Source organism: Vigna unguiculata, chromosome 8, assembly GCF_004118075.2.
Source record: "Vigna unguiculata cultivar IT97K-499-35 chromosome 8, ASM411807v1, whole genome shotgun sequence".
In the NCBI taxonomy this organism is placed as follows: Eukaryota; Viridiplantae; Streptophyta; class Magnoliopsida; order Fabales; family Fabaceae; genus Vigna; species Vigna unguiculata.
In genome coordinates, this window is record NC_040286.1 from 11723516 (window position 1) to 11795604 (window position 72089).

General features: G+C 31.4%; 2 protein-coding genes and 1 long non-coding RNA gene across 9 annotated transcripts; 2 read left to right on the forward strand and 1 right to left on the reverse strand.

Annotated features, from left to right (window-relative positions):
• The first annotated feature begins 7795 nt into the window (after positions 1-7795).
• LOC114193164 lies at positions 7796-13582 on the forward strand. Its single transcript, XM_028082875.1, has 5 exons — positions 7796-7920; positions 9169-11170; positions 11261-11501; positions 12496-12575; positions 13195-13582. Exons 2-5 carry the CDS (start codon positions 9209-9211, stop codon positions 13264-13266), a joined length of 2355 nt encoding a protein of 784 aa, XP_027938676.1. The 5' UTR covers positions 7796-7920; positions 9169-9208; the 3' UTR covers positions 13267-13582.
• Positions 13583-15856: 2274 nt separating this feature from the next.
• On the reverse strand, positions 15857-25042 carry LOC114193719. Of its 5 annotated transcripts, none has more exons than XM_028083624.1 (10): positions 20319-25041; positions 19414-19591; positions 19151-19256; positions 18947-19028; positions 18734-18808; positions 17632-17722; positions 17191-17461; positions 17062-17104; positions 16885-16988; positions 15857-16500 (listed from the first exon to the last, which is right to left on the reverse strand). In XM_028083624.1, the coding sequence occupies exons 1-10, from the start codon at positions 24865-24867 to the stop codon at positions 16033-16035; spliced, it is 5967 nt and encodes a 1988-aa protein (XP_027939425.1). In that variant the 5' UTR covers positions 24868-25041; the 3' UTR covers positions 15857-16032. The 5 variants fall into 5 exon arrangements, with proteins under 5 accessions (XP_027939425.1, XP_027939423.1, XP_027939424.1 ...); XM_028083622.1 differs by having other exon boundaries at positions 18734-18823; positions 19151-19301; positions 20319-25040; XM_028083623.1 differs by having other exon boundaries at positions 19151-19301; positions 20319-25039.
• A 33202-nt stretch (positions 25043-58244) lies between these two features.
• On the forward strand, positions 58245-60756 carry LOC114195503. 3 transcript variants are annotated; one of them, XR_003606505.1, is made up of 7 exons: positions 58245-58464; positions 58588-58631; positions 58739-58941; positions 59610-59686; positions 59780-59871; positions 60226-60363; positions 60472-60756. It is a non-coding gene; the product is annotated as an uncharacterized LOC114195503 (long non-coding RNA). The 3 variants fall into 3 exon arrangements; XR_003606504.1 differs by lacking the exon at positions 60226-60363 and having other exon boundaries at positions 58555-58631; positions 60472-60752; XR_003606503.1 differs by lacking the exon at positions 60226-60363 and having other exon boundaries at positions 60472-60751.
• The last annotated feature ends 11333 nt before the right edge of the window (positions 60757-72089 follow it).

Genomic DNA, 72089 nt, shown 5'->3' on the forward strand with positions numbered 1-72089 from the left:
TTATTTTCATTTGCAATAATATTTATGTTTGTTATTGTTAAATTAAAATTAATGAGGATGCTATATAAAGTTTATAGCAATTAAATGTGTATTTATTTATTTGAAATTAAGTATGATAAATTTTGTTAGTCACCAAAGTGACCAAAATTTTAAAGTTTTTGTGATTTCAAATTAAATTTATGGGTTAATTGAAATTCATTAATTATAAGGCATTTCAGGATCGCCCAAAGGTTGATTAATTGTTCTTATAATTAATGAGCATGATTGTAGATAATTTTGTATGCGTCACTAGTTTTATTTATATACCCAAAGATAGTAGGTGATTCTAGTTTATGCATATTTTAATTATCAATAATGTTATAATATGATTAACATCATTATGCTTATGTTTGTGTATTATTGGATCTCCCAAAGGAGAACATTAGTATGCATGAAATGATTGTTTATATCTGAATTTGTGTTTACGTTTAGTTTTATGACTCAAAGCATTAATGTTAGGCATGTCTTAATTGCAGTCTCTGTTCCGGTATCTTTACACTTGCATTCTTCGTCTGTTCCAGTCTTTAATAGGTTAAATTTCCCTGACTGGAGTGAGCAAGTCCAATTTCACTTAGGTTTGTTGGATCTTGATCTAGCTTTTCAAGTTGAAAGGTCGGCTGCTATCACGGATGCTAGTAGCAATGAAGAGAAAGCCCATTACAAAGCTTGGGCAAGATCAAACAGACTTAGCTTAATGTTTATGAGAGTGAGCATAGCAAGCAATATAAAGTCAACTCTTCCCAAAACCGATGATGAAAAAGAATTTATGAAATTTGTGGAAGAGCGCTCCCAAACTGTTGATAAATCTCTCGCTGGGACACTAATGAATATGTTAGCCACCATGAAGTTTGACGGTTCATGTACCATGCATGAGCATGTGATCGAGATGACAAATATCGCAACAAGACTTAAGTCTCTAGGAATGGCAGTGGATGAAGGTTTTCTCGTGCAGTTCATTCTGAACTCATTACCGTCTGAGTATGGTCTGTTCCAGATGAACTATAACACCATGAAAGACAAGTGGAATGTGCATGAATTGCACAGTATGCTAGTTCAGGAGGAGACCCGACTGAAGAACATAGGAAGCCACTCTATTCAATATGTGAAGAATCAAGGAGCTATTGGAAGGAAAGTTGCTAAGAAACATGGAAAGGGTAAAGGATCACTAAAGATTGACGAGTCCTCAACCAAAATCTAGAAGAAAAATGACAAATGTCATTTCTGTGGGAAGTCTGGACATTTCCTAAAGGACTGCATAAAGCATAGAGCTTAGTTCGAAAAGAAAGGTGAGCATAATGCTTACGTATGTTTTGAACCAAACTTAATTGAAGTTCCCCATAATACGTGGTGGATTGATTCTGGATGTACGACTCATGTTTCTAATGTGATGTAGTGATTTCTTACAACCCGAACCATAAACCCAAATGAGAAGTTTGTCTTCATGGGCAATAAAGAGAAAGTTCTAGTGGAAGCGATCGGGACTTATCGTCTAATCCTCGACACTGGATATCAATTATACCTTATGGATACTTTTTATGTACCTAGTATCACTAGGAATTTAATTTCTTTGTCTAAGCTTGATATTGTTGGATATTCTTTTAAGTTTGGGAATGATTGTTTCAGTTTGTTTAAGCGTACTTTTATGATTGGATCTAGTACACTTTATGATGGTTTATATAAATTGAATTTGGATAATTTATATGTTGAAACTCTTATGACTTTGCATCATAATGTTGGCACGAAACATAGTTTAGTGGATGAACGATCTGCTTACTTGTGGCATAAACGTTTGGGACATATTTCCAAAGAAAGAATGCAAAGATTAGTAAAGAATGAAATCCTTCCAAATTTAGATTTTACTTATCCGAATGTGTGTATGGATTGTATTAAAGGCAAACAAACTAAACACACAAAGAAAGGAGCCACGAGAAGCACTCAGCTTCTTGAAATCATACACATCGATATATGTGGTCCGTTTGATGTAAATTCTCTCAATAAAGAGAAGTACTTCATCACTTTTATTGATGATTTTTCACGTTATGGACATGTCTATCTACTGCATGAGAAATCTCAGTCAGTGAATGCCTTGGAAGTTTATATAAATGAAGTGGAAAGGCAATTAGACAGAAAGGTGAAAATCGTAAGGTCTAATAGAGTTAGTGAGTATTATGGAAGATATGATGAAAGTGGACAACACCCTGGTCCGTTCGCTAAGTTCCTTGAGAAACGTGGTATATGTGCTCAATACACAATGTCAGGCACACCACAACAAAATGGTGTATCAGAAAAGCGTAATCAAACCTTAATAGATATGGTTAGGAGTATGTTAAGTAATTCATGTTTACTTGTATCATTGTGGATGTATGCTTTAAAGACTGTCATGTATTTGTTGAACAGGGTTCCTAGTAAAGCTGTCCAAAAGACTCCTTTTGCGTTATGGACAAGTAGGAAACCCAGTTTGAGACACCTGCATGTTTGGGGTTGTTAGGCAGAAGTAAGAATATATAATCCGCAAGAAAAGAAACTGGATGGAAGAACAATCAATGGATTTTTCATTGGTTATCCAAAAAAATCAAAAGGGTATATGTTTTACTATCCTACCCAAAATACAAGAATCGTTGAAACTGGAAATGCTTGGTTCATTGAGAATGGTGAAACCAGTGGGAGTGAAGCTTCACGAAATGTGGAGATTAAGGAAGTTAGATTACAAGTTCCTATAGTTAGTACTTCTTTATCAAGAGTTGTTGTTCCACATGTTGTAGAAACTCACAACAATCAAGAAGAACAACAAATTAATGATCCCAAGGTTAACAATGAACCAATAGTAGAACAACCACAAGAAATAGTACTAAGAAGATCTCACAAAGATAAAAAGTCTGCTATTTCAAATGACTATAAGAGTCAGAAAATGACTTAAGTATTGATAATAATCCAATTTCTTTTTCAGAAGCCATTAATGGTGATAATTCTCATAAGTGGTTAGATGCCATGAAAGATGAGCTTAAATCAATGGAACGTAATTATGTATGGGATCTTGTGGAATTGCCAGAAGGATGCAAGAGAGTTGGGTGTAAATGGGTCTTTAAGACTAAGAGTGACTCTCAAGGCAATATTGAACGTTACAAGGCCCATCTTGTTGCCAAAGGTTTTAGTCAGAAAGATGACATTGACTATAAGGAAACATTTTCGCCTATTTCTAAGAAAGATTCTTTTAGAATTATCATGACATTAGTAGCTCATTATGATCTTGAGTTGCATCAAATGGATGTTAAAACTACTTTTATGAATGGGGATTTAGAAGAGGATGTCTATATGGATCATATAAGTCAAGTGGGAGAATGTTAGAATTAATTGACGAATTAATTCTATTAGTGACTCATTTGAAATATTATGATGGGCCCAATTGTGATTTAATAAAATCTAAAGACTTATTGGTTATTATTATGGGAAGTGATAATAAAATAAAATAAAGATAAAATAAAAACCAACTTGATGGATGTTGGTTTATAAAGGGATTGGGATTCTGTCTCTGGCCATAAGGTTCTTTTCACAGTAACCCATCAAGAACGTGTGAGAAGAGAAAGAAAGACAAAGAGATAGATTGAGAAACGGTGATTGAAGAGCACACAAGATTACAAATTTGAAGAACGCATATTCACAAGATCTCCCATGGATCAAGGTTAGTGCTCTATTATGTTTTATCGTGTGAGAATTATAAATCTTAAAGATCCTTAATTAGTTTTACATGAACATCTCACTTAGTGATTCCAACACTTAAACCAAATTCAAGATAATTCATCTTACGAGACAAAATTGCTCAACAAATCCCAATTCTCTTGACTTTCAGCCAAAATTAAATTCGACATTCACTCAGGGAGAGTCCTCTCGCTTAGTGAGAGTCTTCTCGCCCCACTAGAAGATCTTCCCTAACTCTCTACCAAACTCATTTTCGGTTGTCGCCCATCGAGAATATGGCTTGCATAGTAAGTCTGCAAAATTGCAGACAACATTAACCTTCAATTGACAATGACCGACAACACCTAAATATTTCTCACATGTTTCAATCCAATTACCAACATGCCAAAGGCAATTAAAATCATTAATTCCAGTCATAACAAGACACAACCACAAATTATCCCACATAGAATTTCAATTCTCACATGAACTTGATATTTAGCATTTCTTCATCTCATAAATTAAGTTTACCTCAAATTAACATACCAATTCAATCATACAATGTCAGTCTAAAATCAACTAGTACACAAAGAATTGGATTACATAAATCATAAAGTAGTTACATCAGCTTGCCTCACCTCAAATTGAAACCTTAAGTTCCTAACTACACTCACATGAAGATCAAATCAATGATGTGAGGATCATTGAAATCATCAATATGCAAGGATCGGATTGGGCTAAAAGGGTAGAAGGGGAACTTACTCTATTAACAATTTTGATCGGTGAGATGAGATTTGTAGAGTTCTTTATGATGATTCTAATGGTATACTCTAATCATAAAATAGATGGAGTTTAAGTGAAATCTCAAGGAAAGAAGACAAAGATTTTAAAAAGAAAGTTGTAGAAGGGAGATGAACATTTCTTATTGAGTATTCTTGAGAGAGACCTATTTGTAGTTTTCTTGAGAGAGATCTATTTTAAGAAAAAGGGTTCCAAAATCTCTTCAACCCCCCCTTTCCCATTTTACCAATAAGTTAATCTAGTATTTTCATTGTTTGCAATTGCATATTTTATTATTTATATTCAGGGATTGATTAATATGATTTTTGAGGATTAATTTAAAAAAATTTAATCTCTTCCTCTTATAAATAAAATAATAAAAGATCCATAGATAGAGTATTGAAAATTCATTGCTTTGTTAATACCAGCCAAAAGTTAAAATTTAAAGTAATTAATGATTAATTTTTTTTAAAGAGGATATATTCGAAACATCTCTTCATATTTTTTAAGCATTTGGAATTGTTATCATTGCAAGTGTGCGCTTCTAATAGTAATTTGTACTTGTTACTGAAGAAAAAAAGTACAAAATTACTGTAACAAATATGCATAGGGTATAAGAATATTTCTGTAAAAAAATAGTGCAAGAATATGAAAACAAAGATGGATAAAGTAATATTCTAATAAAATAGAAGAACTATTTATTTTCAAATCAGCTACAATTTGACATAATAAAAAAATATTATACAAGATGGTAATATTGATTTTCTTTAAGTCATTTTCTCATGATTTTAGTTCTCAAATTTTAAAAGTTTTCTACTTATGCACTAATTTTTAATTTTACATATATTTATTTCGTATATTTGAATAAAACTGAATCTTAAGTTCAATGTATCTCTGAATACGTGTATTTACAGTTTTTATTATATTATAATAATATTGTTTGTTTTAAAAAAGAACATATAATTTTTAATTGCCTTTGAGTATATAAGTTATGTAGTTATATATTGTACTAAATAAGAAATTTTATTTCTTTAAGAAAGGATAAAATTATTTAAATTGAAAACAGTAGCACAGTTAAAATATCTTTTTATATAATGCATAAATACTGAGATGTTTAAAGTGAGTAAAATTAAAAATAAAACTAACATTTATAACTTTTTACATTACAAATATTCTTCTGATATCTAAACATTGTTTACCCCAGTAAAAATTAAAAGAAGAAGAAGAACCTATTCAACTTAACTTTGATAAATTTCTATTAATTTCATCAACAAACTTTGATTTCAATGTAATTGTTTTGGAATTTGAATTGGATTAGTCAATCACCTGAGAACAAGATGAATTGATTATGAGGCATATTAATTCAAATTGGTCTCCCCACTTTTAATTAAAAAAGATGACTTGGACCAATTTGGTTGAACCATTTTCCTGTTTCTTTATTGAAAAAGTATTACTTATTATTTTGTGAACTTTAATTGTTTACTTGATATTTTAAATATTAGAAAATTTATCACGCTAGAACAAGTTAAATGGTATAATTTTATTCGTTACTTGAAACATAAGTAATTTATAATAATAATAATAATAATATAATTTAAATTTAAAATATGAAAATCAATTAAAATATGTTATATGAGTTTTAGATATTCTTTTAATATATACCATATTAAGTGATTTAAGTAAAGACTCATCAATCTGATTACCCTCGTTAATTCAATAATTTAAAACTGTTTACCACATTTTTTATTAGACTTTTAGTGTTAATTATTTTCTTATATTTTCAAAATGTACTAATTTTAATATATTAAATTATATTAAAAAGTTGTTTTACTATATTATTTTGAATGCACATAAAAAGGAAACAGAATCAGAAATTCAGAAAAAAAAAATTTCATTCGCCACCTACTATATTCTTGACTCTCTTTCATCAATTTTCTTCTTTTACAAAAGACCAAATTATTCTCTAATCTTTTCAAAATTAATTGGTATCATCACTAGTGTGAACTTATAATATATAGTAATCTTGAATTGTTACAGGTAAAAAAAACGTGTAAAATCGCTGTAACAAAATATACATAGGCTTCAAGAATATTTCTGTAAAAAAAATGTTCAACAATATGAAAACAAATATGAATAAAATTAATTTAATCAAATAAAAGAAGTATTTATTTTTAAATGAACTGCAATATTTGACATGATAAAAATATATTATACCAAATTGTAATATTGATTCTCCTTAAGTACCTTCATTTGGTTCTCAAATTTTAAAAAGTGTATACTTCTGATCGTATATTTATTTAGTTTATTTGAATAAATTTTAATCTTTATTTCAATGTATCTAATTAAGATAACTGTGACCACGTGCATTTGCTTTTTTTTTTCTTTATTATTAAAATAATATTTTCTTTGGAAAAAATATATAATTTTTAATTAACTTTGAATATATAAGTTACACATTTTATTAGACAAAAAATATTTTTTTTTATGAAAGGATCAAAATGTTTAAATTAAATACAATAGAAAAAGCAGTTAAAATATATTACATAATGCATAAATATTAAAATGATTAGTTTAAAATATTATATATAGTTTTTTTTTTATCATACATAAACCGTATAAAACTAAGAATTAAATCCAAATTCTTCATTTTAAAAAAAAATAAATTTATTAAAATTTATGGATCAGAAATTAAAAATTTAAATTTAAATTGATAAAAGATTATTCATTTTTTATCTTATAAGAAAGCCATTAAACCTGTCTTGAAAATAACAAGAATAAAAAAGAATAGTATTATTTCACAACAACGATAAAATAAATCTGTCTCAGCAAAATATTATATTATATGTAATACACATTTTTTAAATGGTATTATATCAAATCAAATATCTAATATATTTGGTTATAACTAATGAAAAGTGTATGTATTGTAGTGTATGTGTGTATATTTTCATGATAATAAAAAGTAAAAATGTTTTTTTATTATTAGATTTATAAATAGGTATAAAAGTAACAAAATAAATATAAAATGAATCATTTTTATAATTTTATTAAGTAGGTAATTCTTCTAAATAATTAGTAAATTTTAAAACATAGTTCTAAATTGAAAATAATAAAATTATTTACATTAAAAAAATTATCAGCAAAATATATACACAAACAGTTATAAATATAAATAGTTATAAAAATAAATATTTCTCTTTATAATAGAAATAACTATAACTATTAATCATCAAAACTACATTTGATAAAAATATTTAGTGGAATTATCAGGTACAATACAAGTGTTAATGTTCTCAGAATACTTTATTCTAAGGTTTGGAAACATAACTCTATTGGGAAAGAGAAAGAGAGGTATTGGATCTGTGTGTGGGAACTTGTATGTTACAGCATCTCACCCTCACTCTCCCTCTCTCACTCCCTTCTAAGGTCTAAGGTTTTCCTTTTGTTTTATTTTTATCATTTTATTTCACCATCAATTTGCGTTTCACATTTGTTCACACTCTTCTAGTAAGCTTGAAAATGATGTTTAGGAGTGTAGGTGTTTTTTTTTTTTTTTTTCTTTTTGACGAAGTGTAATCTTGTTTTGAAGGATTTGCTGAATGCCTTCATCTTATTTTCTTTTTATGCTCTTAATTTGCTTTGTAATGCATCAGCGTTCATTGTGGAGTGTTTGTTAATGCTGTTTGTAAGGTCGATTTTTTGTTTTTAATTTTTGTAGAAGATAGGGTTATGAGAAAATGCCATGAATGTGACATTGAAGGATTGCATGCAGTGGGCTTAATAATGATGAAACTATAGCTATAGGAACCAAAACATTGTTTTGAACAATGAGGAAATGAGTTTACTTAGGATAGTGAATCGTTTATTTAGGCTATAAGTAATAGATGTAAGAATTATCATGATTGGCTTTTGTGAATGTTTGATCTTTCGATTGAAAGTTTCTAATGTGTTTTGCAAATGAAAACTATTATTCATCTGGGTATTCATTATTCAATGAATATTAAATCAGTTCTTTGTAAGCTTTTACTATCATGCCATCATTTGCTGGTTGGTGTTGCTATGTTGTCAAATCTTGCCTTTGTTTTGTGTTGATAGACTGGTTTGAAGTGTTATACTATTTCACCTTTTGTCATTTATTGTAAAATCTTCTTTATGTTGAAGATAACATGACCAGAACTGGTATGAATTATATTGTTTCTTTCTTATATTTAGCTGTGAAGCTTTGGAATGTCATTAGATAACTACTTGAACTTAGTCTGGTTTTGATTTAAGAAACTCTCTTGCCCCTTTCCAAAATAGAATAGTAGGTGAAAGATATATTTGGCCGTTGTTCACTTTGTTATTGTTACATTCAATTCAGCTTAAATGCCTATTGGTGGATTTGATTAAGCTCCTATTACTGTGTAGTGTGTATTATAATCAGTATTGTTATTTGTATCTGTATTATCTATTGATATTTGTATTATAACAAATGGATCGATTGTTATCTATTGATATAGTTAATGAGTTACTGTATCTTTTGTTTGGATTGCATTTTGTTTCCAATAAGCATTGTTAAACATGTTCTCCATTAGAAAATTATGTACTTTTATATAAGTATTTCGCCATAATCTTTTCCTCAAGGTAGCTATTTCGACCATAACTAATGAACTGTTTTCTTTTTTCTGTTTTCAGTAAGTATTTCAGTCTCAAAGGAGGACACTGTTCTTGTTAAATGAAAATGAAGCCTGCTACGATTGATCTGGATGATTATGAGAGTAGTGAGAACCAGATAGTTCCTGATTCTGGAGATTTTAGGTTAGAAAGACGATGGAAGAGACGGGAACTTTCAAATATACGTGAAAAGCACAATCACCATGATAGTGGTACAAGATCAACCATAAATAATTGTGGAAATGTGTCGTTTTTGTCAATACAAGAGGGTCCTATGTCAGAGGATGAAATGGATGAAGATTACAAATTGTTTTTGGTTACATATAATTATGAAGATATTGATGTTGTCAGTGGCGATAACGCTGATGATCCTGATAATGACATTAATATTGGCTACGACAGCGTCCATTATGATCCTCAGTATATGATGTTTTTGGGGGAAGAAAGGTTTCATAACGATCCCAAGTTAGACACTGGGATGATGAATGGTTCAAAACAAAGGTATGAAACAAGAAAAAATGGAAATAAAGGAAGTGGTTCAGTGAGAAAACCGTCAAGTGGCCCAATAAAATCTCAGCTGAATTTGGGGGGTAAAAGAAGACTTAGTAAGAAAAGGCCAAGTGAAGATGTTTCTGATGTGCCCGGGAACAATTTCTACACTGAGATGAAGGGTTCAAAACAAAGCTATGAGACTGGAAATGCAGCATATAAAGGGAGTGATTCACTGCAAAAACAAACAAGTTGCTCATTGAAATCTTGTCAGAATTTGGAGGCTAAAAGAGGACATAGCAAGAAACGACCACATGAATATGTTTGGGGTCTGCCCCAAAACATTTGTCACAATGAGATGATGAATGGTCCAAAACAAACTTGTGAGTCTGGAAATAGAGGGAGTGATTTAGTGAGAAAACAGACAAGGGTCATAATGAAATCTCAGCAGAATTTGGAGGCTGGAAGAGGACTTAGTAAGAAAAGGCCATATGAAGATGTTTCAGTCGTGCCCGAGAACAATTGCCACAGTAATACGGAACTAGATGTTGTGGATGAAGATTACCAGATATTCCTGAATTCTTGTATTGATGACTATGTACCTAGTGAATTAATAAGAAAGACTTCAAGTGTCATGGGAAATTCACAAGTGTCTGATCATGAGATGAATGAAGGCGATGAAGATTACCTACAATATCTGAATTCTCTAAGTATTTTTGATGATGAGGTTGAGTGTATGGCTGAAAGGAATAACTCAAAGACAGACATGCCTGAGAGGAATACCACAAAGCCAGACATGCCTGAGAAGAACACCTCAAAGACAGACATGCCTAAGAGGAATACCACACAGACAGACATGCCCAAGAGGAATACCACAAAGACAGACATGCCTGAGAAGAACACCTTAAAGACAGACATGCCTCAGTGGAATACCACAGAGACAGACATGCCTAAGTGGAATACCACAGAGACAGACATGCGTAAAAGGAATACCTCATATACAGACATGTCTAAGAGGAATACCACAAAGACAGACATGCCTAAGAGGAATACTTCAAAGACAAACATGCCTGAGAAGAACAGCTTAAAGACAAACATGCCTCGAAGAAATACCTTAGAGACAGACATGCCTAAGTGGAATACCATAGAGACAGACATGCCTAAGAGGAATACCTCAGAGACAGACATGCCTAAGAGGAATATCACAAAGACAAACATGCCTAAGAAGAAAACCTCAAAGACAGACATGCCTAAGAGGAATACATCAGAGACTGATATGCCTAAGTGGAATGCCATAGAGACAGACATGCATGTGAGGAAAACCTTAGAGTCAGGCATGCTGGACTGGAATACCTTCAAAACAGACATACCTGAGAGAAATACCTTACATACACATATGCCTGAGAGGAATATCTCAAATTCAGTTAATGTGGATGATGACAGTAATTCTTCTGAACCTGATGTTATCCTTCTAGAACCTGATCAAATTCATGAGAACTCTCCATTTGTTTCTTCGAAAACATATGATTTGTCTGTGAGTGTCTTTAACTTTGCAAAATGTTACTGTATATTTCATAATCATGGTTCACAAACTATTTTTTTACTTTGAAATGTCTGTGTGCAGTGGTTTGAAACTGAAGTGAACCTCAAAGACAACTGGCAATTATCTGCTTACGATCATTCTCAGTTTAGGAAAAGACTTATGAATGACCTTCAAAGGCCTTATGACAAAGAAGAACATGATAGACTTCTGCTTGAAGTAAATCAGAAGAGGAAAACAGAGCGTCATATTGAAACACGTCAAGGGGTGGTCAAATCTTATTGCACTAAGGGTGTTAACAAATCGTATCTTGAGTTGTATCCTGGTAGGTCCAGTATTTTCTCAACTTTTTTGACATTTTCGAAGATCCTTTTTAACTTATAAATTGTTAATGTGAAGTTAAATCCTAACTGAGCCGGTCAAGAGTCAGGTTCAGTGGTTTCTATTTGTTGTTATCTTCCAACATTAAGCATCTCTTGTTACATGGTTGGATTATTTGAATGAGGTCACAAAGAACACCTACAAATAAGCAACATTTTGTGCATTTTTTACACACTAAGATGGTAGTTTGCATCTGCTTAAAATGTAAACCTACAACTGAGATGGTTTTTGCATCTGCTTAAAATGTAAACAGGGGTGTCTATGTAAAACCAAAAATCTAATAAAGGTGTTTGAGGGTGTGCTTGGATTTATAGGAGGCTCTTTAACTGCTTGTTCAAAATCTCTTTCCAAATGAAAACTGAGATGGTTTTTGCATCTGCTTAAAATGTAAACAGGGGTGTCTATGTAAAACCAAAAATTTAATAAAGGTGTTTGAGGGTGTGCTTGGATTTAAAGGAGGCTCTTTAACTGCTTGTTCAAAATCTCTTTTCAAATGAAAACTTATTCTTAAGCTTACTGGAATAGGCTAAATTGAGCTTATAAAAAGTTTTGCTCAAATTGAACTTATTCCAAATCAACATTGGCGATGAAAATAATATAGAACCACAGAAATGAATAATATAATGTTGTAATTTGCTCATGAGCGAATGAACTAAATCTCAACATATAATGGTAGGGGACCTTTGATTTAATCTACTGAGGGTAGACCAAAGTGCCAATAATTCATTCTTGTGACTGATTATTGTTGTTTAATCATCTGAGTTTTTGGGTTAGGTTATTCAATACCGGTCTGAATTTATGAAAATCTATCGTTTGTGCCAGTTGTTAGGTTGCTTCTGCTTCTTTTGGACAGTTAGGTGCTTCTATTTTCATTTTACAACATTCTTTGCCTAATCTAATGCCATTGTGTGTCAAATATTTGTTTCATTATTGTGCAGAAATAGCTAAAGCAATGACTAAGTTCAGAAAACCAGAAATGGTTTTATTTATCCTGCGCGGATTTATTTTCTGGTTGCAAGTAAGTTAATAGATTCACGTTTACACAATTTCCTGTTGAAGCGATTTTTAACTTGAGTTATTGAGATGAGAATGAAATGAACCCTGTTCTTAACCTTGATTCAAATTGGTTTAATGTTTGATTAGTAAAATATAGTTGAACCGTGGTTGAACTGGTACTAGTTATTAACAAGTTTAGTAAGATATATGATAACATTAATATTATTACACTAAAAACTAGAAATAACCCATTTTATAGATTTTTAACATTCAAAGTACACAAAATCAAAGAGAAAAGTGTCCTAATACTTGGGTCTATGTTTCAAATATACACAATAATATTTATTAACAATGACAAGTTTAAATTTAGAATGATAAAGAAGATGACAAATACTGTAGATTGTTTTATTTGAAGGGGAAAAAATAGAAATAACATTGTGGTAACTATTTTCATTGAAATTTTTTTCTCAAAAAGAAAATTCATAGGATCATTTCTTTTATTATTTCTTAATTTCTTACATATTTACAACTTTTAACACATTGGTGACTGTGAGTTCTTGTGCATATATATCTTTTTCCAACTTGTGTGAATTGAATATAATTGTTATCTTGTCGTTCATTGTTTATCATTTCTTTTGCAGAATTTGACCCACCAAGGGATATTTAAGCCCTGGGATGACAACTTATGCTTGGAAATTTTAAGCAAAATGTGAGAAGGGAATCTTTGTTTTTTCCAAGATTTGAAAGGAAGAGTTACCCAACAAAGTCTCTATATATGTTTATAGTTAACTTTATCTTGGAACTTTCACCTACTTGGTGAAAGAAAGATTGATAAGTTGTGGTTCTCATTTGTGTTCTATAAGGAAAAATGAACTTCTTAGAAGCTTTGTCTATTATTTGGTATACCATGGTGGTTCTCTTTTTGTCTATATTGTAATTGCATCATTCAGAACATGATATTATATGTTCCTCAGCTACTTCATCTTGAGCTCATATGCAAAGATATTATGCATGTCTCTGTTTCTGAAATATCTTGTCAACATGAAGTTAATGGAACCCCTTAGGATCAACCTTTGTAGCCAGAGAATGAAAATTCAGTCAGTTTCATATTTTAGAGTGTTGTGTAAATTATATTACCATTTGAAGTTTTATCCAGCACATACACAAACTTTCCTTTTTTTTTACACATATTAAATTGACATGTCTTTTTGTTGTTACAAGTGCATTCAAGTTCTAAAATTATTATATTTCAACTTCGTGATGAGGGAGATTATTGTAATAGTAAAAGAAACAAGTAGATGTAGGTATTTTTTTTTTTTTTTTGAGAAAATCTTAATGGAATTATTGTAATGTTATTGTAGTGTTTTATTAGCTTGCCACTATAGTAGATTGTGACTCTTATTGTGAATAACTGGAGCCAAATGTTAACAAAGCTTTCACTGTATTTATATTTTCTTTATTCTCTATAGGCATGGGATAAGTTCACATTGCTTATAGAGTTGGAACATTTTGAATTGTAGAATCTAGAAATATATTTATATGAAATATATTTTTGGATTATACAGCTCAAAAAATTGACTTCGCGGCTAATTTTCTTTATGACATTCATGAGAAATCTGTAGAGGTGGAAGAAGAAAGCAGTTTTTCTTTATGACATTCATGAGAAAACTGTAGAGGTGGTAGAAGAAAGCGTTCAAAATTCATGCTTAATGCTTCTTTTGTATTTTAGTTCATAATTTATATTTTCAAAAAGAAAATTGTTTGGATATTTATGAATTAGTTTAATAGTGATTTTAAAATAGTTTTTTAATAAAAAATAATTTAAATCATTATTTGTATATTTGATAATGTGTGTGTGTTTAAAAGAATTGGACTGAATGGTAAGAGTTTAGTATTGAAACATACGTAACGCATGAATATGAATTGGGATTTTAAAAATCTAATTTAAATCTTTAAATAATTGGAATAAAATTAAATTTAAATTCATATTTTTCTTAAGAAAATTAGTTTAACATTTTATAGAATGAAAATTCAAATAATTAGATTCAATTTTAAACCTAAAATCACATTTTCTTAAGTAAAACAAATTGAAAATTTATGAATCGGTTTGTACTATTTTTAAAATATGATTAAGTACAAAATAATTTAAAATTAATAATGTTTTCTAAGATTATTCTTAGATTGAAAATTTATTGAAATCTTTATATTTTATAAAGTGTATAATCAATTATAATATAGAAAAACAATGTTTCTCATACACAACTATAAAATAACATGTTTATTCCCAGAAATAAAAAATAATTTAATTAGGTTTGTTCAATAGCTTTTGTGTCTTTGTTTTCTTGGGAAAAAATTGTTAATTAAGAGTTTATAAAAGAAACCAGAAAACAAAAATATTTATACTTTTCTTTATTTTCATACTAAAGCAAAGAAATGGAATACATGATATTACGTAAAACATGAATACACTACATAGACAGCCTCTATATATGTATTTATTGTGCACTTCTAATGTTATATTTTTTTTTATCTTCATGTTACAATTGAATTAGGTGAAATAATGTTTATTTTAATCATAATGATTTGTGTACTGTCAACTCATAATTTTATATTTTTAATTAATAATTATTTAAATAAATCATGTTTCTATACAGAATAAATCATATATAAGAACGTTTGAAAAAATTATTTCTTTCATGATGTATTACTTATTTTTATTTTGAATATAGTTTGAAGTTGAATTTAAATTAAAGGTATTTTTGAAACAAAAAGAAAGATGACCATTTTCTTTCCAATAAACATGTCTGGATCATTTACTATGAAACTTATTCCACTACCTTCTCTCCCTTTATGTTCATTTCTTTTCCAAGCTTTGAAAACTAAATTTCACTTAATGCCATGAAATTTTGGAATATTACGGTTAGAAATTGTATGAACTTGAAGTAATAGAAAATTTGAATTCATTAGTTGTCACTAATCTGATACGAATTAGAATTTAAAATTGATTAGTCAAAACTGTATTAATTATTTAGAAAGTAGGTTTTATGAATTATGCTTGTATAATTGTAGAATTGCACAACATTCTCACTTGGTATCCTCTCTCTTTGATATCTACCACTTTGAAGCTGCATGCATCTTAGACAGAAAATAACCCAAACAAACACCTTTCCAATAGAAAAGACAAAAGTTGATTTCCTAATTACATATTCCTATATCTGAACCAACGATAAGCCTCAATGATTATGACATAATCGAGTTAAACGCAACCCCAAGTTAATTGTTAATGTAAAGTGACAGTTCTACTGAGGTAGTGGGAGAAGAAAATTTGTATCTATATTACTCCAGATGTTATTGTACAATGGTAAATCCGCAAAAAGAAACTAAGGGGAGGGGGGTAATAAATTTTTTAGTTACACTTAAGCTATGCATTCAAAACAAATGGGAAAAAAATTTAAGGGGAAAAGGGAGCTGTATACTACCTAAATTACCTCATTAACAAAGGACCTAAGTCTCCACCACTTGCGTGGAAGATATGAGTCAGGTGATTGTGATGTGAACTTTGTTTTCAATAAAAGAACTGGTTTAATGAGTTCATCAAGATCATCCAAGGAGTCATTCTCACACAACTCTGCTGGATCAAATGATAGATCATCGGTGTCTGCCACTTCTTCACTCATAACATCAAGGCTGATGTAGTCAGACAGTTCCTCTTCAATTTCACTACTTTGTTTATGCCGGTTTGGAGCAACCATCATCCCAGATTCAGAAACATCAGCTGCAGGAATAGAACCAAAATAACGTCCTCTGGTCTTGTTCTGATCTCCAGATCTCTTCCTTTTCTTTCCCTTGCTTTGTTTTTTGGGGTGATGAAGTTTGCATTTGGATCCTTCAGTACAGCTTCCTGTTGCTTCAAAAGTAGGACAGACATAGCTGTGCTTCTTCCGACACTGGAACAACATAATTTGGCAAGTAATGAGTTAGATCAGAAGGTGACATGAAGTGGAAGCAAGTAGAGAAGGAGTTACTAAACAAAGTAAAACTTCTCCAGAGAGGAAAGAATTTTAGCTGAAATAATAGACATCGGACAACATTTGGCAGATCATCAGAATAATTAGCAACCAACAACCAGGGAAAAAGGACACGGGATGAAACTAATAACCACCACAAGTACAATGAAAATTCCAATGCTACATATTTTTCTCGAAATAAATAAATATCGTGAACATTATTCATATGCACAAAAATTGATTTAATAGTGGTACAACAGGAAAATGTTAGGCCTTCAAATTATGCAGTAGCCCAATGGAAAACTTATCTTTATTGGTTAATACCTCATTTCCATCAGCACAATATCCCCTGAGAAATCCTTCACAAATAGATGCATTGGGGTTCACATTGACATGTCTATAAGGACAATTACTGTTTGAGCATAAACCTGGCATGAGACATGTTAGAATCACATTGTCAAATTATTCAGTAGATGAAAGACAACAGCCTCTGCAACAAACCTTGCAAAAAATAAGAACAATCTGGCATTCTCTCTGGAATAACCTGCATAACAAATCAGTTAAACTCAGACTTTAGACACAGATCAGTAGATACATATTCAATTTGTTGGACCCCAAATGTTAAAAAACCTGGTGCGTTAATTTGCAGTTGGGAGTAGAACATAAACCATTCAGGAACTTAGTACAGACAGCAATTTTTGAAGGATCATGAATATAAGGACACTTCCCTCCATCCTTTTTACATTTCCCAAATCTGGTAAAAAACTGACAATACTTCTGCTTTCGAGCCAACCGCTGTCTGGCTGTGTGCAAGCTCCATCTAACTTTTTCATTTGCCAATTTTCGAGTTCGTTTCTTTGGGTCTCTGATAAGCTGGTTACCATTTCCAATTCGTACATATCTGCAAATACTCACGGCAGTCATTTGAATAAAACAGAAAGACTTAATATTATACAAGCTTTTTCCTTATTCACCTAGTCTCATCTTAAACGGCTTGCTAAACAAGACAACCAACAATGATGAAATTTATTGCACAAGATATGAAAGGCTGAAAAATAAGAATGTGCATACTCATCGTTTCCAATCACTAATCTCCTTGGAATGTAAGCACTTTTGGAAGCCAAACCTGAACTGGTAGATCCTGAGGACTGGGATTCATCGACTACAAAGATAAGTAAGAGAAACTTTGTAAAATGAGGCAATAGAAACTTTTAACTTGTAGCAAGAAAGACATAAAAATATGCCAAAAATATGTCGATAGAAGAAGAATAAGCAAATGAAAAGGACAAGAAGACCACAATTTTGTATGCATTCCAACATGGCAGGCAACAAAAGATTTCAGAATCTGATGCCCCACCTCCTCCTTGCCCAAACAGATAATCTACACTGTAAAGCAGCCTAACTACCGTGGAGTATCAGACACAAAATCATCCATATGAAGCAATTGTGAAGGATCCAAGAATGATATTAATCACTTCCTTCCTGCATCTTAACCATCACAATTCATACACCTAATTTATGCATACAAAAATTATATTTGGTCGTCCTTTACATAATCTGTGGAAGCATATCTTTACCAAAAGCTCAATTTCTGAGGAGTAAACTGCAGCAATATTTTCAGAACTGAACCAGCAAATGAAACACTAAAACAAGTTGTTTAACTTTACAGACATAAGAAAAAATCATTTAGACGTGACAAAAAGATAAAAACAAGGAATATAGAAAATATATTTCTACTCTCATTCAATGGATTTATCACATTAACAAGTACACTAAAAGCATTATACTGTTCAATGTTCCAAATTCCCGTCACACCACAAACTTGTCCTCCGGTGATTGGAATTAGATAAAAAAATTGTATTTTATATGTATTGATAACATCTATCAGCTTTATGAATGTTAAGCCTTCAAATGATTAACGTTGTCTTTTGGATTTGAAGGCTTAACATTCATAAAGCTGATAGATGTTATCAATACATATAAAATAAATTTTTTTTATCTAATCTGATTAATGCTCTAATATACACTATCCACGCTAAATGTCTTAAATCAGAAGTACAATGTCCCAAATGCATGTATTCATTTAAATAATTGCAACATGCTAAAAAATGTAGAAAAAGTGTAAGGTAATGAAAAATCCAGGTAAAATGGTTAATATAAAAATGTTACCCACCTGAAATCCTCTGGAGTGTCCTCCTGGAGGGATCCATTCTGTAACGAACTGAGCCAATACGAAATATACGCTCTCCTGCACATTCAACCACTACTTTCAAAGTCAGAGTAACTGACAGATAATTAATACATGAAGCATAGATTTTTAAGAGCACAAAAACAGAGTTGTCGGCACTATGATATGACGAACTCTCATGGAAAGAATGCTTCCTACTCTTTGACTGAGAACTGATGCAAACCGCATTTTTCTGCTCTCTCTTCTTCCTCTCTACAGCAGCAACAGCAAGTGTGGCTTCCTATAATAATCATGAGAAATTGTATGAATCATAGCTTAGATCTATTTTGTCCTTTAATACAAATTATGGTTAAATTGAAAGGAAACTTCATTAAAAAACACAGTATAAAACACCAATCTAACCTCATTAGCTTGCTTTGAGTTCTTCTCAATGGATTTGGACCATTTCAAACTGCAACCACCAACACCTAAAACCCTGGATTTCCAAAGTGAAAACCCATGTTTTGACCTAGTGTAAACAGTATCCCTCTTTCTCAATTGAAGCAATTTTTTGCTGAAAGACAAACATTAATTGACAATTGCAATTGAATACTGTTGATGCACATGACCAAAACAAGGCAAAAAGGTAAACATACATGGCGGAAGCAATGCAAATACTCAAGTACCTGATTGCAGATACGGAACTGCTGTTGAAGCTTGAAGCAAATGTTGCTCTTTTCCATCGAAACAATTGAGGTAAAACCTTTTGATTATGACGTGAATTCCTGTCATGTTCAGAAGAATTTTTGCTACAGAGTGTCCACACTAGTGAGGCTCTTGAACGTTTGCATGAACTCCTGACAGCTGCAAATGAAATCACTAATTCAATGAAACATAACATAAAATTGGAACAGCACTGCTGGTTCTGGATCCATCTGCTAATGGAGTGAAAACACAATGACTCAGAATGATATGCAACATGAATAAAATCATTTCACTACCAGCTCAAAACCCACATCCATAATCTATTATTAAAAATTAAAGAAAAAAAAAAGAGGAGCCATATAAGAAAAGCTCAAGTCATTTAATAGCAATTTGCTTGGAAGAACTTGCAATTTCTAAACAAGCATATAGACTAACATACACCAATTCGAGAAGGCTCCTCACAGTGTAAAGGTATGAGGAAGGGTCAACATAAGCAAACATAGCCTTGCATATGCAAAGAGGCTGTTTCCAAATTTAAACCCATGGCCAGCTGGTCACCAAAGCACAACTTTACCGTTGTGCCAAGGCTCAGGCTCAAGAAACAAGCATTTAATATTAACAAAATATAATAACATAATACGCAGCAACTACAGGATAAGTAAATATAGCAAGTAGCAACTGATAAGCAGTCAAGAACAGCAAGCAATTTACTACGATTCTTATTAGATACACTATAATATTCAACTGAAAAAATCCATTTGAATCTCAAACAAAAAGACCCTCACATCCTGTCTAAATCATAATTAAACTTAGCATTAGACTCATAAGCACGGGTGACTTAGAAAGATAGATAAATTACGCAACAAAATAAGTAATTCATGCATACCCTTATGTAACCGCTTCTTACTAAACCTCGTATTGCAAAGAGCATTACTAGTTCCTTGTCCATCAGAATTTGCCATGCCATTAGGCACTACAGCAGTTTGGTTGGTGTGGCTTTCAAATGTAGTCCTAACCAATTGATTTTTTCTTCTCTTGTAGTAGCCATCAGAGAAGGCAGTTTGGCCATTGTCATCAGTGGAGACAGACACATCACACGAATTTGATGTTGCAACCAATTGATTTGTTTTGGGCTTTATATATACTATTCTCTTCGTATTCAAAGAAAGAGGATTGCCTTCGTTTACTTCAACTTGACTCTCCCCATTATCGGATGGAACAGGTTGGTTTTCTAGAATTTCACAATGCTTCAGTGCATCTTCAGAAGAGTTCTGTGCATTATTATTAATTTCTATAAATGTTTTAGGATCAGATACATTTTCACAGGAACCACCAGAAGGTTCTACCAATGAGGAAGATGTATTTTCCTCTGATTTGGTGTCAATTGGTAGTGGAGGTGTTCTCTGCCTCTGCCTCTGCTGAGAATATGTTGCTCCTGCTCTCAGGTACATTGGTTGATCTGTCACGTCAGCCCTGCTTTCAGATTTAGTGCTTTTTGATATTTCACCAAAGCCCGAAGAAGATGACTTATTAACAGAGGAGATTTGAGGTAGAGCAGGAACTGGGGTAGGTTTCCTTACAAGACTGTTTCCTTTACGAACATACGAGGTATTTTGAAAGTTCCCTTTCCTTTCCAGAATTGGCCTTTTGGGAGGAACTGTTCTTACTGAATTGATTCTAGGTACAGAAATAGGGGGATTATTACCTGTCCGATGCCAAGTTCGAGGCTTTGACACATGAGTTGAAGAGGCAGATGTCTTCGTCTCCGACTTCAAAAAGGTAAAAGAATGACCTGGAAAAGTTTTGGGAATGACACTACCTGACTGATTTTTGGTCCCACTCAACCCAAAACGATATGAATTTAGAGCCTGAGTTGTAACTTTGGAAGAAACTTGGGATGGTTCTGAAATTGTTTTCTTTGTTATCATATTACTGTGTCCAAATGCACTATCTGACCTACTATTCTGTATCGTCTGATGTACCGACGAAGTATTTTCTTCAACCCCACAAATATTTTCATCATTGATAGCTGTGAATTCTAAAGACCTTCTATCCGGTACTTCAGATGCCATCCCTTGAGAAAAGATATCTGATAATGCGCCAGGTGCATCCACAATGAATTCGTCATTCGAATTACTTGTAGTGACTTCATCACCACTAGTTGGACAGGACATAAGGTTCTGCTGAGCAAGCAAATCATTCTTAACATTGAGATCATTAGGTTCCATGTCAGGTCTTGGTGACCTTTGCACAAAGTCTCTATATTGATAATTTCCCTTAACGGCCTGTAAATCAGTCTTTTCTCCCAATGTATTTCCAACACCTAAAACACCAATTTGAGTATTACTCACAAGCACAACCGGAGTAATGTTTTCTTTGCACTCACCTTCCAATGGTGAGAAGTGATCGTTTTGAAATGCCAAGTCCTCACATGGTGAAAAAGAGACTATGTCTGAGTGTTGTAATTCCGAATACTCGGAACTCATGGTTTCCCTATTTGCATCAGTAGAGTCAAAAGATCCTCCACTAAAAATATTGTCAGACATTTTGGTAATACTCTCTGAATAAGGCATTGACTGAACAGAAGACGGTATGCACATACCCATGCTTGACAAAGCAAATTCTTTCTGATGTTCTTGGTTATCATTGAGATTGACTGGAGTTTCCACATCAGATGTGGTGGTAACCACAATAACAGCACTGATTTCTGATTGACATTGAGTGAAATTTGGGTTAGCTGTGACTTTTTTCCTTTTAGAAGATGGTGAAACCTCATTTGCATCATCATTGTTGTTATTTGCAGCATAAAACTGAGTCTCTAAAAACTCCCCTTCCTCATGTAAAGCAGTAACCCCATCCAAACCAGTTATTGAGTCAACATCGTTTTGAACAGACTGATCTAAAACTATAGAAGCAGATGGATCTTTCGACATTAGACCCGTGCCTCCATCCACATTATTAGCAAGGCTAACAGGATTTACATGATCTGGAGATAAGGACTCCATCTCTGAACTCAAAATATTTAATTGTGTTCTAGCTTTTCTCTTTTTTATCTTCTTTGTGTTCCCTTCACCAGATCCAGCTAAAATATTAGAATCTGGGAATGTTTTTTCTGTCTCACAATTCTCAGGGTGCATGGTGACATCACCATGGGCCAATTGGTTCCCAGCATCATGCATGATACCAGAGCCGTGAACAATACAATCTTCTAAATTAGATGATCCATTATCAGAGCCTTGCTTCAGTGCACTGGAATGTTGTAGGCAATCTAGACCATCTTGAATCCTAATTTTTCTTGAACTCGAAAAAGTATCGCTGGTTTTTAATATTTCATCCCCTGCATCTACAAGATTGTTATTCAGTGGGGATTGTACATTTGAATAATTCCCAACTGATAGAGACCCTTCATTCTGACTTAATTGCTTATTACCATAATCCATGTGATTGACTTCAGAAATAGTACTCCCACTTAAGAATTCAGTAACCGTGTCAGTACCTGGAACAGAATTATTTGCACCTAAACAATCGGAAGTATTTGCATTATCATGCATAAAAATAATATTTCCATTATCAAAGACATCATTATTAACATCTAAACAACCTGAATCACTCTTCTTATCTTCACTACTAGAAGCACGAGATGGAAATTTTGAAATGTTTCCATCTCTTTCAATTTCAAACCTGGATACTTCCCTATTATCAGAATCTTTGTCACTCTCACAATCTTGCGATGTGGAATCTGGCCCCAAACTCAGCTGCGGTAAACCTCCCTCTTTATCTTCTTTCAATACATTACCTTCCTTTGGCAAAGAATGTAAACAGTCTGGCACTTCCTCAACGATGTTGCTTTTCTCATCTGAATTAGCTTCAATTTTCTCAGGATTAGAGGCCGTTGACGAAACCAGTGCAGCACTCTCGACTTCCACGGTTCCAGGAAGCCTTTCTGCCGGCAGTGAATTCGGCACAGATGTCATAGAGTTTAAACAAGCTTTCCTCTTCACCATTCTCTTAACAATTCTCTTCTTCTTGACAACCGTTATGGTCGATTTACCAGAACAGACATTGCCAGCTTTAACTGAATTTGGCACCGCATTTTTCCCACGAGAATCATCAGCCTCCCTGGTGCGAGACCGAGAAGAACTATTCTTAACACTCTTCCGCACATTAACCTCCTTCCTCAAACCAGACCTATCATTCCCTTTGCAAGGCGACCTATTTAAATCCACAACCACAACGGAAGACATTCTATACGGCTGCTGCAAACCAGAGTAATAGCCATCAGAGCCCGAAACCCTTTTATTCTTCTCCCCAGAACCCAAATCCGAATCTAAAACCGGCGTCACATTCAAATCAGGAACAGACACTGAACTCGAAGGCGGCGCAACAATAGCCTTGGCCACCAGAGAATTGGACTCAAACGAGATATCAATCTCAACAGGGCTCCCTTCTCTCTCTTCCCCCTTCACCCCATGAGCCAAATATGGCTCCTTTCCCCTGAAAAAGCCATTGCTACCTTCAGGTCCATAACCGGGGTACCGTAACTGCTCAACCTCACGGTTCCTATGATTAGGTTTAACAGTCTGAATCCTAAGAAGCGCGCTCTTCTTCTGCACCTGTTTCTTAGGAGGAGTACGTGCGAATTCATGACCACGCTCTCTACTATTCCCTCTACTATACCTATCCACATTATCAGAACCATGATAATATTTGTCACTGTTACTACCCTTGCTAACTAAATTAGAAGAAGACTCGTGCAACTCTCTTCCCCTCTCCCTCTCCCTCTCTCTATCACTCATCACCCACCTCTTGCTCTCCACCCGGGACCCTCTACCGGCCACGTCAGTGTCACATTCCACGCTGTACACGCGCACGTAGGGTGCTGGCTCTACGTCGCCCTGGCTAGGCGCGTGGTAGTCACCGCCGCCCCACGCGAGCGCCTCCCTGGGGTTTTGCTCGTAGGCATCCACCACGAGGCGGTCACGGCGCCCAGGGTCATAGCGGAGGGTTTCGATCGGGGGAGGCGGCGGCGGGGGAGGGCGGTGGTGGTGGTGGTGGAATTCGCGATCGAAATCATCAGTTCTAGGGTTAGGGTTCCAGGGGATGGCGGTGGTGCGGCGAGGAAGGAGGTCGTAGGTGAGAGAACGTGAATCGTCTTCGAGGGTGCGGTGGGGGAGAGATGTGTGGTGGTTGAAAGAGAATTGCTGCTGCTGCTGCTGTTGGGGTTGGGGAGTGGAAGGGGTGTAGGGTTGCGACAGGGGAGCCGCGTGGAGGGTGCGGTGGTAGGAGAGAGGCGGCGGCGGCGCTGGCGGCGGCGGTGGGAGGTTGCTATGGTGGTGGTGGTGGTGATGCGATTGAGGGTTAAGGGAAGTGTAGCGGGTGGTGCGGTGGTCCTGAGGGTGGTGGTAGTGGTGGTGGAGGAAGTGGTGTTGATCCATTCGATCGGAGCGTGGATTCGAACGAATCGGAGATTTGATTGATTGATTGAATGGATGTGAATCGAGAATTTGGGATATGAGATGAAAGGTTGTGTGTGAAAGGAGACGTATTCAGAATTTATGCGGTTTCTTTATTATTCAATTCGATTCAATTATTGGTTATGCCTCGTAGGACTGGGTTACGTAAAGCTTCTGTCTTTCTGTTTCGGATCATCGTTACCAGCTCTTGTTTTTCTTTTCTTTTTTGTTTTTTTTTTCTTTAAATTTATCATTTTGATAGATTTTCCTGTGTGATTGTGTTTTTGGTGAAGATTTGGTTTTTAGGATTTAGGTCAGAACTGATGCGAAGTGTTGATTTTTTTCAAGGTAGACTAAAATCTTAAAGACTTTTCATTTAAGTGAAATAAAAACGGTAAAAACCAGTCAATTTCAATGAAATAATGATGATATTCTAAGAAAAAGAAAATGTACGGCTATATTTAAATTAGTTTGATTCTTTTAATAAATATTAGCGAACACACATACGCTGTCGCGCATGTATATCCACATTTTTTTAATTTTTATAAGATTAATAATATTTATTTTTAAAACATATATAATAAATTTTAAAATAGTTGTTAAATAAAATAATTGTTAAAAAAATATTTTTAGAGTAACGGTCAAAATAAAAAAATAAAAAAAAACGGTTAAAAATAAACTAATTATAAAATAATTAATTTTTAAAATATTAATTAAGGGTAAAATTGGAAAATGAAAAGTGGACACAAAAAGAAGAATCCCCTTTATATATTGTTATAGATATATAAAATAAAAAATTAATAGATATTTTAGGATTTTATTTTATTTTATACTCTCTTTTAATATATTAGGAATATATTAGGAATATCTTGAATATATTCAAAGGTGATATATTAGGATATAAAAATTGATTATTTTAAAACAATAATAGAATATATTTAACCTAATAAGTAAATTTCAATGAAATAGTGATATTATAAGAAGAAAAAGATATGCCGAATTGTGTTTAAACTAGTTTGATTTTTTTTAATAAATATGTAAAAAATGTATAGATATTTTAGGATCTTTTTTTTCTTTTGTATCACCTTTCAACATATTAAGAAATATTTTGAAAATATTAAGAAAACATATCTTAAGATCTAATAATTGATTATTAGGTTAAATATGTGTTCCGTCATGAAAATTGAAATTATTAAATCTTTAAATTTTGATCTAATTTAGTCTTTCAACTTTAGAAATGTGTGGATTTAGTCATTTTTACCAAAATTTGTTGAGTTTATTTGACATTTCAAACGTATTTCATAATAACATTTGAATTGTTTATATCATTTGATTTTTTTTGCTTCAGTGTTAGTTAAAAAACTATCATGAAACATGTTTCAAATGTCAAATAGATTTAACTAAATTTGGTTAAAAGGACTAAATCCATGCATTTATAAAGTTGAGGGACTAAATTGGGTCAAAGTTTCAAAAAATGACCAATTCCAATTTTCGCTGAAAGTTAAACCAAAAACATATTTAACCCTTGATTATTTTCAAAAAGATTTCAATCAAATATGTTTAACATACATATGTATGTTTATCCATGGTTTTAAGAAACTATAAATACAACATACAATTATAGGTAGTAGTCATTGAATTCTCTCATTCACTATTATATACTCATATATTCTACAATTCCTTAAAACTCTTATTGACTTGAGCGTTGGAGAGTCTTTTACAGGTATATTAGCAAATATGCTAGCTCTAATCCCATAGTGGATACCAAATGTTCTTACTGGATTTGGACAAAATGTTTGTAAGGTGAAAGGAGTGAGATTCTCAAGAGTTGAGTTGATAGCTCAAGAGTGAGAAATTGATCAATGTTGTTCGAAGATTAAAATACATGATGTGTAGTATTGCTTGTATGTGCTAAATTGATTTGTATTCATACATTATGTGTGTCAACGAAAGTAGTAAGTCTAGTAAATGCAAAGGCTAAATCTTAGCATCAAACAAGTTTAAGGATTAGACGAGTCAAGGTGTCAGACGAGTTTAACAATAGAAATCATTAGGTGAATGCATTAGATGACCTAAGTATCTATGTTAGAGAAATAAAGTGTTAGATGACTAAGGCATTAGACAACAAAGGGTTAGACAACCTAAGACAACTTAAGTCACTAGACGACCTAAGTGTCAGACAACCAATGTCTTAGATAAGCCAAAGCAGCTTAAGTCATTAGACGACCTAAGTGTCAAATGAACTTTGATGTTGAAATATTTATGACGTGCTTTGAAACAAGTTTTTGATCTCTAATTAATCATTCAAATTAATATATTGATACAATTGTTTGAAACAGAGATTCAATGAAATGAATTACAACGAATAGTATCCTTCTGAAAGAAGTAAGTTTTTAAATCAAACGTTCAAATGAAATTAGTATTGAGAAATATCTTATGAAGTTGTAACCTGTGAGCTTTATTCTCCTTTGAGAGAGTGTCATTTGCTTATTGTTGTAATTAAGAGTTCTTGATCTCAAGGGGAGATTGAGAAGGATACCTAGAGAGGTTGATACTCGGTGTAACTTGGAGAGGTTTGTACTCGTGTACTTAGAGAGATTGAAACTCGTGTAACCTAGAGAGGGTGATACTCGTTCAAGATTAAAGTTATTGATTAGTGGAACTTCTTAAGAAGGTTGCTTAAGGGACTAAACGTCGCCTTAAGTAGATGTGAACCGGTATAAATTTGTTGTGTGCATTCTCTTTATCCTTACACCTCTATTTTCAAGTAGTAAATTCGTTTGTAATTATATACTTATGCGCATGTTTTGAATTTTTTTTAGGCTTTATTCATCCCCTTTCATTAAGCCACATTACACCAACATCTACATATGCATGTTCCCAATACAATTAAGCTTGGATGCCTCAACATCCATAAGCTACCAATACAATTAAGCTCGAATGCAATTGACATCCGCAAGCTACTAATATAATTAAGCTTAGATGCATTCAACAACTACAGGCTACCTAACTAAGCTTGAATGCATCAATATCTGCAAACTATTAATACAATTAAGCTTGTATTCCAGATATCTACAAGTTACTCGTTAAAGCTTGGATCTCAGATATCCACAAGCTACTCATTAAAGCTTAGATCTCCAAACATCTAAGAGTTACTCATTAAATCTCAGATTCCATATATCTATAAGGTACTCGTTAAAGCTCATATCCTTAGATATCTACAAGCTACATACAAAATAAAATCAATTAAAGCTTGGATCCAAGTCATCTTATGTCTACTTAAAACACGTTAAATTAAAGTCATTTAATGTATTCCATTAATCATATCAAAGTAATCCAAATTGAATATGTGGAAGTCATTTTGAAATAAATGACCACATTGGGTGAAAGTAATCATCCAAAACCATTTTGAAAATACAATTAATTATCCATGTTGATATTAAGTTAATGGTAAAACATGTTCATTCATTATTGGATCTATTGCATCTTGTCAACACCCAATTTCGTTTAGGAAAATAAGTTTGTTCTTAAAAAATAATAAAAAATATATGTTTTTAATTAATGATAGAAAAAACAAAAAAAAAGGGAAAAAAAGTGTAATATTTTTTCTTTAAACTTTCTAGCATTAAAAGAAAAAAAAGAAAGGAGAACCCAATTTGTTTTTAATTGTCACATTCTTTATATGAGCCCAAATGTTTTATACATATTTACACTCCTCACATGGCATGTTAGAAAAGGATATTTTAAAATCTCTGTTTTTTAAAGAAGGGTACAATTTTAATAATTAAAAGCAAATATTCCCGGTAATAATATTTTTAGAGAAGGGTACGGTTTTAATAATTAGAAGCAAATATTCTCGATAATAATGTTTTTCAAAGAATTGTATGATTTTAATAATTAGAAGCAAATATTCCTGGTAATCATTAGAATCAATTATATGAATATTATGTTATGATTTGAGTTACGTAATATGTTGCATCAGGATCTTCATGTACCAGAAAATATATGATTCTAATCATTACAGGCAATATTTCTTAATAATTTATAATTAATACCCTAGATATTATGCGACGATTTAATTTCTATAATATTTTTCATCGGGACCAATTCCTTCCTCATATATTTCATTATAATTAAAGACGAGGATTACAGTGGTTTCCCAAGGTGTCTATATAAGCACAAAATCTCTCCAATGCAAGACACACAAAAAAATTCCACACTTCTCTTCCTTTTTCTCATTACCATAGCACACACAAAAATAGGATCACCTCTATATCCTCTCAATTGGATTTGCTCTATTTATGGCCTTGAAAGGTAAGTTCTTTTCTGCTTCTAATGTTTTTCATGTATTTATGAGAATAATAAAATTAATGGGTTGTGAATTTTGATGTCATTACTCTGTTACAATATCAAGTGTATGATTGTTGACTCAATATACTACTGAACGTGTTTGGGGTATGATGTTATGTAATTTAAGGACTGAATTCATGATTGATATGTGTCGTATGACAACATTATAAACTCCTTTGTAAGCTCTTAATTCTCCTCTTTTTAAAAAATAAAAACAAAAATTATAAATTGTACTCTTTTTATATATAATTTTTGGAAATCATGTCAAGTGTTGGATTTGTTTGATAACTTAAATATTTTTATTTTGTTGAATCTCAGATTCTCTTTATAATAAAAAAAATTCAAATCTAAAATTAAAAATATCAACCAACAAATATTCTTTTATAAAGAACTTCGTTATCCCTGATTTTCTAGATGGAAATACGTAAGAGTGAGGTAAAATCCTTGTCGAACCTAAAAAAATAAAAAAAATAATAATAATTTTGTTTGTTTCTTTATTATTTTGTATATGTATTTATTTTGTTTGATTTTTGGGGAACAACAAATATTTTAAAAAGCTACTTTTATTTTGCATACTTAATTAAAGGGAACTGTCTTAGGACAGACGTTATGAGGTGCTAATTCCTTCCCCACACATAACTGACTCCCAAACCCAAATTTGGTTTCAAAGTTTTTTTTTTTTAATTTTTGTATATAGTTTTCCATAATAAACTATGGTGGCGACTCCTCTGTACCTTTTAAATTATTTTCATCATTCCGCCGCGATTTCGGTTGCGACACATCTCATTTACATTTAGCTTGGAAGGCTTGTGTACTACCCTAAAAAATATTAGGAAAATATTTGTGAGATACTTAATATTGTTGGTGTTAGGGATGGCAATGGGACGAGGACAAGTTTCGGAATCTCATACCCATCCCTATAAAAAACTTCATTCACATCCCCATACCCAAGCCCAATGGATATTAAACTTTTGTCCCATCCCCATCCCACCGGCGTTACTCATACTCATATCCACTTTCTTACTGTTTCAATATCAATTAATTAATTTTCATAAAATAATATAAAATTACAGTAAAGGAAATATAAAATTATCAAATATTTAGTATTAAGTATAGGTTTGTTTCTTTGATATCAAATATTTAGAAAGAAATTATAATTGTATACATTTCAAATTAGAATACCAAACAAAATTTCATAAAAACCAAAACATTTATTAAATTTGCAATAGAATACCAACTAAAATTTCATGAGAACCAAAACATTTATTAAATTTGCAAACATTAATGAAACCTAGTTGATAAAATTTAAAAATATTTTAAAAAAAATATAAAAGGAAAACAAATATCCAAATTAAAATATGTTTTAAAAGTCTATTTACTTTAATTTTTTAAATTCTAATGAATATCTTTTTTATACACTAATAAAAATTATAATACATCACTTAATCAAAATCATGTAAAGAATAAAGATTGAAGTAATAATAATAAATTTTCAGCATAGGTCTTGTATCTTTTGAACTTCAATATATATTGGATGATGATAAAAAAAGGATTCATAGCAATTATATTAAATTTTTATATTATAGTAAATAAAATTTATTTATACAATTATAATGACAAAATTAAAGTTGGATAATGAGTTAGAAAAAAAAAATAGTTATATAAAATATAAAAAAATAGTATTCGACATGATAAAAATAAACAAAAAATACAAATAATAAAAAAGTTTCAAATATATGTCTTGGAAAAAATTTGAGATATTATTGAATGAAATTGCACAAAGGAAAGCATACATATAATTACATGTATGATAAGATGAAAAATACCTTAGAAATTTTTTTAAATATCAACATAGTCAATGATTGAGAAATAACGAAAATTGTTTTAGCAAAAAAAAAAGTTCTTCAAATGAAACCAAAATTAATAATAATAGAGCAAAGAAGATAAATTTTTAATATTACCTAGTAAATGAAAGATTCATGTTATTAAACACTTGAATTGAGAGTGTTTAACATTTTCATGTGAAAGGAAGATATATAATAAATAAAAATATTAAAACAATAGAAATATTCAAATATGAGACATAAAAATTATTTAATTAACATACATCAATTGAACATAATTGGATAAAGGTTATGATAAGACGAACAATATATTGGAGATGCAAAAGAATTTCATAAAAAACAAACAAATAGAAGAATTAAACAATAAAAATTGTGTAGTAATTAATATATATATATATATATATATATATATATAATATTAATAAATTGACTATGAATATTTTTATAATTTAAACGGGAATGGAGATATGGTGGGGACAGGTATTATGGCGGGTATGGGGACGGAGACGGGACGAATATGTACATCCAATGGTAGATCTTTACCAGTAAATTTGAAGGGACCAAAATAATATATTTAAAATTTATATATTTAATTATTGTTATTAATTTAACAAAAATGTATATAATTAAGTATTGAATTTCTATTTAGAAAAATTATAGTTTTTAAGTTGTATTTTATGTATAATCCATTTTAAATAAATTTTTCTAATTTCATCTATTTCACTTTTTTATTTATTGGATACTCTCATATTTGAGAATGTCTCCTAGTTAAGTTTCAAAGAATTAATATGAAACTCCAACCTATAATTCTTCGAATATTAAGAAATGATTCATCTAATTTGATCATTGGATCTTATTATCATGTTTGAAAATATGTAAAGAAGTAAATCTATCTTGTTTCCATCTTAACATATATCTTCCCTTTACTCACTTTAAAAAAATGATTATATTATTTTATTTTTCATCAATATACTTATTTAAAAAAATTTAAGACTAAAAATAATTTATCAAAATTTAGTCGAAAATTGAGAGACGTAACTACTAAAAGAATTATATGATGATCAAGCAAAAACTAAAAAATGGTTATGAAAAAACATATATTATATAACTTTTCCTTCTATATTCATAAAATATAAATATACAAAACAATTATGAGACTAAAAAATAATGACTTTTAAACTAATATTTCAGTATCAAGAGATAATAGAGAATAACATTTCTATCTTAAAACGGGGACGAGGACGGGGTGGGTATATACATCCCCATACCCAATTGAAAAAGTCAGAGATTCCCATACCCAATTGAAAAAGTCGGGGATTCCTATACTCATATCCGTACCCAGTCAGTGCGGAGATTCCTTGTCAAAATAGGACAAGTTCAGGTAATACTCACGGGGATGAGTTTATTTGTCATCTCTAGTTGGTGCAAGATGACTCTAGAACGAGGTTGAATAGAGTCTATAAACATTTTAAACGTTATGTGCAGATATAAAGGGATTAAGACAAAATATAAGAAATAGACTATACACACAAAATTTATACTACTTCAGTCTTAACACAAGGATACATTCAATCTTTTAAGCACCTAGCTTAAGAAATTCCACTAATGAAATATCCTAATTTGATTACACTGAATATTAACCTCTCCAAGTATCACAAGTATTAACCTCTCTAGATATTGCAATTATCAACCTCTTCAGGTATCATGAGGTAAGTGAGTACAATCTCTCCATATAACAAGTATAAACCTCTTTTGGTATAACCTTCTTAATCTTCTTCTGAGAATAAGAACTCTCAAGTATTAATGAAAAAGACACTTTCAAGTTAAAGAGCAAAATCAAAGTTCGGAGGGTATACTTTACTATATGAAGAATATTACAATAATTAAGCTCTTAGCCTAAGTATGTTTACATAAGACTTTTTTAGATTTGACTTTATACACTCAACGTCTGCTCTTCTTGTATTTGTTCTTTTTCCTCTTGATTTCTTTGTATATTCACTTCGTGCTTTTTATTTTTGTGCATGTAGATATCTTTCTTTTCATCTTTGTATTGTTCCTTAATTTATAAATATTTTGTTGGTTAGAGTAGTTGATGTTGAAATTATATTTTGATTTAATTTAGAACCTTTGATGTGATTATATGACTTTTTATCAATAATTGAGACTTTATTTTGATTAAGATAATCACTTTAACTAAAATTAATCAAAAATTGTACTTTGGTTAATTAGCTTTTTACTTGATAAAAAGGCAAAAGAATATACATGATTAGACATGGTAAAATTTAGTTGAGACTGTACTTTGATTAATAGTGAGGATGCCAACAAAATCAAGATTTTACATTGATTAATTTGAAAATCTAAGACAATAATTAATTAAACAATAATCTTTAGATAACCAATAATGTTGTTGTAGTTGAGTAGTATTCATTTGATCACGTCATTGAAAAATTTATCAATCTTTAAATGTTGTAAAATGAAAATATTGATTCAAATCAAAAGAGATACAAGAATGAATAAAAGAAGTTCATCCCCAATGCCAAGCGTCACACACCTTCAAAGTTCTTTTGCCTAACCATTTCCGCCTGGCGAAACCATCCCCAATGCCAGGCGTCGTGCGATTCTAGTGGCCACTACAACTATTTTGGGTCCCTATCGCCTGACAGCTCATCCTGCGGCACTAGGCTCCATACCAATAACACAAATGCTACTAGTTTTTGGCATTTTTGGGCAGGTTCTACAGAACCCCAAGCACCTAACACACAATTCATAATGACAAATATACCTATCCAGTCATAGTCATATGACTGAATCACAATTCACACATTTAGATAAACAATGGTTTCACAGTTGAGATCATGTCATTCACTATCAACTTATTATTTTACCCATTAAAACATGCTTCAAATTCTGCACCAAATAATATAGACAACAACATTGCAATTATAAACAACAACCACAATAGCAAAAGAAAAACAACAACGAAAATAAATAATCAACAACAACAACATAAAGAAAAAAAATAGCGGCAGCATAAAAAAAGCAGTAGTAGCAAAAAGAAAAAACAAAAGCAACATCATATAAAAAAATACAACAGCTATAAGACCCGAGAAAAAAATTAGACTAAAGGAAAACACATGGGAAAAATTAATGGCTTGATTAATATTGTTGATTTATTTAATTTAATTGCGTTATTAAATTATGAAATAATTATTATTTGAGTGATTTAAGTTATTGTTGTATTTATAATAATTATTTAAGTGGCATAAGTTATTGTTTTATTTATTTTTAATTTTAATATTATATTTAAGGTTTGGGATATGTGTATATAACTAATTGGTGCACATCATGACATGTGAAAACATTTGGCTCGGTGGTTAATATGTGTATTGTTATGCAAAGATATTAGGGTTCAATTCCAAGTAGCATTAAAATGGTTAAATTGTATTTTTTTTTCTTTGTCCTTTAAGTTGTGGGGCCCACAAAACTTTTCCACATCAAAGCTTCTCTCTCCTCATTCACGATTGTACAGAGATGGTTTGGAATGAACCCACTTCATCATATCATATCACATTTTTAGTTGGTTGGTAGATTCACTTATTTGATTTTTTTGTTGTTGCCATATTATGAATATTTTAAGAGAATAAAAGTGGCCAAATGATATATTTTATTTTTTAAAAATAAATAGAAAAGGCTAGGAATAATAGGAGATAAATCTAGTTTTAAATATTAGGATTTTGAGAGGGAGAAAAGGAGAGTTGGAGAAATGAAAGAAACATGGAGAGTGAAAGAGAAGACTGCGGGAGTGAAGAAACGTGTAGCAAAGAGACCATGAGGTAGGGGAAGTTGACCTTCTTTCTTTTCTTTTGTTTCGTTTGAAGCGTGTTGCTCTTGTTCTTTCTTCTTCCTTCATGCTTTGATTATTTGATGGATAAATCCTTGAAGTGGTGGCTGTTAAATTTTATGGTGCAGTGATTTTTTTTTTTTAGTTTTCCTTTCTTGTTTCTCTTTTGGATATGATAGACTCATGTTTTTGGTTTCCTTTATAAGCCTTTAAGTTGCATGGGATGATGGTTGTTTTCCATTCAAGGTGCAAGCCGTTCTTTTTCTCATTCTCGTTTTGAAACCACCATCAAATTCTTGGTTCACTTTTTTATCATTTTCTTGCACTTTACATTTTTCGTAAAATGAAGGTTCCTTCTTCGTTAACCGTTGGATTAAGCTGAAAGTTTAACAGCTGATCCTTAACACATAGTTCTTCACTTTGACTGGTCAGATCTTGAATCAGAACTCTATAGTGAGAGCAGTTTTTATCGCAAGGTCCTTGTAGTTTGGTTGATACAACATTGACCTTCGTTGCGTGTTTGGTGCATAACTTTCTCTATAGTTATTCAATTATGTTGGTTATTGTTGCATTTGATTCTTGATTCAATCATCTTTAATTTGAATATAAATACATAATTTTTGGAGTTCTACACAAGTTGCAGTTTTATTTCTAAAATCTCAAATCGTTTGCATAATGTGTTGTTAAGTTGGATTGGATAAAAATTATAAGAATTAGTTATTTTCCAAGAGAGAGAGAGAGATGTAAGTGAGGATGTTGAGGCATAAAGGTGTGCAAGGCTGTGATTCATGGTGGGAGAATGACGTGAATAAATGGGTTATGTGATTGGTGGTTTTTCTTGGTTTGTATGGGTTGTATGGTTATGTAGTTTAAGTGGTGGTTTGAGGATAATTACTTGAGTGTGATGTTATATTGTGTTTGAATGAATGTCACTCGTTGGGTTCATTGTATGAATGTATTATTTGATAAGTTGATGGGTTTATGTTATGGTTTATTTCCCATGCATGATGTGATTGTGTATATTTTGTTGGCAATTGGTAATTCTCATGTGTTATATATTGGAAGGGTTTGCCTTGCTTGAAGAGCTCTTGGTGGAATTAAATGTTGTGTGAGGTTTTCCGTACCTAGGAACCCAGTGAAGACTCTTTCGCCTGTGTGAAGCAGTGGAAAGGGGTCCTTTTTGCCTGTGTGAAGTAGTGGTAGAGGATTGGTTCAAATGTTGTACCCTTTCACCTGTGTGAAGCAGTGGGGAGGGGAAAGATGTTTCATCTTATTTCGGCTCGTTGCGAGTATAGTGCCCGATGTGCGATGCATCGACATTTTTACTCATAATTCCTTGAGAAATATGGGAGATAGTCTGGCTGCGATAGTGGGACACATCGAACCATCTGCTCTAGGAAACTAGACGTTGTTGTGGGGTGAGAGGCCACGAAAAACCAAAGCTTGATTATGATCACTATGTTTGAAGATTTTAGATGAATGTGATGCTATGTCTGGTTTGGTATGATTGTTTGGTTTTGGGGTTTGTGTGTTCAAACCAAGGATTGATTGTGATCATAATGATTAAGTATTACTTGAATGCGACGTTGAGTATCATTGGACGTGTATTATTTATGAATTTCTTTTATGAATATCATTGTTTGTAATTATCTTACCCCTATTTGTTTGTTTGTGTGTTTGTTATATGTGTGATGATCGTATAACGTGTGTGTTATATGGGAGCATATGATATTGCAGATAATCTTGGCATGGAGTAGATGGACAAAAGGCTGGGGTGGACTCGGGAGTTTTTATTATATATTTAGTTGTTTGAAATCAGATACTAAAAATTATGTAATTTTCTTTTGGTCGCAAATGTTATTGGAAGTTTTTGGTAAAGTGACGGTTTGAACTATGTAATTTAAATTAAATTAAAAGTTTTTATTAGTACATTTTCAATGTTAATTCCTTTTCCGCTAAACGCAAAAAATTTTCTAACGTTCCGTGACATCAACATTAAACAAACAACAGCAGCATCTTATAAAAAAAATAGCGGCAACAACGAAACTAAATTGAAATAGCAACAACATTCTAGTCTTGAAACAACAACAACAAGTTAAATTTAAACAACATCAACATTCTAGTTTTGAAACCGCCTGCAAAAATAAACTTCAAGAGTAAAACAAAAGAATTAAATTCAACAACAATTTAATTTTTTTTTACAATAAAAGAACCTATACACCGATATATATATATATATATATGATACATATATAATACGTATATATAAAACATATATACTATTTAATACAAATCTTTCAATTTCATGAAATATAAAATATGCCCATTTTCATGCTCTATTATGCATCCCATGTTGTAACAACCATTTTATCTATGCACCAGTTAAAATTCCAACGTGTAGTATTCAAAAACCATTATCGCAAAGGCTTAACCATCAAAATTATCATAAAAAAATAGCAATTGATTTACACTATGATTATATATATCAACCCACATTAAAACCCAACACGTATAAAAAAAAATTGATATCATATCATTATATAATTATTTACTTCCCTCGTATACATTTAGTATCAAAATTTCTAAATGTTTATCTCCATAAAATAATATTCAAAAATCACTGCATACCATTATTATCTATAACAATATATAAAGAGATTCTTTATTCAAAAATTCCAATTTTACCCTTTAAAAAATATAATTATTTGTTAAATTTTTGAAAATTGTTCTTTATTTTTACAAGCTTTTTATAAAATTGTCTATCTCTATTTTTTTTTCTTTTTTCCTATTTATCAACAGTTATTCTCTCATCTTTTCTGATATATTTCACTTTATTTTTAATAAATATAGTTTTATTTTATATATTTCACTTTATTTTTAACTTAATAACATTACAATATCATGACCTATTAATATAATATCACGCATATTTAAAAAATACATACATACATGCGCGATAGTGTCTTTGTTTACGCTAGTGTTATATAATGTATATTATCACTATATACACATGTGCAATGTATTATTCATAATATATATATATATATATATATATATATATATATATATATATATATATATATAGAGTATTACTATAACCAACCCGATGGATATTTTAAAACTATGATTCCACGTTCTTAAACGAAAGCAAAATTTTTCTATTTTTTTTCTTATTTTGGTATATTACGAATCAAGAAGGAGAAAGTTGTCACGAAAAAAATATCTATATAAATATAATTATATATTGTTCGTATCGCGCAGCGAAATGTTCAGTGTTTGGACAAAAATCAAGAGGGGGTGAATGAGTTTTTAATATTGAAATTAATACTTTAAAATTTTTCTAAAATTTTACTGATTAATTTAAAAATTAGTTCCTTTAAAAGCAACAGTAGACATAATAAAGAGATAGGGAAGAAGATTTAACATAAGTATTTATACTGGTTCAGATCAAAAGATCCTAGTCCAGTTGTTAATCTCTTCAAATAAAGAGATTAACTCAATCACTAAAAATATCATATTACAATCAGATAACAAGATAATAGGGAAAAGAAAACACCTCTCTTGAAGACACAAGAGATGGACAACCTTTCTCCGAATCACACAGAGAACTCAACCTAGCTTTCCTAGCAACAACAACATCACTCAATCTCCTAGAAACGCTCTTAGGAAAAGTTATCGCTCTACTCACACTAGGATTTTCAAAGCTCTTTTAAGAACACTTAGAGAACTTCTTTGCAAACACATAACTAGCACTCTAGCTTCTCTAAAAGGTTTTTTTCAAAGTTGAACTGCAGTTCTTTAAATAGGGGTTTCGAAAATTAGGTTAAAAAATGAACAAACATGTTCCAACTATCAAGGATAATCGATTATCACTAAGGATAATCGATTATTCCAATAGGTTTTCTAAAAATGAATTTTGAATAGGATAATCGATTATTCTGGGGGATAATCAATTATTCTAGTAGGATTTCGAAAAATAAAAGTTTGCACAGAGAATCGATTATCACTGCAGTTTTTCCAAAAATGAGAGAACCTTGAGAGACGAAGTTTATGCTGTTGATTCTAAGTTAAATGAAACATTCTACAATAATACTTAATTTATTTTACAAGATAACTTTAAACATTTAACATTTGGTCTTCATTCTTGCTTGATCATCTTTCATTGCTTGATCATCATTCAAAATCTCTAGGCTTCCTTCTTCATGACGTGAGTTAGAGAGAAGAAATAATTCTTCTAGCCTTTTGTTCATGCTCAATATGTTATCTTCTAAGGAGAAGGATGATCCAACACCACTAGAAGATCCAACACTCGGTGCAGCAGAGGGTATAGGATCAACATGAGGAAGTTCTTCATCTTCAGCTTCATAATTTGGCATATCATCTCTATGGACATATGTATCACTAAGAGGAACAAGTTTTAATTGTTTGAGAGAGCTTTCAGCAATTTCATTTGCACGGATTGTACTTTGACAAAGCTCCCCAGTTGTGTTGACTCCTTTGTATTCCCAAATCCTTTAAATTAAGAGAGAATATGGTAGAGGATATTGTGGATACCTCTTGGTCTTTAGCATAGTATCAAGGATTAAGCTGTACCATTTTATGGGCACACGATTTAAAATTCCATACATTATAAGAAGGTCAGCCTCTGAGCATTGGGCATGATTGGTTCCTCTAGGACACAAAATCCAGAAAATTAAATAGCGGATGAGTCTTCATCCATTTTGAGACCTCTTGCCAATAATTGTCTTCCAACATCCTGTGCAAGGTTGCGCAAGAAGGATTGGTAAGCCAAGATTCGATTGAAGCCATCAATCCCATTGAGGATGGACTCAACATCATCATTTATGGGAAATTTTGCCACATTTTCCCAAATATCATTATCAATGATAATGTCTACACCCTTTACCCTTGAGTAAGCAACTTCATCTCTGATTCTGAGATTGTAGTAAAAGACTCTAACAAGATCAGGATAATATGTTCCCTGCATTTCAACAAACTGTCGAATGCCTTGGAAATTGAAGAGAGAGGGAAATTCAAAACCTGCAGCTATGAACTTGCGGGTATTGATGTATTTGGGAGAGATGATGGCCTTATTTTTCCAGATTTGGATGAATTCATCTCTCCTTTCTTCGTCATAAATCCAACCTTCAATGAAGGTAGTTCATGTAAAAGGTTGAGTTGAACGTGGAGTAGTACGTCTTTGGGTAGGAATTTTCCTACAAGATAATTCTGCCATTGCAAAATGCACTGAATTTTGAGAGTGAGAGAGAAGTTGTTCGTATTTAGGGTTTCAAAAGGGGGCAGATGGAGATATGTTTGCTTTTTTGCGTGAATAGTTGAAATTGGGAGCGACAATTTATAGGGAGAATGTTGCTAGAAATAATGAGATAATCAAGGCAAATCTAGCCGTTACAATGGCTAGTTTTTGAAATTTTTTCGCCCAACATCGCGGAATAATCGATTATCCTTAATGATAATCGATTATTGTTTCAAGATTTGAATTCCAGAAAAGAATTTTATGAGCAGATAATCGATTATTGTTAGTAATTTGGACAAGGTCATGATAATCGATTATTCCACTTGATAATCGATTATTCCAGGAGTTTGGAACTTATTTAGGGAAGAGATAATCGATTATCCTAAGTGATAATCGATTATTGAACACTATTTTACGAAAATTTTGAAAAACTTAAGTTTGTTGCTCTTTCAAGAGACTTCTAGTATTCCTAAATCTCTCCCAAGCTCATAAAATCTGTCTTTGGCTAAAGGTTTTGTAAAAATATCAGCCAATTGATACTTGGTGTCTACATATTCTATCACACAATTTCCTTTACTTATATGATCCCTTAAAAAGTGATGTCTAATTTCTATGTGTTTTGTTCTAGTGTGCATTATGGGATTTTTTGTTAAGTTTATGGCACTTGTATTATCACACTTTAGAGGTATATGATTTAGATAGATATTGTAATCCTCTAATTGTTGTTTCATCCATAGGATCTGGGCACAACAATTGCCATCATCAATGTATTCAGCCTTAGTGGTTGATAAAGCTACACAAACTTATTTCTTCGAGTGCCAAGAAACTAAAGAACATCCTAAAAGATGACAAGTACCACTGGTACTCTTTCTATCAATTTTACAACCACCATAGTCAGCATTAGAATAACCTATTAAGCTAAGGGAGGCTCCTGATGGATACTAAAGCCCAAAAGAAGCAATTCCTTTTAAGTATTTTAAAATTCTTTTTACAACAGTAAATGTGATTCTTTTGGATTGGCTTGAAAACGCGCACACACACATACATATTGCATAATATCAGGCCTACTTCCAATAAGATATAACAAAGAACCTATCATGCCTCTAAACATAGTTTGATTTACTTCTATACCTGATTCATCTTTGTCTAAATAACAAGAGGTTCCCATAGGAGTACTTGCTTCCTTAGCAATATCCATTCCAAATTTCTTAAGTACCTCTTTACAATACTTGGACTGAGATATGAAAATTCCACTTTCCATTTGCTTAATTTGCAAACCCAGAAAGAATGTCAATTCTCCCATCATTGACATTTCAAACTCTCCCTACATTATACTTGCAAAACTTTTACACGGAGAATTATCAGTAGATCCAAAATTATATAATCTACATAAATTTGAACTAGCCGAATATGGTCACCTACTCCTTTGATAAACAAAGTTAGATCAATTTTTCCTTTTTCAAAATCATTTTCTAACAAAAATGTGCTTAATCGTTCATACCAAGATCTAGGTGCTTGTTTTAATCCAATAAAGTTTTCTTCAATTTATAAATATGATTAGGGAATATATAATCTTCAAAACCAGGGGGTTGTTTAACATACACATCTTCTTTTATAAATCCATTTAAAAAGGCACTTTTAACATCCATCTGATACAATTTAAATTTCATGAGAGATGTATAAGTAAGAAGTAAACGTATATCTTCTAACCTTGCAACTGGAGCATATGTCTCATCATAATCTATATCTTCTTCTTGTCTGTATCCTTTTGCTATAGGTCTGGCTTTGTTCTTAGTGATGTTTCCATCTTCATCCAACTTGTTTCTGAACACCCAATTTGTTCCTATTACTTGGTATGAATCATCCCTAGGAATAAGTTCCTAGACCTCACTCCTTTCAAATTGATTCAGCTCTTCTTACATTACAATGCACCATTGATCATCTTGAAGAGCTTCTACGTTTTTGGGTTATGGCTGTGAAATAAAGGCTACAATCATACAAAAATTTGACATATTTCTAGTAACTACTCCCTTTGATATATCTCTAATGATATTTTCCATAGACAATCCTCTAAGTGATTTCCAGCTTTTGCCAAGATCTTCAGGTTCAGGCAGTGGGTTCTCATTTAAGTACATCTCATCAAGAGCCTCTTTAAGATATTCTTCATCACCTGCATTTGTTTTATTTGACTCAAGAGGATTTTCCTCAAGGTCCACAATTTCATCAAAAGCAACATGCATAGATTCTTCTATATTTAAGGTTCTTCTATTAAACACTCTATAAGCTTTACTGGTTAATGAATATCCTAAGAAGATGGCTTCATCTGCTTTAGAATCAAATTTTCTTTTCCATTATTTAAGACAAAACATTTACATCCAAATATTTTTAAATGTGCTACATTAGGCTTTCTTCCTTTAAACAATTCTTAAGGGGCAATTTTCAAGATGGGTCTAATGAGCATTCTATAAAGTACATAACAAGTCGTGTTCACAACATCAGTCCAAAAATATTTAGGCACTTCATATTCGTTCAACATTGTGCGAGCTAGTTCCTCTAAGGATCTATTTTTCCTTTCTACAACTCCATTTTGTTGAGGAGTTCTAGGTGCAGAAAAATTATGCATAATCCTGTTTTCTTCACAAAATTTTTCAAACAATTCATTTTGAAATTCCCCTCATGATCAATTCTCAAAACTTTAATTTTCAAATCCTTTTCATTTTGAATCATTTTTGCAAATTTTTTAAAACCTTTAAAAGCCTCACTTTTTAATGTGAGAAAGAAAGTCTAAGTATATCTTGAGTAATCATCAACAATAACAAGAGCATAGTAATTATAACACTCTGGATGGATATTACTAGATAAAGCATGTATCATATAGTTTCTTTTGGATTTTAAAATAATATATAAAGTTCCCAAGCGCGGGAAAATTTAAAACTTATCTCGTTGTAGTTCAATTACACTACTCCATATTTATGACAAGTTCATAGTAGAGAAAACATCATAAAAATTTATTACAAAATGCCTGAACTAAAACATAGTGAAAAATTCCCCATAGTCTGCCCCGCTCCGTCTCTATGCATCAACATGCTCACCTGGGTTCACATTTGCTCCTGTGTGACAAGTCACGCCATCATTGCTAAACACAAACAGAAAGGGTGAGATGAGAAAGAAAATAACACAATAAATAAATAATAGATTTAACCCTCACCCAATCACTCTCATTCATTTTTAATTCATCAATTACTTCCCACATTCTAACCGAATCTCATAACCTATATGAGAAATATCCATTCACCACCTTGGTCTTTAGGGATTATCATGCTTCCACGAACCTACCCGCTCGTGGTCCCACTCTATGGACCTCCCCGCCCGTAGTCCAACTCTACGAACCTGCCCGCTTGTAGTCCAACATGCGTGAACACCTACTATGAACCTCCCCTCGCATAGTAGCCTCAAGTGTGAACACAGATCATACGAACCTCCCCGCTCGTATCCCCACGCAAGAGTACAACAGATACGAACCTTCCTGCCCACATCAATCATGCATTTCCAACCTTCGTTACGAACCTCCTCGCTCGTAACTAGTCCATCATATCCCTGACCAAACCCTCAAGACCATCGATGGAAAACGCTACAAAACAATACATTGTCCACATGCTATTGCCTGGCGTTGCCTAGGCACCGCCGAATGAAGTTGCATTGCAGACCGCTTGGCAAAAACCTCTCGCCACCAGGCGCCAGGCACTTCCAGAAATAATAACACATATCCCATAATCAAATATTCATACATATAGGTATACATTCACAATTGAGACTATGCTGACACTTGAGGTTATCCAAAAGTTAATCATACTCAATAGTTTAAATAAATTCGCAATCATATCCCAATAAGGCATAATCTTTAACTTTTAGAAATTACACATTTTAATACTCATCGCATCAAACCCAGTGTAAACCACATAATAGTATTTAAATACTTTAAGTTTCCACCACTGCATATACATTATATACCTTGGTTACTTTTATAATTATTAAAATCTTATACCTTCCTTCCAAATAATAATAATGAAAAAAACTATAATGACATATTCCTTATGCACTGTCCTGATCTATAAAACTATTGAACCCGAATTTTTCTTTGCCCTCTACACGTAATAACTAAACTATCAAGCATCATGAACTAAAAATTTGCACTTTTTTTACAAATCCAAAACAAGCCATACTTATAAATTAAAGATAAACTTTAACTTTTATATACCTTATGCATTGTTTTAAAATTAAGTCAAACTTAATTAACGTGAATTAACAACACTCAGTATACTAAAATCCTACGGAATATATATACATCCTATTAATTATTGAAAACTAGGCAACCATGACTACGAATATAATAAAATAATATTTATATAATTGTGCCCATTGCCTTGCACTTTCACACACATAAAAAGTTTACCTGCCACATGACAACATATTCACTACATGTTATCCCACCTAAGATTTACATCCAATAATTAATATATATATATATATATATATATATATATATATATATAATTTTCATTATCCACACCTGACACTAAAAAAAATATAAATAAATTTTCTTTTCACTCCTAAACCCAACAACCCCAATTTTTCACCATTACCAAAAGATTATAACAATTTAAAATCCATAAGAAATCATTACAATCAAAACCCTATACGAATTTATGAAGTTTTAACTCTGATATACATAATATATGTAATAATACCGCAAACCTTAATATAATAAACAATCCCACAAAACTCCAAATTCATATAGCATGTAAAAGTGTTTTCCCGTCCTTCACATGAAATTCATGATTGATTTTTTTTAACATAATCCTTATCCTGGTTGAGGGAACGTAACAAGGAAGAGAAAAAAAAAAACATTGCTTTTGTGAGTGATAAGAAAAAATGAGTCAGCATTTGAATTTATGAAATTGTATAGATTCAAAAGCATATCAGTTGTTGCCGAATAAAATAGCATGTGCAATCAAATACCAAAATTAAAGAAAAACATATATTTTTGGTAAATTAATTCATGTTTGACAAACAAAGACAGAAGATGAGTCCAAGACATCATGGTATGCGATTTCTATCCAACAACCCCATTACACATATGTGACACTAACATAGAGGTATCATCACACAGATGAATAATCACAGAGATGAATAATCACACAGCAATTTCAGATACAAGCAAGTTAGCTCCCCTTACCTGGTTTCCTTACTCCTAGTGTACTCTCACTGATCCTTTCCCATCCCCAACGCTTCAACCTTTATTCCCACTTTGAAAACTCCTTTCTAGCACTCCTTTTTCTCTCCCTCAATTGTAAATTTCGTTTCCCTCTCCTTTCCTTGCTGTCACACTTTATGACTCTCTACTTTCTCACTCACTCTCTTCTCCCTCTCAATTTCCAGACCTCCAAAATAAATAAATAAAAATACTAAAACGAAAATTAATTAATAGCTAAGGTTAGTGGCCATTAACCTTTTACTCCCCAACAGTTGCCTCTATGTTGTTAGTGGCCATTTCCCTTGTTGTTATCCCCACATTTAACAAATCCTTGTTCCTTTCTTTTAAAGTTCTTAAACTTCCTTTTATCTCTAGTCATGTGCCTTGAACAACCACTGTCAAGATACCACATGGATTTCCTGGATTTAGAAGTCATCTGCAAAATAAGGAAACAATTTCTTTAGGTCCCCAACAACTTGTTTGGGTCCTTGGGGTTAGAAAAAAAATATCTACCTAACAATAGGCACCCAATAATACTTCCCATTTGGAACACCAAAATGTTTAATGTTGCACTTATTTGAAGTATGACCCTTTTTCATGTAATAAAAACAAGTAGCAGTACATGTATTCATAGAGTAAGCAGTTCCTTTTTCCACCCAGACTTTGTGAGTTCTTTTAGTTTTTTTTTCTTATTATAATTATGAGCATGCTTGTTCTTAGTTGAATTTTTCTTAAGAGTAAGTTTTTCAGAATTTTTATTTTCTAATGCATCTTCAAGATGTTTTTCCAAAATACATATATCAAACATGTAACTTTTACAGGAAGCACATTCAATAATTTCTTTTTCTTTGTTTTCTAAAGTTGAAATTTTATTCTTTAAAATTTCTTCTTCCTCAAGAGATTTTTCAAGTTTATTTTGTAAATCTTCAAACTCAGATTTTAATTTCCTGTGAACAATATCTAATTTACTAGATTTAACAAGCAATTGTTGAAATGCATCATAAAGATCATCATAATCATTTTCATTGCAAGTAGAGCTTACCTCACTGTCAGAGACATCATGATCAGCCATCAAACAAAACTTTGTTTCTTCCTCATCAGAGTTACTAGAGCTTGATGTACTTGAGGCATTATCTTCCCATGCTATGTATGCCTTTTTCTTAAAAAAAAGTTTGTCCTTCCTTTCTTCACTTTTCTTTGAATTTGGGCAATCAACCTTGACATGTCCAGTTTCTCCACATCCATAGCACTTGAAGTTTGAGGATGATCCTTGATTCTCCTTCTTATTGCTTTTGAATTGATTTTTACCTTTGGCCTTCATGAATTTTGTAAACTTTTTAATCATCAGACTTAGATTCTCATCATTTTCAAAATCTTCTTCTTCTTTGTGCTTTTTGCCTTTGATGACCTCAGACTTAAGGGCAATATTTTTCTTTCTTCCAAAATCTTCTTCACTTAATCTACCCAATTCAAGCTTGTGTTCCCTTAGTTTTCCAAATAGAGCCGCCATTGTCATCGTTGCAAGATTTTGTGACTCTGTGATGGCTGTCACCTTTGGCTGCCAAGTCTTGTTCAAGGATTTAAGAATTTTTATTTTTAATTCATCAGTGTCAAAAATTTTACCTAGACTTATGAGATGATTGACGATGTGTGTGAATCTTTTTTGCACATCATATATGGTTTCTCCTTGTTGCATACGAAACATTTCGTATTCTTGGATCAAGGAGTTCTTGCATGCCCTTTTTACATCGTTTGTTCCTTCATGAGTCACTCACAAAATTTCCCACATCTCACGTGCACTAGTGCAGACTGAAATCCTGTAAAACTCATCAAGGGTTAAAGTAGATGAAATAATATTTCTAGCTTTAACATCGTACTAAGCCCGTCTATTTTCATCTGCAGTCCATTGTGAAAATGGCTTTGGTTCATGCACTTCACTAACAACATTAACAGGCATAAATGAACCATTTAATACAGCATCCCAAATTCCCCTATCAACTGATTCTAGAAAAATTTGCATCCTAAATTTCCATAAAGGATAATTTTCACCAGTAAAAAGAGGAGGTATGTTGATAGGCGCACCCTCAGCAAAAGTTTGATTTTGTCCAAGAATTTTCGAAATTTTTTGAAAAACTATTGAAGCAAGCTCTGATACCAATTGTTGGTATGGCGCAGCGGAATGTTTAGTGTTTGGACAAAAACCAAGAGGGGGTGAATTGGTTTTTAATATTAAAATTAATACTTTAAAATTTTTATGAAATTTTACCGATTAATTTAAAAATTAGTTTCTTTAACAGCAATAGTAGACACAATAAAGAGATAGGGAAGAAGATTTAACACAAGTATTTATACTGGTTCAGACCAAAAGATCCTACGTCTAGTTGTTAATGTCTTCAAATAAAGAGATTAATTCAATCACTAAAAATATCATATTACAATCAAATAACAAGAAAATAGGGAAAAGAAAACACCTCTCTTGAAGACACAAGAGATGAACAACCTTTCTCTGAATCACACAAAGAACTTGACCTAGCTTTCCTAGCAACAACAACAAGACTCAATCTCCTAGAAACCCTCTCAGGAAAAGTTATCGCTCTACTCACACTAGGCTTTTCAAAGCTCTTTTAAGAACACTCAGAGAACTTCTTTGCAAACACAACACTAGCACTCTAGCTTCTCAAAAAGGTTTTTTCGAAGTTGAACTGCAGTTCTTTAAATAGGGCTTTCAAAAATTAGGTTAAAAACTGAACAAACATGTTCCAACTGCCAAGGATAATCGACTATCACTAAGGTATTCGATTATTCCAGTAGGTCTTCTAAAAACGAATTTTGAACAGGATAATCGATTATTCTAGGGGATAATCGATTATTCCAGTAGGATTTGGAAAAAAAAAAGTTTGCACATAGAATTGATTATCATCAGTGATAATCGATTATCACTGCATTTTTTTCAAAAAATGAGAGAACCTTGAGAGACGAAGTTTATGCTGCTGATTCTAAGTTAAGTGAAACTATTCTACAACAATACTTAATTTATTTTACAAGATAACTTTAAACATTTAACATTTTGTCTTCATTCTTGCTTGATCATCTCTCATTGCTTGATCATCATTCAAAATCTCTAGGCTTCCTTCTTTTGCCAACATATATGAAATATCATAGTACCAAAATGTCCTTTTTCCTCTAACATTATAATTAAAAACAAATTCCAAACCCAAAAAGGCCAGTTGCTTCCGTTATGGTTCCAAAATAATCACCATTAAAAAAAATGAAACCATATGCCTAATTAGTTCCTAATACACAAGAAATTTTAACCATCAAAATCGATCAAAAAGAATTAATTAAGCTCTTGCATTCTTAGGCATTCCGATGCCATTTTGAAACAAAAGACCACACAGAGCAGTGACTTCAAAACAATCAAATAAATTCTGCACTATAAAAAAAAAATTCTCCCACGCGATCATCATACCACACAAAATTTGAAAAGAAATAGTGGTTAACTTCCAATACACCAGAAACTTAATCTCAAACAAAAATGTATTTCACCACTTTCTCCATGGATTTATCCATTAAATAAAGTATCATCTTCAAGCACCACCAAAACAACAAGTTTTTACCATTCAACAAAAGATTTCAAACACGTTTCTTTACATAGAATCACACAATAGAAGGAATGTTAGCTCCCCTTACTTGGAAATCCCACCAAAAATGCTCCACTAATGTTCTTCCTTGCTCCCATATTGATCCCCCCTCTTGAGACCTTCTCCCAACCATCAACACTCTCCTCACTCGATTCCTTAGGGTTCTAAAAAATTTCCTTGTTGGCAGCCACACGAAATTTACCTAGTTCCTCTCACTTTTCAACCCTAAAAATAATTTTAAAAAAATAAAACGAAATTAAATTAGGACCCTCTCCTTAAAGTCTCATAACTCCTTTGTTTGTGTTCAGATTCGTAGAACTCACCTCTAACTCTTCGCTACTCAAATTCGTCACCAAAGCAAAAATAAAATACTATGATTTTTTCTCTATACAAGGTTCAAACTCATAACCACACCATTATCAATTCAATGCACAACCATTCCAACAATTCATGTTTCATAATAATTCATATACATCTAGGATTATATTATCACTCATCATGATCAAACATATTATTAAAATATTAAGCAATTAAAATAACACACAAATGTCATCCACAAGACTCGAACCTAAGTCCTTTCAAAAAAACCAAGTACTCTTAACTATGTGAGCTAGAACTATTCATATCATAAATCTCAGCATTAAATGTCATAAAGATTCCCACTACCCGTATTTACTAAATAATTATTTATTTAATTATTTAAATTTCTTGGGTCTTACATGTTGTGCAACCTAAGCATAACTTTTCGCTAAACAAGAAACATAATCTTTCAATTACACAATTTCTTACATAACCAAACTTACTTCTTGAAACCTATGAGAAGCAACCTACCTCTACAACACCCTATTGCAACTTGGACATCCACAATCACAAAACATAATACAAAACAAGACAAGAAATAATCAAACCTAAAAAACTCTCCCTAACTTTCTCAACATACATGATCTTGAGGAAAGAATCAATGTGTGTGAGCAATCACTGCCTCACACATTAACAAACACTTCCAAATCAAAGAACAATGGTTTCTCAATAGGAAAGTGCTTCACAGAATTGCTAAAAGTGTTTTTCAAAAATTGCACCTTCGTTGTGCCAAAATTCTTATTTAAAAGACATGTTGACCGACATATTTACTTGGTTAACTTTAACTAATAATCGATTGATTTCACTTAACTAGTAAAATCAATTAATTGTCAAATAATTCAATCGATTAATATGTTCATCACATATCCAGTTTGGATGATACAATTAATTTGTTAAAGCTCATTTTAACATATTAGCATATCCCATTACATTTACATGAACCCATATACAATTGAATCACTAACAAGTCTTCTACCATTAATCTTCAAGATGCCTTCAAGTGATGCTTATGGATTCATCAAATCAAATCTTCATAGATTCTTCATGATAGTAGTTAAGAAGTTAAAATATATTAGTTTATAGAAATTTTTATCTTTTTGAAACTTTGTTTACAAGATTAGTTAGTTATTTTTAGAACTTCCATATTTTTATATCATTTGAACTGTTTGAAGTAGCAATGTGAATCTGTTTGTGATATTTTTCTTTGAAGGATTGTGGTATTTAGTATATTGCATTTCTAGTATTTAAAAAGAAAAAAACTTTTAACGACGATTTAGTACAAACTTTCGTTATTTTTTCCTCTTTTTTATTTTATTTTTTATTATTTCTTTTTAACGATAATTGTTACGAACTATCGTGTTTTTCTTTAATTTTTTTACAACGGTTGTAATAGTATCGTCGTTGTTTTTCATTTATTTAGTGATGATTTGGAATTGCCATGAATTCTTCTTACTTTTGACGACGACTCATATAGCGAAGGTTGAAAAACCATCTTAATAAGCCTAATTTAACCATCGTTAAAAGTGTGTTTCGTAGTAAAGGAATGTCCACATTATTTTTTTTAAGAAATAAGGACTTAATTGAGTCAAAAATAAATATAGGAAAACAATTGGATGGTAGCCTTAAACATAGGGATCAAATTACCAATTAAGCCTTACAATTTATTTAACCTTTAACTCAACTCTTATAATATTTTTGCTTATTCTTTGTAATTTTATGTTATTATAAAGATTACATTTGTGATACTCTATTAAGTTTCTTAAAAGATATTGTGTACTAAACATGTTTATAAGATAAGAGCATCGAAAGTCTAAAAGCTTAGATTGCCTCAATGAAGTGTATAACTAGTATCCATTAGATTAGATCATTTAATAATGTTTTGCTCATTTAGTTTATATACTAACACTTATGTTGTTTTAACTTTTAGTTTACTTAGAAGTTCATAAGTGCTTTTAACTAACTCATAATTGTCTCATAAATCTCTTTACAAGAGGTTATACCTCTTTTCAAAAAGATGATGTGCTTTTGCATGATGTAATAAATGAGGCAATTCATTCATTTTATCTTATTTTGTGTGTTCTTTGTTCATTCATCTTTTATTGGTGTGATTTGCAACAATTATTGTAGTCATTCCTATGTTGTATGTGGGCTCATTCTAGGATGTGGTGCATAACAAATTGGCATTAGAGTTATTTTTTTCAATCTTTGCCTATTGTTGGTGATCTATATTCTTGAGAAGTTTGACGACAATAATAGTTCCAACCTATAAAGGATGAAGATGAGAGCTCTACTCATGGATCAAGATGAAAGTTTTGGTGAAGGAGTAAAGGGTGTGGGTATTGGTAGCAATATTTTGTACACACATTTATAACTTTATTATACAATGATTACACTTTCCATTTGTTTCATTTTCAATTTTTAGTTCATTTTCTTTTATTAGCGATATTGAGTTTGTTGGTAATAAAAGCTCTAATTTTATATTTTTAGCATATGACTTATGAATTATCTTTTGTTTATTTAAGGTTGAATGTTTTTCAATTGGGCCTTTGGTCCTGATAGAATCCCAAGTGAGGAAATCAGGTCAATAATTGCTTCAGTTTAAAGCCTATATCAGTACTAGTTGTACTCAAATATAGGGGAGAGGATAATTCATTTGTCTAATTTTAAAGGTATTATCTTTCCATTTTCTCTCTTTTATTGTGTTTTTTTTTGCTTGAATAATGGGAACTAAATACCTGAAGATCAATTCATGAAATCAAGATCAAACAACATAAATTGAGCTTTTTACATCAGTCGTTCTTTGTTGTGAGTTTGTTATTTTAGTCTCTAATTTCAATTTTTCTCTTTGTGATATGATTTTTCATTTGTGAAATTAGAATTCAAATTAGGAATCAATTGAATCTTGGTTCGATATATAATTACAAATTGGATCAAATTATATGAATATTTAATTTGAACAATCAATTTAGCCAATTGATTAAATAAGTTAATTGTTTAAACTGAGATTAATCTTTAAAGAACAATGATTTTTATAATGTTTAGTTCTTTGACCTCTAGTTGATCCAATTTCATTGTGTTAATTTTTTGTTTTAATTTTTAAATTTGTTTTTCAATTTACGTTTTATGTTTTTCAATCCTTTAACCCCCTATTTTAATTGGTACGAGAAAAATATTAAAGATTGACATGAGAAGGTTGTTTGGAATTCACCTTCTACTCATTATTTCACATGACAAGTGAAGCCTCTATTAGACATTAAGTACATAGTCTTTAAACTTATGTTGTACATAACAAAAATATTCTTTCAACTTATTTTTTTGTTGCAAGGAATGTTTCTATCTTCTGTATATTAAGATGATATGCTAAAGCACATGTCAAGATCAAGATCTCTTGTAATACAAGCTAAAGTTTTTTTTAATAACCATCCAACATTAGCTTATGTCAACTTTGATCTAGCTATTTGTAATGTACGATCTTCACTTGTACTTCATTTTGAGTAAAAAAGTTCTCTAACCTAGGGTTGATAAGTACTATCAACTATCAAGATGTTGTTTGGATAAGGGATTAATATTTAATGTTGCATATACCTCTTTTGATGCATCTATGTATTCTCTTCAATGGCTAGAAAAAGGATTTATAACGACTCTTTCTTATAAGCTTTATACAAAGCAACCTTTGAAGAAGAACAAAAAGAATAGAACAAATTGATAAGTGTTGAAACTCTACTAAAATCTTTCTATGCTCATAAAAGTTTTGTAAAGAACATTTTTTTATTCATATGTAAATTAAAAGAGTGTTGAATTCATTATAAGACATTGATCCTCTCTAGCAAGCAAAACCTTTGATTATTTAGATCATATATGTATACAAATCTTGTTTGTTTAGCTAAGAGTAGTTGTTGTTCAAATAATACTTTGTCATAGTTAGAATTGGATGTTGTCTAAGCTATACTTTGTCTTAGCCAAAAGTGATTTTTATCCAACAATATTTGATAAGATGGTTAGGAGTGGTTGAGATCCAAATAATACTTATATTTTTAGATATGAGTGATTATATTCTAAACAATAGTCGAGGTTTTAGCTAGGAGTGGTTACATATCCAAATAATACTAGGATTTTTATTTAGGAGTGTTTAGGTTTCAAATAATACTCGCTTCGTAATTTACAATTGTAGTCTACATAATGAAACTCAATTATTTGATTAATAACTAGGACCCGAGTCACTATTGTGGTTTCTTACTTTGGCTTTCCATCTATGCTTCCATGGATTCCAAACTTGCTTGGCTTGATATAAAGCGTCTTGTTTAAAATTTAGACTAAAATTTATGGAGATTAGTGGTCTAATTAGATTATAGTAACTAGAATCTAATTGTTCACAAGTGCAAGATCAATATGAAAAGTAAGTTAAAAACTAAAGAAGAGTTGCTTTTGTTAATGTAAAACAACTAAAATAATGGTTAAAATTAACATTATCACTCGACCCAACTCGACCTTGGTCAAATCGACCCAACTCTTTAACTCTACTCAACAACATTTTCTCTAAAAGGACCATAACCCCCATCCACTCTTCTCATATTTGTATCATTTTCAAAAGTAAAAATTGTCTTTCAGGATATATATCTCCTATATCTTTATCATTTTTTCTATCTCTTAGAAAATACTTTTGAACTCTTGTATATAACCATAATCACATACATAATAAATCTTATATCTTTTTAATAAAATGGTTTAAGGAATAACCATCATATATAACCCATTTATATTATAATAACCACTTTATAAATCTTTTAAATAGTGTTCCTTTGTGTGGATGACATTGTTTGCCTTGATTTGCACGGATGGATTTATGGGTTGTCCATTGTTCCTTTTGCCGCTGCAAAATTGCCAAGATTTCTCCACTACCAACTTCCTTTTTCCACTGCCAAGTTGTCAAGATTCCTGCACCTGAAGATTCTTGATAAGATTCCCATTTGAATTTGGTTGGGTGGTAGGGTTTGAAGTTTGCCATTAAATGGGGTGCTTTGTGCGTGTGTGATTGTGAAAGTTCCTGGAAGGATTGGAGCTGGACATTCCCATGCTTGTCTCTCATTCAAGTCCGAAGGTGAGTGGTGGTGTTATTTAATGGCAACATGCACCGGTGTGAGTGAAGTAGTGTATGAGTGTCAAGAATGGAAGAAGTTTTGGTATAGGTGTGTGAGTGAACCGGTTTTATGTGGGAAGATTGGGTGGTGTGTGTGAGGGGTTGCGCACCGGTTACATAACCAGTGCAGTGATGTGTGTGGCACCAGTTACGTAATCGGTGCTGGTGCAGTGTGAAGAGTAACATCGTTACGTAACCGGTGTTGTGCGTTGTGTAGTGTGTGTAATAATATTTATTTATATATCTATATATATAATAATTAATAATAATAAATATATATATATATATATATATATATATATATATATGTATAATGATTAAATACATATAATATTAATATTAAATTATATATATATATATATATATATATATATAAATATATATATATATATATAATTAAATAATAATAATAAATATAATATATATAGTAATTAAATATAACTATAAATTATAAAAATAATACATATAATAAATAATAATAATAATATACATTATTAATAATATTTCAAATAATAGTAATTATTATAAAAATAATAATAATTTAATGTAATTTATGTTTTTATTAAAATTTGTTGATGTTTTGGTACGGGTGTGTGAGTAAATCGATTTTGGATGAGAAGATTGGGTGGTGTGTGTGAGGGGTTGTGCACCGGTTACATAACCAGTGTAGTTATGTGTGTGGCACCGATTACGTAATTGTTGTTGTGTGTGTTGTGTAGTGTATGTGTAATAATATTTATTTATACAAATATAAATATAGATATATATATATATATATAATAATTAATAATATATATATATATAGATATAAATATGTATAATAATTAAATATATATATATATATATATAATATTAATATTAAATTATATATATAATTAAATAATAATATATATAGTAATTAAATATAACAATAAATTATAAAAATAATATATAAAATAATTATTAATAATATTAATTATTAATAATATTTCAAATAATAGTAATTGTTATAAAAATAATACCAATAATTTAATGTAATTTATGTTTTTATTATTTTTTATTAAAATTTATTAAATAATATTTTTTAAAATTTAATATTTTTAACTAATCAAAAAATCATTTCATATATTTTTTATCATTAAGGATATTTTAGTAATCTTCAAATTCTATCTATTAAATTTTTTTAATTTATCACATGACTCAAATTACTCACTAACTTTCACAAAATTCATCTCCAAATTCACTCACTTTACGCTTTAAATCCACTAAAAAAAACATACATATACATTTACTCAAATCCATCTTCACACTCTCCCCCAAATCCATCCTACTTAGGCTCTGTTCGTTTGATGAGATAGATTTGGAAAAGAGTGTGAAGATGAATTTGTGTGAATTTGAGGGGATGAATGTGTGTGTATTTTTTTTAAGTAGATTTAGAGGATAAAGTGAATGAAATTGAAGATAAATTTTATCGAAGTTAGTGAGTGATTTGATTGATATAATAGATTAAAAAAATTTGTAATAGATAAAATTTAAAATTTACAAAAATACCTTTCATAACAAAAATTTAATAAAATTATAATTAAATAAATTAAAAAGGTTAAAATTTAAGAATATTTTAATTATATAAATTATTATATATATATATATATAAATTAATAATTGTAACGTCTCATTTAATAAATAAACTTAATTAAATGAAACATCACGGTGATTAATATAAAGATCAAAGTCATCGAGTATATATGTCACTCCTTACAGTTATCCGAAATACTTGGAAAGGAAAAACTAAGGCACACCACGATGCCGTTACAGAACGGGATAAAAGTTTAACAGTATCCAAAATATATGCTCAAGGAGCAAGATAATACATAGGCCACAGTGCCTTAAAAGAAAACTTGGAGCAAGGGAATCCAACCCAAGATAAGCTACGCAGCGGAACTTCCATCACCCTGATGACCACGAGGAGTTCCCACATCTGCTCACATTAATAAATTGATGATCATCGCAAAAGGAGAAAGCCACACATAAGACACGCAAACAAACAAAAAGGGTAAGCTAGAGTGAAAAAGGTTTATCATACAATTGCATACCATTTAAAAGTCAAAGATACATAAATCAACCAAACATGTGGTAGCAGACGATGCAAGACTCTAAGAGTCAATTATTCGGATACATATAATTAGTCGGATTCACTAGATGCTTGCACTTGTGGTGGCCTCTACTGCTTTGCACAGCCATTGTCAATGGGTTTCACCCTACCACACACAAGGTTAGCCTTCAAACATCTAAGGCCATTATCCTGCCAAAGACTAGGACCTCCTGCTACTCTTACTACTTGAGTCAGTATGCTCTATGTGAGACTAACTGACTCTTTAGAGTTTCAAGATGCAATCCTTACTTGAATCCTTACTAAATTATATAATGAGGCACCACCACGAAACCTTCATGGAATTACGTCCTAACTATGAGGCACCACCATAAGCTCCCACCAAAAAGGGTCATGGAATTACGTCCTGACCATGAGGCACCATCATGAGATCTCACCAAGAGATTCATGGAATTATGTCCTAAACCATATCAAAATCATGTCTCACCAACCAACATAAAGCTATCAATGATACCAATCTCTTGCCAATATTTATAACCAACCAACTGATCAGGTTCCATACAAAGATCATACCAAATTCATAAATTCCAGCCCATACAATCAAGTATTACATGCATATTCACATACTTCGTACTTTAAAACAAGGTACTCCCAACCAATCATACAACCAACAACCAAAAACAGGGAAAAGAACAGTCACAGAGCAATTCCTACACCAATTCTCACTCAGGCTAGAATACCTCGCTCAAGCGAGAAAGGTTCTCTCACTGAGGCGAGCTCCTTTCGCCTAGGCGAGAGCTCAAACAGTGGAATAGTGGCACTTTTGCGTTTTCTCCCTTAGGTGAGACCTCCTCGCCTAAGTGAGATGGACTCTTGCTCAAAACTGGAGCTCGTCGCTTGAGCGACAGCTTGCACAAGCAGCCGAGAGAGTTTCTGATACTCTCGCTTAGGCGAGACCCACTCGCTTGGGCGAGAATATCAAATTTCCTCCACTATTCACGCAGACCAACACAAAGATTCATCAACAACAATGCACAGTACATGTTGATATCATTTTAAACAGCGTACAATCACCAAAAGCCCTAAACAAGGCTGAAAAACAAGCAAGATACATTAAAAGCACGAAACTCTAACTTCCCTTTACTGGAAAATGCTAGCCAAAGACTCTGACACCTAAGCCAACTAGCACCATAACTCCAGGAGCAGATTCGAGAGTTGGGAATAGTGGCATAAATTGAAAATGAGGTTATCAAAGTGCACCTCTGTTGGAACCATGAAAACGGAGCTTAGAAAAAGAGAGGGTACGGGTTGAGAAACAACTTACATGGAATAAAATGGGGTTCTTCTAGCTCAATGAAGAGTGGGAGCCAAATCCTAGCAAAGCTCACGTAGCAGCAAAGGGAGAAAGGATGGAAAACTGTTTTTCTGAAAAGTACAGAATGAGGAGGGGTTAGGGCTGGTTTAGGGATTTTCACTGTAAGAAAATTATTTTTTAGTGGCAGCTATTTACCGACGTTTAAACAAAATCGACGTTATGCTTTAAAAAAAATAAATTTAAGGAATAAGTAGAGACGTTTGAAAACCGACGGAAAGTTTTTTAGTTTAATCTGTGCCTTTTCTTTTTTCCGGTTATATCAACGTCTTCGTCTTTTCCCTGATTTCTTTCTCTACACAATAGAAGAGTTCAATCTTCGTCTTTTCGTTGATTTTTTTTTCTTCACAACAGAAGAACTCGTCAATGGCAACCATATCCTCTAGGCACTCGGTTGAAGTTTTCGGAGCCATCTTCTTCCGTTGTTCGTAATCGTAAGTATTTTTCCTTTGATTTTTTTTCTCCGTGTATATTATTTTGAGTTTCAGAAATTCTAATCATATCTTCAATTTGTTTAACCCTAGCTTGAATTTCCCTCTCTTTCTTTCTTGGCTTAGTTTCCTTCTCCTCGTGCGTACTCTTTGAGATTAAGAGGAACAAGGTGAGTAATGTGTTCCTATTCTATTCTTGAATTAAGACCTTGCTGTTTGGAGTTTTTGCTTCTAGTTTTCTGAAACTAGTTCTGAATTCTGATGTTTTATTTTGTAGAAGGAGGATCTCAGTTGGAATGAGAGATTGTGTTATTTACCATCAAGTCCATCATTTGGATTGGAATTGCATCATTGGTTTGTTTGGATTTGGTGCAGAGCATTGCGAATTCTATATTGTTCAAGAATTACAATTTCGAGAGGGAAAAGAAACGCACGGTTTAAGATACCTATCATAGCAAGGATTCTGCTTTTGATCACTTGGTAATTTAATAATCTTTTTCATATTTGTTTTTAGTTGTTAGCACATCACGTTCAATAATCATAGGTTAAGGAAAGACCAAAGCTTGTTTGCTTTATTACTGGCTAGTGCATTGTCGTCATTTAACTATTAGAATGAACACATTATTAAAAGTGGACACATCACCATCCAATCTAGTTGTCAAACCGAAAAATCTTAAATGTACTTTATTCACATTATATGAAATCTTAAAATTGTATCCAATCTAGTTGTCAAACCGAGAAAACCACATTATATGAAATCTTAAAATTAATATTTAAAGTGCAGGATGATAAATGTAGAAATCTAATGGTTTACTAACACAATATCAAACTAGTGAATGCATACGAATGGTGTAATATGTATAGAAAGTATACCCAATTTGATCTTTATGCAACAAATCAGTACTCTTGTGGTTAACCAAACACCAAGCGACTTGTGTATGAAACCCTTTTTTTACTATAGCCATCATAGGATTGAGACTTTTGCTTTTCGCTTTTCTCATTGGAAACATTCAGAACTTTCTCCAAGGTCTTGGACGGAGGTAAAACTTACCTTATACTGCAACTTTTGAGCAAAACTTGATGATTAAGTGCTAATGTGTTTGGTGTTGTACCATGCTTGATTTTTTTTCTTCATTCTCTTTTATAAGAGGTTAGAAATGCAACTTAGACGTGGTGATGTTGAGCAATGGATGAGTCATAGGCGCTTACCAGAATACCTCAGAAGGTATAATATTTTCCCATTTTTTTCATGAATCATTATTTTACACACATGTATGTCATTCTAGTGTTAATAATCTAATTTTGATGACTTATGTAGGTCTTCTGATGATGGAACTTGTAGAATACGGGATGCGAGGAACTCACACAATCCCCGAATATATGTGCCTCGACCTCCAGATGCTATAAATGGTCAGTTAATTGCTTCTATTTCTGTTAATAGATCAGGCCTGGAATTGGAAGTGGCTGACTTTTGCATTTTTTACCATATTAAATTTGATATGGTGGTACAATCTATTAAGCTTTTAAGTTGGATCAATTATATTTTATTAAAATCTAAATGGAATATAAAAATAAAAAAATATCTTTCTATATTTCAACATAATTTTTAAATAAATAGTACACTTGGAATAGTGGATGGAATTATCAAATCTTATTGAAGTCAAATTGTCCGAGTTTACACATATAAATGGATGACTTGTTACTTAAACTTTCCTGATCAGTAGTCTGACCTGTTGACTAAAATAATTACCTTTGTGTTATTAGGTTATTATTGATTGAGAAATGGTCCATTAGCTAGTTTACCATCCTCAAGCAATGGTCAACAAATATCAAGTACTTTGTTGTACATATAATGCAAATGGAACTATTTTTGTTACCGGTAGCTTTGATACTTTTGCTAGGGTAGGTTTATTGGTGTACTCTTCACATATTTCCTATTTTCTCTCAAGAATACTATTAACTTATTTAATATTGCTTCTATGTTATGTTGAAAATTACTGCTATTTGCAGGTGTGGAGTGCATTGAAGCCCAACACTGATGATGCAAAACAACCAATAAATGAGATGGATTTATTATGTGGTTACGAAAATGATGTTAATTATGTACAGTTTAGGTTAGACATCCCGGTTAGGTCTACACTTGTTTGTTTTGCTTTGTAAAGATCCTTATTATCTTTTGCTATTCTGTATGCGGTTGTTGCTCTGTGGCTTAAAACAATTTTAACATCTAACCCCTTGAAAGAAGAAAATACACTAAAGTTTCGAAAATTCTGGTATATCTAGCGCTTGTTATAATATTTTCTATCCTGGTTGGTTTTATTTAATGTAACAACTGTTCCACTTCTCTCTACTAAATATTTCAGGTCTTGTCATGATAACATAATTACATGCTCTCGTAAAGGAAGTGCATTTATATGGGTTTTCAGATCACGTAAATCTCATGTGAGCTCCTGTAATTGGATTACCATTGAATTTTGGTCTATTTTTATTCTTGAAGGAATTTTCTTTTCTAGAATTGTTTTGGGGATCTGTGGGAGTGAAGGTTCATTTTCCTCCCTTCCTTTCCATGTTAAATATATTTTTCTCTTCTGTTTCGGGAAAAGTATGACGTTGAACTCGTGCATATCATTTAAAAGTGCCAACACCATTCCTGCCTCCCTAACCTTCGAGGTGGTCCAAGGCACGTCTCGTGGTGTTAATATGATTATATGATGTTAATAACTTTACCATAGATTAAAGCTACCATTAAATTTTTTTAAATTCATGGATTAGATTTACGGGTGATTATAATCGCCACTAAATTTTTAAATTTTTTAGATTTACCGACGGTTATAACCGCCACCAAATTTTTAAATTCGTAAACTTAGCGGCAATTATTGTAACATCCTTACTGAAAAATACGTAATTAAATAAATAAATAAAATTGGAAATTCAAACGTCGTAATTTATTATTCCCAAAATGCGGAAAAATTTAAAATATCGTTCAACGCGTCAACGATTATTTAACAATGGTAATAAAGTTATTACAAATTTCAAAATCCAATAAAGATAGTAAAAAAAAACAAATAAATTCCTAGCTCAAAGTCCCAAGCTAGCCTCCTCTCCGTCTCTAAGCGTCAACAACATCACCTGTAATATTATCTGCTCTTGTGTGACAAGTCACACGATCATCACCAAACATAAACAAAAAGGGTGAACTCATAATAAGTTGACACATAATTTAATAAAATCATAAAACACCCAGTTATTTGATTCTAAATATTTCTTGGCCAAGATCTTAATACCCCAAGGCTTTTCAACCTTCAAATCACACAAATAGTTAGCCTTGGACTCAAGATTTATGATGCTCACACGAAGCTGTCCACTCGTGGTTCTGCCTCTACGAACCTCCCCTCTCGTAGTCCTACTCTACGGTCCTGCCCGCCCGTAGTCCAACACACGTGATCCACCAGATACATACTTCCCCGCACACAACATCTCTCAAGTGTGAGCACGGAACATACGAACTTACCTCGCTCGTATCCTCACACGAGACACCAGTGCAGGAAAGACTTTCTGCCGTGGTTATTTTGGTCATTTGGCATCGATTTAAGACATGAGGCATATTCAGCCGAGGCAAAAAGGGTCATCTTTTTGCCTCGGTTCTCAACCGAGGCATATCCCATCATTACTGCCTCGGTTCTGATGGCAACCGAGGCGTAATATACGTTAAAAATTAAAAAAAAAGTTGCAGAAATCACCTTTCTCTCATCTTCTCCGACCTTCCACTCCAGCCTTCCACACCATCTTCACCACACGAATGATGTTGGAGTAGTGCTGGCGGAGCAAATCGAGAAGCGCGACCACAGGCAGATCGAGAACGACACAATACCTTCGAACCACCATTGGCATAACTTTGTTCCTGCACTCACGAAACAAACCAGTTCTTCGCCAAAATCTCATTGCAGCAAGACAGAATGAACCCAACAATCAAGAACGCGCCTTGGATTTTGCATGCAGGTGAACCACTACGAACCTAGCAAACACACGTCCACCACGCCAGAAAACTCAACGTTGCAACATTTGAACCAAGCCATCATGAACCCTAATCACGAGATTCACTACATAACAACGCATCCATCAGATCTTCATAACCACCGCAACCAAAGTCACGAACACAACAACATCACGAACCCATTTAGAATGCAACGCTTTAGCCACTCCATTGCTACACTTCCCTGAGGAAACTTACGCAGAGGATCGAGGAAGGAAATATGAGGGTTAGGGTTTTTGCGCACCAGAGGAAGGAGATGGATTGTTTCTGGTTTTAAAGATTTTTATCCTACCTTTTGCCTCAGTTCAATTGAAAATTGAGGCATATCACCATCTTCTGCCTCGAGTCCTAACACCTAAAACCCTAGAGTCCGAAAAAAAAAGAAAAAAAATTTGCTGATACTTTACTGCCTCGGGTCAGTAGCAACTGAGGCATAAACTGACTTTACTGCCTCAAGTCAATAACAACGGAGGCATAAATTGGCTTTACAGCCTCGGGTCAATAACAACCGAGGCATAAAACATTGCATAAATTACAAAACTGCCACCGCGTGTTTATATGCCTCATTTCCGTTATAACCGAGGCATAAAGCTCGAGTTAGAAAGTCTAAAATGCACTAGTGAGAGTAACATGATATGAACCTCCCCGCTCATATCATCATGTGTTCACCACCATCCATGAACCTACCCGTTCATGGCACAACATCTCCTGAACCAAGTCCGCATCAATGCATATAACAACACGTGCAAGTCACAGGTTAGTCTATCTTTTGGCCCCTTATACTCATGCTAGAACTTTAGAATTTTACCACCAACCACTACCTTCATGAATCTAATACCAGCAGCCAACACCCAACCATAGAACTTAAGTGGTAACATTCTAAAATGATACACAACAGGTTTGTTTCACCAAAATAGTGTTTCTCACCCCAATTAAAATTACTAGAACCAACCCATACTTTCATCTTTCAAACCTATTCACATACCAATTCCTCCAATCATACTCTCACCTCTAGTACCTTACATATATCGTTAATATCATTTGCAGCATTTTCCATTACCCTCATAGAATCCAACATGCATACAACCAATTAAAACAACACTTGGCTCTGTTGCCCCACTTATCACTTGGCGATACATTCTCGCCGCCAGGCAGCACATGGTATTCTGGGCAACCTAGATTTCGTTTGCACCATAAGACAGCCCAAATTCCCCAATTCACATTTCAATCAATATCTTACATCAACGCAAACCAATTTTTTTTATCTCTCCTTTCCCATTCACTTCCGCTAGAATCATACTAGCGTAACTACAACCTAATTAAACACCAAGAAATTAGTTTAATAGACCATCTCTGCAAACCCTAACAAGGTTACACAATTGAATGTTTCCCATTCAATTCCCAATATCCATACGCACACATACATTCGTGAATTTCACACTGTTCAAGGATTCATATCGAACACCTAAACGATTCTAGAGTAACCAACCAACCATAGAATCCAAAGAAAACACAGAAAATATTCCAAGCTTGCATCGCCTGGCGGGCTCACCCATTGCTGCCAGGCGGTTCATCTCAAAAACCCATAATTGGGTTAGTCACTCATGTGTCGCCTGGCGGCACATTCAAAGCCGCTAAGCGGTTTCTGGAATTTTTCTAGAAACTCGAAAACAACGTCATTTGGATTATGCAGGGCATCATGTTCATTCAATACAATACGAAAACAACCATAAAGCATGTATATATGTGAAGGAACTCCCGTAACCTGTTAATCCTTGCTCAATTTGGAAGAATCAAGACTCCTCTTGTGCCACCACAAATCCAACCTTGACATTCTCTCAATGCACTTGATGCTCTTATCAATTCCACACAAAATGACCTTCAGACTCTCTTTTCCACTGTCAAATTCGTTTGTCCTCTGTCCTTTCACATTTTCTTCTCTTTCTTCTCTAAAACTACACTAATCAGACCATTAACTAAGCCTTAATGCTTTTTAATGGTAGGAAAAATGAAAATGGCTTTGAATGAGGTGTTAACGACCATTCAAAAACCATTATTGGTTGTCTCATAGCCCACTAGGTTGCCTCTCTTGGCAGCTAGGGTTTCTCTGCCTATTCATCCCCATACCAAAAGAAGTTTTGGCAAAAATAAAGTTAAATTCATTCTTAGTAAGATTTGAACACACAACAACTCAATTGCAAAGCCAATGCACAACCAATTCAACCAATACATGTTTCATGATAATTCCTATAATTTTAGTATTACATTATCACTAATCACATTCAAACATATCATTAAAATTATATACATATTAAAATAACATACAATTTAGCATACATAGGACTTGAAGTCCTCTCACACAACCAAGTACTCTCAGCCATTTAATTAATTATTTAATTATTTAAATTTTTCGGGTCTTACAGTTATAATTGTCGTTAAGTATTTAATTTAATATAATTAAAAAAAATTTAGAGGATGTTAAAACTGACTTTATCAATTTTAGTGGCGGTTATTCCGGCGATTACAATAAACGAACGATAAAATGATATTGTGGCGCTAAATTATGTGGCAGTTAATTAACTAACAGAGAAAAAGTAGTGGCGGTTATAACCGCCACTAAATAACATATTAAATTGACGCTAAAATTTAAAATTTTAATAGTGTTTGGACACCTTATGGATCAGCCTTAGGTCCAACAGATTGGGACAGACCCTTAAACATTGGGGCAGAATTAAATAGGTCTTACATAGAGTCATCAAAATGGGTTATAACACACGAGCCAACCTAATTTATCAAGGATATGAGTCGGATTAGGTTGAAAAAAATTACATATTTCAATACGGGTTAAAATTGAACCCAATCCGTTAAGAACTTGACTCATACAGGTTGAACCCAACCCGTTAAAAACCTGACTCTTAAAATAATATATATATATATATATATATATATATACATATATTATATATATAATACATATATTATATATTAATATAATATATATATATATTATATATATATATATATATATATTATATAATATATATATATATAATATATATATATATATAATATATATAATATTATATATATAATATATGTATATAATATATATATAATATATGTATATAATATGTATATAATATATGTATATATATATATATATTATATACATATAATATGTTATATAATATATATACATATGTATATTATATATATATATATATATATATATATATTATATTATATTATATTATATTATATATTATATATATTATATATATATAAAATATATATATATATATATATATATATATAATATACACATATAATATATAATATATAAATAATATATAATCTATATATATTATATATTATATATATATATATATATATTATATGTATATATTATATATATATTATATATTATTTATATATTATATATTATATGTGTATATATTATATATAGATATATGTATATTATATATATATATATATATAGGTATATTATATATATGTATATTATATATTATATATATATATATTATAGATTTGTATATATATATATATATATATATATATATATATTATATATATATATATATATTATATTATTTTTATAATATTAAAAAATTAAAATTAAAATTAAAGTTGTTATTTTTTTTAATTCATCGTTGCATCTTTTAGTTTGTTGTTACCGTCTTAAATTTATTGTTTTCAGACATTACATTATTTGATTGTTCATTTCTATCTCTTTTTTTTTCTTCGTTTTCACTTTATATTTTATTTTGTTTTAAAGTTATGCTACTTGACATTTTTGGTTGTTTGTTTATATAGTTAAAGTTATGCATGGTTTTGAACTAACAAGTAACATTATTGTTAGTACTGTAAAATTAATTTAATTATTTAATACTTAATCTTTTAATATTATTAGTTAACATTTTTTTTGTTTTATTGTAGATGGGGATAAAAAAGATGCTTCAAGAGATGAAAATGTTGTGGATTTATCCATTGAAGACTCTAATACTATAGTTTGATAAGTAACAAGAATGATTTGATGTTAAATAGTAATTTATGTTTTTGTGATTTTGGTTTGTATTTGGAGTTGAACATAATTTGGGATTTTATTTGGATTGTATTGAAGTTTATTTAGATTTTAATCGAAATTATAATTTAGTTTTCTTGGGATTGAAGAAAAAAAATTGTGTGTGTTTTTTTTTTAATTAAGTGAGCCAGTGAGCCAACCTGTTTAACCCGTCAACCCGTAGTGGGTCGGGTCGGGTTCTAATTTTGTTGGCTCGCTAATAAATGAGCCGGGTTGGGTTGACCCACTAAGTGGCCAACCTGTCGCGAGCCGAGTCGGGTTGGGTCGGGTGACCCGTTTTGACAGCTCTAGTCTTAAAATAATAATATCTACATATATTATTAATTTATAACAATATTATAATTATTATTAATTATTATATTATTTTATTAATTAATAATAATAATCATCATTTTATATATTATTAGTTATTATATATTAATATATTAATCATTATATTTTTAATAATATTTTAATAATATTATATAAATATTTTAATTATTAATAATTATTATTATATATATATATATAAGTATATTATAAGTTATTTATTATTATAATTTATTTTTATATATATATATATATATATATATATATATAACTGGTTAAATAACAAATATTATATATATATATATATATATATAATAAATAATATAATAATAATTATTAATAATTATAATATGATAATAAAATATGAAGAGAAAAGGGTAAATCTTTGCATCTATGGAAAGGATCGATTTGTGAGACATTTCTACAAATCTATTTGCGTAAATCTGCGTTCATCCTCTTAAACGAACATAATTTTAAATTCTATTCGTCTCTTCAAATCAGCTTCAATTATGCTATCTATATAAAAGAACACCGCATTAGGGAATATGGTTAATATCCTTTTAATAATTACTCCCGAAATATTTTATTTCATAGAAAATCTTTCAAATGAAAATAATCTATTAAATAATTAACAATTTTTTTTATCTCTTTCAAAATCTCTTAAATAAATGTATTAAATAATTAAAAATTCCTTTTAATCAAATAAATTTTTAAAGTAATAAACTATTATATTTTCAACCATAATCTTTTAAACAAAATAAATAATTAACCAACCATTATATCTCCTATCATAATCCTTGGATAAAATAAATAATTAATTTAAACGGTATATCTCTTATCATAACGTTTTAAATAAATATTTTTAAAATAATTAATAAACTATTTTATCTCTTGTCATATTTTTTTAATAAAATAAAATATTCTTAATTAAATAATTAACAAACCAATAAATCTTTTAAATTAAATCACAAAATCCTTTTATCTTTTATACAATTGTTGAGTAAAACAAATCTTTTAAGTTTTACAACTAATAAACCATTTTATCTTTTACTTTAAACATATATATAACCTTGTTTATTTTTTTTTTCCTTATTATTACAATTTTCTAGGGTCTTACAGGCTTACTTCATCCTATAAAAGGATGCATATATATATATTTCTATCTATGAGGGATGAAGTTCTATTAGAAACTTGCGTTTTATCTCTCTTTTTTTTTTTTTTTTACATAAATGAAATGGATACAAGTTTCTCATCGAATTCGGATATTAGAAAGATTACCATATATAACATAAAACTTCGCCGCCGATTTTTTCTAATCGAGCCTCTCGATTTGTCATTATACCTCTAGAAGTTGAAAGAATGACAATCCCCATGCCTCCTAAAATTCGAGGGATTTGTTGATAATTGTAATATATTCGTAGACCAGGTGTACTTATTCGTTTTAAATTTAAAAAACTTTTATATGATTCTTTTCTATTTCTTGTAGTATAATGAGATATATGAATTTTGATCGAAAGTAAGATTTCTCTTTGTGAGAACCTTTAAGAGTTCTCAGTTATAAGAACTTAATTGTGATCTTATCAAGATAACTTGTGATCAGTGACGGAACTTGGACTAAAATTGTAGGGGGGCCAAATTAGATTTGTTATATATAATTTTTTTTAGAAGAAAAACTATTCATTTTTTTCTCTTCATTTCCTCTTCTTATAACAAACACATATAATAGTAGAATTCAAAAAAATATTACTATCATTCGCTATTATATCATGATATCAATTCATGAATACCATTTTAGATAAGACATTCGTATCTCGTCAATTTGATTTGGTGGTATTGTCAAATTTGATGTCGTTTTTCCCAGATCACGTTCTATTGAATTGTTAAATTCATTATATGTAACTCTGATAACTTTAGAGATTTGTTTTATATTGTCTTAAATTCTTGGTTCTTATTAAATTTCTCAAGCTTAGTTAACGTAAATGCATTTCTTTTTCATCTTCATCACAAACCTTCCTCTTTGAAAAAAAGGAATCAATTTTTTTACTTTTTATCATAATCTTTCTAATATAAATTTATCACCTCTTACCTATTTAGAAAAAATAAAATTTATATTCACAAATCACAATTATCACAATGCAAAACATAACAAAACTCATACTACTTTAATTAAATAAGCAATACTGTATAAATTCAAAACTTAAAAAAAATTACCATAGGTAGCGAAAAACACAAAATCCCTAAATTTCATAATTAAGGATTATAATAATTTAGGAAAAATTATAATTAGGGTTCATACCAATTTCATAAAAGAATCCCTAAAATCATAATTAGGGGTTATATTAATTTGGGGTAAACTTAATTTGGAAAAAACATCCTAAAAAGAATCATAAACTAACATACATAAATCATAATAAGATATTAACCTTGATTTCTGATAGATCATGCAAGAATGTATACATGAATCTAAATCTATGTGTTTCCAACCTCTATTTCCCAACCTTTGTATTTATCTCTCTTCACAAACTTTCATGATAATTTACATTATGGAAAGATCTTATAGTCAGAAAAAAATCCTAATCTCTTTTATAAATTAATGTCTCTATTAAAATTTTTTATTTTATCTTTTATTATAATTTTCCATAATATAATTTTAATATAAATAATATATAATATAATTTAAAAAAATATATAAATATATATAAGAAAAATTCAAAAAAAAAAAAAAATGGGGGAGCCGTGGCTCCCCCTTGTCACGTCCTAGTTCCGTCGGTGCTTGTGACAATCATCCCCTTGACTTATCACTCACCTTTCAATCTTTTTTGAGTATGATGTCAATATCCTTCCCCAACTGAATATCAAAACGGTCCCCAAGTTTTCCATCATTTGATATTAGAGATTTGACTCTTGATATTCAATGAGTTTATATATATATATATATATATATATATATATATATATATATATATATATATATATACTTTCAATTTTTATTTGTATTTTTAGATTTATGTTAGGTACTAGTGCTAAAAGTGACTATCAACTCAGTTTCTATCACAAATTGTTTGTTGATGAGTTTGTTCCACATATGGAGAGGAAATTGAAAGAGAATATTGAGAAGTTGAAAAGGAAAGAAAAGAAAGAGCAAAGGTATAGTGATAAAGAGAAAATATTTGATGAATATTGAAAAAGACATGCTCAAATTATGATGAAAGAGAGAGAGAGAGAGAGAGAGAGAGATAGAGAAAAGGAAAAACATGAAAAATAAAATTAGTGAAGAGAAATAAATTAAAGAGAAGGAGTTGAAAAGGGATAAAATTACAAGGAAAACTAAAAAGACCTCTCAAGAGCATATCAAGCTAGGCTCAACCTGGTCTTGATCGAATTAGGACCCAATTGAGCCTAGTCCAATTCAGCTAAACATAGGTCTCTCGAGTAATAAAAATGTTGAGATGCCCTAGATCGTCTCGACTTGGGTATGAGACGACTCATATGCATTTGGGACCAAGCCAACTTGGCTTGACTCTACTAACCCGAATCGACTCGTCCAGGCTCAAATAGACTTGATTGGTCCCAACCAACTCAACTAGACCTTGGCTAACTTGACTTGACTAGGTATGGGTTGACTTCACTAGACCAAGTGTGACCCGATTTGAGTAAACCGAGAATGAGCTAATAACTCGAATGGACCGGACTCGAGTTGACTTGACTAGAATAAACCTGAGCTAACTCGACTCTATCGGGCCCTAGTTGACTTCACTCGTTTAGGCCCATGCCACCTTGACTCAACCGAGCACATGTTGACTTGAATCGACAAGGCTCGACAAACTCAACTAGACCAAACTTGGACCAACTCGAGTCAATCTGGACTAAGCCAACTCAATTTGATCAGGCTCGAGCTAACTCAACTCCAACGAGCTTGACCGACTCAACTCAACTGTGGTCGGGCCAACTCAGCTCAATTTGAGTCTAAAAACCTCGGTTCAATCATGGCAAGGCCTACTTGGCTTAACTTGGGTCTAAACAGACTTGTCTCAACTTGGCTCAATCAACTTGACTTGACTTTAAATAATTGTTTAAATTTGGTCATAATTGAAATACTTTATATATATAAAAAAATTAAAATTCACTAAATTTGAATTTTTTTTACCGAAATAATACATTTGAAAACAAAACAATTCAAAATAAAATCAATTCAAATTTGAATGTCTTACAAATTATGAAATTCTCTAACCAAACACAAGATGGAGTCCAAACAATTTTTGTTTCAAGTATAGAAGCAATGATTGTCTCATATATACAAAGCATCAACCACAATCTTTCCTTTTCTCTTTTTATGTTTTATGACATAGAAAAATAGTTCTACAAATTTAACCGATTCGACATGTCTATATTAATGAGTGGTCATCATACGGTTGTTATGAAGGGTCTTCTAAATTTAAGGATTGAGTGGGAATTTAATACATGTACGTCAATCTTGAATACACAATAAGGGCTATAAAGAAACTAACAAATAAGATTTGATTATAAATAAATAAAGTCAAGTATGTTCAAAAAATAAAAACTTTGATCAAATCTTAAAAAAATATTATTAGCAATATAATTAATTAAATGATGCGAGCGCCATTAACTTGACAGTTGTTTATCACAAAATTGTACATGGACAGAAGTCCAATTATTGAATATGAAAAAAAAAACCTAATATATAATTATTTAATAAAAAGGAAAATAAACTATTGGATTTTTAATTTAAAAGCATAAATAAATGCAACATTAAAAGGATAAATAAAAATAATGATAAAGATTGAGATCTAGAGTTTTAGAATAAAAGAACAAACAATAATCAAAAGGAATAAAAATACGAATTGTGTTAAAGTTGAGATAGAGATTTAGGTTTCAGATATTTAAAGGACAAATAAAAATAAAAATAATGATAAAGATAAAGATGTAATTTAGGATTTTAGAATAAAAAAATAAAAATAAAAATTATGATAAAGATACACATGTGAATATATAATATAGATAGATATTGATTTGATTAACCTTTTTCCATTCAATTCACTCTTTCCCAATCCATACTTTTAGTTGCGTTGTTAATTCAGTTATCCATGAATTTTGATTTAGACATGACTCCCATGAGAACATACTTAAATTACTTAAGGAAGATTCCCATTGCTCGGTGAAATT

Bases quoted from the DNA above. Each gene is read 5' to 3' on its own strand.
- LOC114193164 (XM_028082875.1), top strand. From the start codon at position 9,209: ATGAAAATGAAGCCTGCTACGATTGATCTGGATGATTATGAGAGTAGT. The intron at 11,502-12,495 runs GTAGGTCCAGTA...ATTATTGTGCAG, and splicing joins GTATCTTGAGTTGTATCCTG to AAATAGCTAAAGCAATGACT. The intron at 12,576-13,194 runs GTAAGTTAATAG...TTTCTTTTGCAG, and splicing joins GATTTATTTTCTGGTTGCAA to AATTTGACCCACCAAGGGAT.
- LOC114193719 (XM_028083620.1), bottom strand. From the start codon at position 24,867: ATGGATCAACACCACTTCCTCCACCACCACTACCACCACCCTCAGGAC. The intron at 17,462-17,631 runs GTATGCACATTC...GAGTATTTGCAG, and splicing joins TTAGTGATTGGAAACGATGA to ATATGTACGAATTGGAAATG. The intron at 16,501-16,884 runs GTATTAACCAAT...ATGTTGTTCCAG, and splicing joins ATTGTGCTGATGGAAATGAG to TGTCGGAAGAAGCACAGCTA.